Source organism: Bufo gargarizans, chromosome 3, assembly GCF_014858855.1.
Source record: "Bufo gargarizans isolate SCDJY-AF-19 chromosome 3, ASM1485885v1, whole genome shotgun sequence".
NCBI lineage: Eukaryota > Metazoa > Chordata > Amphibia > Anura > Bufonidae > Bufo > Bufo gargarizans.
Genome location: NC_058082.1, coordinates 347,914,293 through 347,986,381, shown reverse-complemented (window position 1 = coordinate 347,986,381; position 72,089 = coordinate 347,914,293). Strand labels below are relative to the sequence as shown.

Genomic DNA, 72,089 nt, shown 5'->3' with positions numbered 1-72,089 from the left:
GGTTCAGCGATGACCTCAGGTCTCTACATTTTTGCTATCCCATTGATAGACTTCTACTTTCTACTATGTTTTTTACTTGGAGTGGAATTTATCAAGTCCTGCACTCCAAAATCCCAGCTTCAAACAGTCACAAAAGAGGGTTTTGTGACTTTTTAAGCTTACTTGCAGAAAAAAAATTGCAGCTTTTTGTATTTTTACACCACTCACTCCAGTTTGGGAAAGTGGGTGTGGTTAGCTATGCTAATTCGTTTAATTAGTTTTACTCCAGATTTATCACTGCGACTTTTTAAAAAGTTACAAAAGTGTTGCAAACTCACTCCAGTAGGAGGGTGGTATAAAAAAAAAAATGGAACAGTATTTCTAGACAAAAGTGATAGGTTTAAAGATGCATCAAATTTAACAAACTGTAAGGGCTCAGGCACACGACGTTGTTGGCCGGTGCCCATATTGCAGCCTGCAAACAGTGGACCAGAATATAGGGGCACCTGCCGTTTCACTTGAATGAACTTGTTCTATTTTTTTTGCGGTGTGGATGGATCATGGACCCATTCAAGTTGATCTATCAATCTGTCTGTGCAAGCCACACACCCGCGTGCCTTCCGCAATTTGCGGAACGGAATAGGCGGTCCATTATAGAAATGCCTATTCTTGTCCGCAAAATGGATAAGAGTAGGACATGATCTATAATTTTTGCGGGGCCACAGAAGGAGGGCTGTCCGCATCTTTTGCGGCCCCATTGAAGTGAATGGGTCCGCACCCGGGCTGCAATAAATGCGCCTCGGATGCAGAACTAAACCACTGTCATGTGAATGAGCCCTAAGACATTTGATAAATTTGGTGCAAAGTACACCTTGTGATTGATACATTCTGAAGGCCTTATTCACACATCACTGTCTATGTTCTGCACGCACAGCACACGTACCCATTCCTTTTAATGTGTGTATTCACACATACGTGTTTTAGCACAGTCTGTGAGTCTATTTTATTTTTTATTTTTTTGAACAGAAGCATAAACTATTTTTGTCCCTGTTCACAGATCCCTCAAGCCCAATATAGTCTATGGGTCCATGAAAAAACATGGACACAACATGGATGGCATCCGTGTTTCACGGATTGTAGCTAGGAGATGCTCTTGAAATTAATTTTCAGCTGAGCAGTGTCCATTGAATATGGATGACGCAAGGACTAATTACAGATTCTTTAAAGGCATCTGAATGGATTAACCAATGACCATCTTGTCATTGATGTCACCGCGGGCTTGTGAATAAGGCCTAAGTGTTGTTCATTTTACTCTACCCCATGTTGTAGGGCTATGCAATTTTCATTAAGTGTTCTCTTTATTGAAATTTACTCATGTTTTCTTTTCAATTAAACTATTGAAATATGCTATCAAAGCTATAATTAATATGAAATCCAGCTATAGTTAACTTGTGACAAGTCAGAGGTTGTCATTGGTAAGGGATGACATATTGTTGCCACATCAAATATTGTCAAGGAAGCTGAGACATGCCGTTCAGTATGAAGATTGCCATTAGCATTAGCAATGCACTTGCCAGGTAAAAATATCATCATAAAGCCCATCTGCAACCTCATCATTACCATCTTTCCTGGCACCAGCAGGGGAATAGTACTTGTTTTTCAAAATTACTGCCAGTCCATTGCTATGTGTGTATTACCGTGTGACTGGTGGGCTACGTACATCAAAGGTGATGCCAACAGGGGCCAAAGAGCACATCACCCTGCCAAACATTCTAGTGACCAATGGAAATCAAAGTGCATGGACAGTAAACTGATGATAATGAGTCACATATCAGAATGTCAGCTTAATATGCTACTCTATGTAAGTACAGAATATTAGGTTTGTACTAATAGTAGCCAAAACAGCACAAAAAGAAAAAAAATAGTTATGTTTGGCTAGTAGGATGGACTAAAGAATACACTGGACACATATGGGATAATTTATTAAGAAGCCTACTGGTATAAAAAAAAGTCACAAGACCCCATTTTGCAACTTTTTACACCAAAATGTTATCATACAGCAATTTTATGCTGTTATACTTGGGAGTGGTGGGGGCAGGGGCATGAGCCCTGGCAAATTAATAACATCTAAAAGAGGAGTAGTGAAAACTACTCCAATCAAGCTTTGGTGCAGATTTTTCTGCACAAAAGCCACCCTAATGGGGTTTTCCAGGCGTAAAATACTGATGCCCTATCCTCAGGAGGGCACTGCGACCACTTCCTAGGCCAGTGACATTATGTTCAGGTGTTGCATGGCCCATGTGCAGCTCAGTCCCCTGGGCTACAATACAAAGCATAGCCACAATACAATGTATGTGAATGTGATTGGTATGCAGTTAGAAGGCCGCAGTGCTCATCTACAACAGCCCTTTCAGACAGATAATCGTGGGGGAAGGGAGAAGGTGATCTGATTTTGATAACATATCCTGAAGATAGTTTATAAATATTGTACTCCCAGAGTCCCGATCCGGTGCTCTATCCGCGGCAGGGTAGCTGGAGATGTTTGCTCCATTGCTTTACGCACCGCTGATAGTTTAGCTCATTAGTTGGGTGGTATGTGTGCGTAGTGTATACAGAATATGGTGTATTTATGTATGTGTACCATCTACAGTACAGACCAAAAGTTTGGACACACCTTCTCATTCAAAGAGTTTTCTTTATTTTCATGACTATGAAAATTGTAGATTCACACTGAAGGCATCAAAACTATGAATTAACACATGTGGAATTATATACATAACAAAAAAGTGTGAAACAACTGAAAATATGTCATATTCTAGGTTCTTCAAAGTAGCCACCTTTTGCTTTGATTACTGCTTTGCACACTCTTGGCATTCTCTTGATGAGCTTCAAGAGGTAGTCACCTGAAATGGTCTTCCAACAGTCTTGAAGGAGTTCCCACAGATGCTTAGCACTTGTTGGCCCTTTTGCCTTCAATCTGCGGTCCAGCTCTCCCCAAACCATCTCGATTGGGTTCAGGTCCGGTGACTGTGGAGGCCAGGTCATCTGGCGCAGCACCCCATCACTCTCCTTCATGGTCAAATACCCCTTACACAGCCTGGAGGTGTGTTTGGGGTCATTGTCCTGTTGAAAAATAAATGATGGTCCAACTAAACGCAAACCGGATGGAATAGCATGCCGCTGCGGTAGCCATGCTGGTTCAGTATGCCTTCAATTTTGAATAATTCCCCAACAGTGTCACCAGCAAAGCACCCCCACACCTCCTCTTCTATGCTTCATGGTGGGAACCAGGCATATAGAGTCCATCCGTTCACCTTTTCTGCGTCGCACAAAGACACGGTGGTTGGAACCAAAGATCTCAAATTTGGACTAATCAGACCAAAGCACAGATTTCCACTGGTCTAATGTCCATTCCTTGTGTTCTTTAGCCCAAACACATCTCTTCTGCTTGTTGCCTGTCCTTAGCAGTGGTTTCCTAGCAGATATTCTACCATGAAGGCCTGATTCACACAGTCTCCTCTTAACAGTTGTTCTAGAGATGTGTCTGCTGCTAGAACTCTGTGTGGCATTGACCTGGTCTCTAATCGGAGCTGCTGTTAACCTGCGATTTCTGAGGCTGGTGACTCGGATGAACTTATCCTCCGCAGCAGAGGTGACTCTTGGTCTTACTTTCCTGGGGCGGTCCGCATGTGAGCCAGTTTCTTTGTAGCGCTTGATGGTTTTTGTGACTGCACTTGGGGACACTTTCAAAGTTTTCCCAATTTTTCGGACTGACTGACCTTCATTTCTTAAAGTAATGATGGCCACTCGTTTTTCTTTACTTAGAATTTGTATTATGGCAAGAAAAAAAGCAGCTAACAGTCTATTCAGTAGGACTATCAGCTGTGTATCCACCTGACTTCTCCACAACGCAACTGATGGTCCCAACTCCATCTATAAGGCAAGAAATTATTATGTTATGTATATAATTCCACATGTGTTAATTCATAGTTTTGATGCCTTCAGTGTGAATCTACAATGTTCATAGTCATTAAAATTAAGAAAACTCTTTGAATGAGAAGGTGTGTCTGTACTGTATATGGTGTATTTATGTGTATGTTTATTGCATATATATGGTGTATGTATACGTAAACATGTGGCATGATGCGGCGTGTCCGCCGTTGAGTAGGGAACCTGTTAAAAAATTTAATCCCACCCCTGACTGGAGCGGTGTGGAGAAGGTACATAGAGATCTTCTGTTTCAGGGGCCATGCTGGGGTAACTTGTCATAAGATCATCTTTACTGGAAAACCCCTATATTCACTTCCCTACCTATCCCTTTTTTGAACTTGATGGACTTTTTTCAACCATATTAACTATGGTCCAAACCCTGTGGGCCATATATGCAACTGTACGGCCTATGCAGCAGCATGCCTTAGGTTTATATTGGGAGAAACTAAAGCCATCATCAGTTGCAGCTAAATTGTATAGAAAAATAAGGAAGTTGGGTTTACCTTGTAAGACTTAGAATTTTTTTTATAGAATACAGAAATCCCCGAACAGCGTGAATTTATCTTGTAATGTATTGACAACATTTTTCTAGCAACATGTGTGTGGGCTAGATTCTGATATTGTTGCAATAGACAACTCCCAGCATGAGTCAGCCCACATCAAACATCTGCAGGCCAAATTAACTTCACCGCGGACCAGGGGCTGGTGTCTAGCTGTGGTTAATCTAAGCAATTATTCATTTGGGAGCAGGTCTAACTACTGACTGATACACACTTGCTGGAAAGTTTTATTACAAATCTAGTACAGTAGTATTTTAGAGTAATTCCTGAGTGCCAAAATGATCCCAGAAAAGGTGGCAACACATTTCCTCAAATTATTAGGGGATCACGTAACACAAGGGACCCCGTGGGTTCGTATAATGGACACATCTGCTGCAATATGGTGCTTCTAGAAGAGGATACCCTTCTAAAATATCATGCAATGTGTGGCAAGCCAAATGTTTACTTACAGATGCATATTCAATTAGAATTTGGTCCCACTAAATTGCCTGCCCTGTGTGCTGCACTCCTTCTACACATAATTCTGTTTGGAGCTTATTCAGTCTAACATATTCTTCATCTGTGTGCTGTTAAAGCACATGGACCTTCATGCTATGTCCTATTTTGGTCCAAGTCTCATGGAATACAGACCTGGAGGTAATTGTTTCAGTCATTACGTCTGTGTCCCACACGGAGATACTGACCTAACAGCCGTATTAAAAATTGTCCATTTCACACAAGCCATGCCTATGCTATACCTGTACAAATTCTGGCCCAACCAGGGGTCTAAACACCCAAGCTAACAGGTCACCAGGTTTATGCTGCCCAATTTGAAGGCACCATAAAGTAGTGATAGAAATCTTGATTCACTGTATATAATTTACTGGATTTCTGGATCATCACAACAGAAGTTGAGTCCTTGTATTCATGAGAGGTCTTCTCGCCACCCTCCTGATGTTGACTGGCCACTTTTACATTATACTGTGCGTAGGGAAAAAGTTGCCAATCAGCAGAAGGTGGGCAGGAGAAGACTACTGCTCATGCAGCATGCACACATACAAAAGTAGTCCAGCCTGAGCTCCTTCTGTGGCCGTCAGTGTGATTTTATGAATACTATAGCAAGACATCCCAACAAGAGATACACCCATGGAATCAGGTCTCTGGCATGGCTTTATAGTGCCCTCAGATCAGGCAGCAGAGTATGCTGGTGACAGATCTGCTTTAAGTGGAATCTGTCATCAGAGTATGCTGCCCTATGTAACAACTACATAGTACTGGGATGGGTCCTTATAGATAAAATGACACAATAATATTGTTCCTTCTGACTAATAGAAATCCAGTGTATTTATGATTGGGGCGCTCCTAGGGATTGACAATCTGCTGTGTGTGTAATAGAGGAGTCAAATAGCAAACCACTACGAGGACAGACAAGAGGTATGGGGAGCGCTCTCCTCATGAATACATGGGAACAATGGTGGTAATTTATTAAGATTTTTACACCAGGTTTTGGCATAAAAATAGTTGCAAGGTCCCTTTTTGTGACTTTTTAAACTTCCATGCAACAATATTTTGGCTCACATGGGTTTTTACCATGTCCTCACCACTTGGGAGCAGTGAGAAACAAATTGACTAACTTTTACGCCTAAAAACAAAATTAAAAAGGGAAATGAAAACTAATCTAGTCAAGGGAGCACGGACTGCCGGAAGTGTGCCAAATTGATGATGAGGTGCACGCCTCATCATAAATTATGTGAGTCCTCCAGCAGCTCAGAGGGGAAACAAAGGCCAAAGTAAAATGACGGTCTTTGTAAATGAACCTCAATATATTTTGTGCTGTTTTGACTAATAGGAAAGCAGACCTGTTCCTATATTATGCTGCTCTTCCATAGCACATAATAGTCTGCTGAAAGATCCCCAAGCTTCATGACGAGCATATGCTCTTACAATAGTTCCAATTTCTGGTCAACAATATCCTCTCTGCTCCTAAACTGCCTCTGTTCCCAGCCACAATATTCCGTTAATCTTTTGATTTCCCATAAATTAAATTAAATGCCAGGACATACTCAGAAAACCGACAAAATAGGATATTTTAGCTATCAAAAAGGTGACTGGATGCTCACATAATCATTTCTTGTAAATTCTTTTATTTTGAAAAAATGTGAGATTATAAACATGAGAGTGTCACGGCGGACAGGAACTCAGATACACAGACAACCAAATACACAAGTGTCTAGGCTAGATGCTGGGGACAGGTAACCTCCTAGCACATCCCTGACTTCTCTCCCTATGCTGCTAAGCCCACATTCAGACCTTAATGGCAGGAATGAAGTGTCCTCGTGCCTGGACTGCAAACACCCTAGAATCCCTGAGATGGTGAATGGGGAGAAGGGGCAGAAGACACACAAATAGCCTAGACCGCAAACAACACAAACAGAAATCAAACTTATCTGAGCTGGAACAGACAATCCTTCCTTCCTTGAATCCAAGGCCAGACTGAAATCTATAACCAGCATGGCCCTCTGGGATTGAAGGCAATTTAAGCCAATGATCCCACCCAAAGCACCTGAAGGAAGGCGGATCCAGCATGATTCCAAAACAAACAAAAGGTTAGACACGTGCTGCCAATCTGACAGACCTCCGCACACCATCTGAGCAGGGCATGACAGGCACAGAGCATTATCAATCATGCTAATGCTGCTAATCTCTGCTGTGCAAAGCATGGTTTGGCTGTCTTTCACGCAGAGGATGACATGCACGGCATTCGCTCGTGTGAAACAGCACTTAGCATGTGAGCAGTGGCGTGCCTAGAGGGGGCGGGGGATGCGGTCCGCCCCGGGTACCGGCTCTCAGGGGGGTGCCAGAAGCAATGAGCGCTTCCATCAATACAGATGGAAGCGCTTATTGCTGGAGTGCTGATGCCCACATACTGCGGCGGGACACGGAAGCACATAGTTCCCTGCCCCGCAGCTGATCACCGGCATAGGCTTCAGGCCTATGCGGTAGTGAAATCCCGGCGCAGGCGTGCGTGATGACGTCATTGCGCGCTCCTGCGACGGGAAGCAGCACAGTGAAGTGTGCCTGCCTGGACATAGGGGAGTATTTAGCTTTTTTTTTTATGGGAGGGGGGGGGGAATTGCAGTATGGGGGCAAAAATATTATGGTGGGTGTAGCGGATCTCCTGGCACCCCGACCGGGTACCTCCGTCGATGGATGCTCCCAGTGCTTTCCGAGGACTCCAAGCACTCCGCTCTACACCAAAACCACCACAGGAGCCAGGAAACAGCTCTTACAAGAGCTAGTAGTTATAGCCAGGGGAATATAGAAAATCTTCAGCGTATAGCAATCCCCACACACATGAGACGAGGCTCTATGTTGAATGTAAAAACAGGAACTCTTTAATGGGTTATTTTTCAGCCTTTTATGCAGGTCCCCTAGCAAGGGACACTCACCCTGGGGCCCTTGTAGAAGACTGTGACAGTTTATATTTTAGCCAATCACATGCATTTACAGTATTGAAACCTTCCCAGCAATTGTACACAAAACCCCCTTCCCTCTGTCTGTAACGCAATCAACAAAATACAATGAGCATTGTCTTTGACGCAATTAACTAACACACTGGCATAGTCTGAGACGACGAAATACAATTACCAAACGTAATGGTTTAAGTTAATCACTCACACAGACAGAAAACACACATTTTTCCCAACACACAGAAAACACCTCAAAACCCCACACATCCCAAAATGTATACATTCATGGATAGCTCTGATCTGGGTGAACAACATATCCAAAAATCACCCAGATCCGAGCAGGGGTTCCTGAATTCCATGGAAGTCACATTTGGTCTGTCTTCTCCTTCAAAGTTAGTATGGGCCATAATCCTGAGGCAAGAGGCTGGTAGCCAGGCCCCTCCAAAACCCAGTGGTGAGGTTTGTTTTGCCACACATCTCCCCCTCCCAGGGAAGACTAACCAGATACCTGACCTCATGTCGGTCGGTACCTGAGTTAGTCTGGCAGTCCACCCACAACCAAATACTGGACCTGTTGAATTTTGGGGCCTGGTTCTGTTCTGTACGTCCCCAGCTGTTGAGTGGGCATCTGCTACTCCTTGCTTCATTGGTGTCCTCTAGCTTGGAGCTGTATGGACTTGGTGGGCAGAGGCCGACTCCGCTCTGCCCAGATGCCAGCTCTTCCGCTGGGGTAGCCAGTGGGGAGTCAGCCTCTGGACAAGAAGATAGGGGAGGGCAGAGGCCGACTGCACTCTGCCCAGATGCCAGCTCTTCCGATGGGGTAGCCTGTGGGAGGTCCGGCTCTGGAGAAGAGAATAGGGGAGGGCAGAGGCCAACTGCGCTCTGACCAGATGCCAGCTCTTTCTGCTGGGGTAGCCTGTGAGGAGTCAGCCTCTGGACAAGAGGATAGGGGAGGGCAGAGGCCAACTGCGCTCTGACCAGATGCCAGCTCTTCCGCTGGGATGGGGTCAGGGAATCCTGCCCCCAAGACCTTGTTGCGGATCAGCTGTGGAGAGGAGGGATCTCTTACCTCCTCCTCCTGGCATTCCTGTGGGGTTGGTGGGGGATCCTGTCATGGAACCATGAACCAGACGTACAACAGAGATAGGTGGAATAAGAAGGCTTTATTGAAAATCAAGCCGTAGCTAAAGTCCAAACGGATGGCTAAACTGAAGCAGGGTCTTGCGTAGACGGAGGTCAGGAACCAGGAGGGTAGTCAGACGTAGCCAGGATCAGGAACCAACGGGGTAGTCAGACGAAGGCAGGATCGGGAACCAACGGGGTAGTCAGACGAGGCCAGGATCAGGAACCAGAAGCAGCAGCAGTCTTTGAAGCATGTGCACACAGGAGGACCAAGCAAGGAACTGAAGCCACAGACCTTCTATATATATGAGCTAGGCATCCAGCTCCTCCCAGTGGGAAGGAGGAGCCGCAGGGTGGGAGGCTACAAGAAACCCAGAAACCAAGATGGCCGCCAGCACATGTCAAACTAAGGAGAACAGTGAGAAGGTAAGACCATGACAGTACCTCCCCCTCAAGGGCCCCTTCTCCGCGGAGTAAGGAACGGTTTCAGAGGGAAGCGTGCGTGGAAGGCTCGGAGCAACGCAGGAGCATGGACATCTGTGGAGGGAACCCAGGAACGCTCCTCTGGACCATAACCACGCCAATGGACCAAAAACTGCAACCGACCGCGGACCAGGAGTGAGTCCAGGATATTGCTCACCTCATATTCCTCACGATTGCCCACTTGGACCGGACGGGGCCGAGGAACCGAGGAAGTGAAACGATTACACACCAATGGCTTCAACAGGGAGACATGAAACACGTTGGAGATCCGCATGCCAGGAGGAAGCGCAAGGGCATAGGCTACCGGGTTTACCCTGTGAAGCACTCGGAAGGGACCAACAAAGCGAGGCGCCAGCTTGGGAGTGGGCACTCGAAGGTTGAGGTTGCGGGTGGACAACCATACACGGTCTCCGACCTGGTAGGAAGGAGCGGGCGCTCGTCTGCGATTAGCCTGGAGTCTCTGGCGTTGCGCAGAGACCTCAAGGGACCTCTGGATCTGTACCCAAGAAGTACGTAGGACGGAAAGGTGATCCTCCACAGCCGGAGTATCCTGGGGAGAGAATACCTCCGGTAACACGGCAGGTTGGAACCCATAATTGGCCATGAAGGGAGACGTCCCAGAGGAAGAGTTCACCGCCGTGTTCCTGGCAAACTCAGCCCAAGGCAGGAGGTCAACCCAATTGTCTTGGTGATCGGAGACATAGCAACGAAGGAATTGCTCCAAGGCCTGATTGGATCGTTCTGCGGCCCCATTGGACTGAGGGTGGTAGGCCGAGGAGAAAGAGAGATGAATCCCCAACTGGGAGCAAAAGGCGCGCCAGAACCTGGACACAAACTGACTCCCCCGATCCGACACAATCTCCTTGGGCAAACCGTGCAACCGGAAGACCTCCCTGGCAAAAATCGAGGCCAACTCTTGTGCAGAGGGTAACTTCTTGAGAGGAACACAGTGGCACATTTTGGAAAACCGATCCACAATCATGAGAATGACCGTATGGCCTCGGGATGCAGGGAGGTCCACAATGAAATCCATCCCCAGGTGTGACCATGGACGCTCCCCGGTGGCTATGGGTTGCAAAAGGCCCAACGGAAGGTGCCGAGGGGACTTACTCTGGGCACAAACGGAGCATGCCGCTACATATGCGGCGATGTCGGAACGTAGAGAAGGCCACCAGAACAGACGTGAAACCGCCCAGGACAGCTGATTCTTTCCAGGATGCCCCGCGGCCTTGGAGTTATGGTAGGTTCGCAACAACCGAGTGCGCAACTCCTCAGGCACAAAACATCTGCCGTTGGGTCTCCCAGAGGGAGCACCAGATTGAGCCGCCAAAATCTGCTCACCCAGAGGAGAGGTCAGGCTGGTGCGAATAGCAGCCAGGATCTGATTCGGGGGTATGACCGTAGTCGGAATCGACTCCTCCCCGGACAGCTCGGAGTACTGCCGTGATAAGGCATCCGCTCTGATGTTCTTGGAGCCGGGTAGGTAGGAGACCACGTAATTAAAACGTGACAAGAACAGAGCCCATCTGGCCTGACGTGGTGTCAATCTCTTGGCCTCAGAGAGGTAGGTCAGATTCTTGTGGTCCGTCAGGATGAGAACCGGAACCACCGAGCCCTCGAGCAAGTGCCTCCATTCTTTAAGGGCCTGCACGATGGCCAATAACTCCCTGTCACCAATCTGATAGTTGCACTCCGCGGAAGACAGTTTCCGGGAGTAAAACCCACAAGGAAGCAGAGGACCCTCTGGTGTTCTACGCTGAGACAGGAGGGCGCCTACTCCCGTCTCAGACGCGTCCACCTCGAGGACAAAAGGCAACCCAGGGTTGGGATGCGACAGAATCGGAGCCGACACAAAGGCGGACTTTAGAGCCTCAAAAGCTCGGATGGCCTCGAGCGGCCAGACCTGAGGATTACTGCCCTTCCTGGTCAGATCCGTGAGAGGCTTGGCTAGCATGGAAAAGTCCCTGATGAACTTCCGATAATAATTGGCGAAGCCCAAAAAGCGCTGCAGGGCACGAAGCCCACTGGGCTGGGGCCACTGTAAGACAGCCGAAACCTTCTCAGGATCCATGGAGAACCCCTCAGCGGAAATGATGTAACCTAAGAAGGTTACCTGGGATCGGTGAAATTCGCATTTCTCAAGCTTACCGAACAGCTTGTTCTCTCGTAAGCGTTGCAACACTCGTCTGACATCCAGAATGTGGGCCTCCATGGATGCAGAATATACCAAGATGTCATCCAAATAGACCACCACACACTGCTGCAACAGGTCACGGAAAACATCGTTGATGAATTCCTGGAAGACTGCGGGCGCATTGCACAACCCAAAGGGCATAACCAAGGATTCATAATGACCGGTCCTGGTGTTAAACGCGGTCTTCCACTCATCGCCCGCCTTGATCCTTACCAGGTTATATGCCGCCCTCAGGTCGAGTTTGGTAAAGACCGTGGCCCCTTTGAGGCGATCGAACAGCTCGGAAATCAAGGGTATCGGGTAAGCGTTCTTGATCGTGATGCGATTGAGACCCCTGTAGTCGATGCAAGGCCTCAACTCACCGCCCTTCTTTTTCACAAAGAAAAATCCAGCCCCTGCCGGGGACGAGGATTTGCGAATGTGTCCGCGTGAAAGCGCCTCCCTCACGTACTCCTCCATGGCCTCATTCTCCGCTACCGACAGTGGATAGACTTTGCCACGAGGAGGAACGGCACCAGATTGTAACTCTATGGCACAATCGTATGGGCGGTGCGGAGGTAGGGCAACCGCACGCACCTTATCGAATACATCCCGGTACTCCTCGTATTCAGGAGGCAACAGAGAGTCCGAGGAAGTACACAGCAACTTGACAGGCCCATGGATGCAACTAGCCCCACACTGCGGTGACCACGAGAGGATCTCGGCCGATCTCCAATCGAAAGTCGGATTATGCTTCTGGAGCCAGGGGTACCCCAAGACCACCGAGTAGTGTGGAGACGAAATAACCTGGAGACAGACCGACTCTCTGTGAACGGCACCAATGGCCATCCCCACTGGAAGGGTCTCCTGAGTCACGTGTGGCGGCAGAAGGGGTCTGCCGTCTATCGCCTCAAGAGCCAGTGGGGAACCTCGAGGCTGCAGAGGAATGGAATTGGCGGCGGCGAACACACTATCAATGAACAAGCCACCAGCACCAGAGTCCACCAACGCCTGGGTCGTCACCGAGCCCCCGACCCAGGAGAGGACAACAGTAATCAGTGGTTTGTCAACACGGGAAACCGGGGACGAGGAGACTCCACCCAAGATCTGCCCCCGACAGGATCTCAGGTGCGAGCGTTTCCCGGACGGTTCGGGCATGCCAACCGAAAATGCCCACCGAGACCACAGTACATGCATCGGCCCTCGCGTCTCCGGAGTACCCTCTCCCCCTCGGACAGGCGAGCAACCCCAGCTGCATGGGTTGACCCCCAGACCAGTCATCCCCAGGAGGCGTGGGAGGAGAGGGAGGCACGGGTGGGACAGCAAACGTAGGCGCCAATCTGTTAGAAGGCCTCCGCAGGCTCTCCTTAAAGGAAGGTCTCTCCCTGAGTCTGGTGTCAATCAAAATCAGGAAAGAAATAAGGGACTCGAGCTCCACTGGTAGGTCCTTGGCTGCAATCTCATCCTTCAAGGCATCCGAGAGACCATGAGAGAAAGCAGCGACCAGAGCCTCATTATTCCAGCCCACCTCTGCTGCCAGGGTACGAAACTCAATGGCGTATTCAGCTACGGATCGTGAACCCTGTCTGATGGACATAAGGAGCTTCGCAGCAGAGGCAGCACGAGCCGGCACATCGAATACCTTCCGAAGAGAAGCAACAAAACCGGAAAACTCGGCAACCACCGGATTGTTGTTCTCCCATAAAGGGCTGGCCCAGGCCAAGGCCTTGTCCGAGAGCAGCGAGATCAAGAAGCCCACCTTTGATCTCTCAGTAGGAAAGGCATGTGGCAGCAACTCGAAATAAATGGCCACCTGGTTAAGGAAACCTCGGCACTGAGTTGGCTCTCCCCCAAAGCGCTGTGGAAGGGGGGCAGAACCGGTCATACCCCGAAACACCGCAGGTGCAGCAACAGGTGTCGGGGTAGACTCTGGCGCAACAACCGGAGCGGCAGTAGGAGCGGGCCCAGGAGCGACAACCGACCCATCGGCAACGGAAGCTAAATGAGCCGTGCGTTCAAGCAGGGTTTGTAACGCCACAGCGAACCGACCCAACAGGTGATCCTGCTGATCAAGTCTGGCAACCAGCGTAGGTAGCGAGGATGGCCCTGTACCGTCAGAATTCATGGCTTGGTCCTAATGTCATGGAACCATGAACCAGACGTACAACAGAGATAGGTGGAATAAGAAGGCTTTATTGAAAATCAAGCCGTAGCTAAAGTCCAAACGGATGGCTAAACTGAAGCAGGGTCTTGCGTAGACGGAGGTCAGGAACCAGGAGGGTAGTCAGACGTAGCCAGGATCAGGAACCAACGGGGTAGTCAGACGAAGGCAGGATCGGGAACCAACGGGGTAGTCAGACGAGGCCAGGATCAGGAACCAGAAGCAGCAGCAGTCTTTGAAGCATGTGCACACAGGAGGACCAAGCAAGGAACTGAAGCCACAGACCTTCTATATATATGAGCTAGGCATCCAGCTCCTCCCAGTGGGAAGGAGGAGCCGCAGGGTGGGAGGCTACAAGAAACCCAGAAACCAAGATGGCCGCCAGCACATGTCAAACTAAGGAGAACAGTGAGAAGGTAAGACCATGACAGATCCGTACCGGCCATCCAGCATCCCGATAGGCCTGGTGCAGAGACTGCGGTCCCATCTGCCCCATCGGAGTTAGGGGTGCTGTCCCCCTGTGGTTGGGGAGAGAGACCGATTGTCTCCTCTCCCTTTAAGGTACACTGCCGCTGGGGAATGGAGACTATGCTCTCCTCTCCCTGCAAAACATACTTCTGCTGGGGAGCAGGACCAACTGTCCCTACTCCCTGAAACTCCGGCTGCCGTTGGGGATCTGGGCCGACTGCCCAGCATCCCTGTAGGGCCGGTGGAGAGATGTTGGTCCCATCTCCACCTGCCATATGGGTTTCCCCCCAGGACCAGTCTATGAGGTCCCCTACCTCTGTAGCTGGTACTGAAGCAGGGGATACTTCAGTCGGGTCTTCCCAGCTGTAGGGTTGTAGGTCTGGGACGGCCACCCAGCTCGCTGGCAGTGTATCTTGGGACCGAATTGAGCTGAAGAAGTATTGGTAGTCCTACTCCAGCTCCTACTTTTTCGTCACTAGAGATGCCAGGTCTTGTCTCACCTCTCTCGCTGTAGCCCAATCATGCATAGCCTCCCTGTAGTCATAGATATCCCAGAACCGGGACTCTCTAGCATCTCCGAATTCCGGTTCTGCGAAGGCCTCAAACAGGCCAGGGCCATCATAATCCTCACCCTCAGGTCTGTCGTGCTCAGCCATCCAGAGGGAGTGCCGAATGACATACCACCAGAGTGCCTGGTAGGCATTGTCTAGCCAAAGCTCCTTCCATACCAGGCTCTCCAGTTCTGTCACCCACTCATCCAGGGGCTGCTCTCCCAAGAGACCCATCCGCATCGCCACACGCTTCTGTAGCCGCTGCTCATAACTGGGGAGGCTCTCACCTCGCCGCCGCTGGGCATTTTCCTGGGCATCATACCAGATTTCCTTTCTGTCTGCATCCCTGTAGTCCGCGGCTGCCTCCTCCTCCTAGTCATAGAACGCTGTCCGAAGACTAGCCAATTCCATCCTGCTGTAGCCAGGGGCGCTGTACGGATACTAGCGTTGCCCTCAATTTTGTAAATCCACGAACGGTGTCTCCGAGCTGCTTCTCCTCTCACTAGGACGCCATCCCACTGCTGCCACCAATGTAACGGATCTCCTGGAACCCCGACCAGGTACCTCCGTCGTTGGATGCTCCCAGTGCTTCCGGAGGACTCCAAGCACTCTGCTCTACACCAAAACCACCACAGGAGCCAGGAACAGCTCTTACAAGAGCTAGTAGTTATAGCCAGGGTAGTATAGAAAATTTTCAGCGTATAGCAATCCCCACACACATGAGACGAGGCTCTATGTTGAATGTAAAAACAGGAACTCTTTAATGGGTTATTTTTCAGCCTTTTATGCAGGTCTCCTAGCAAGGGACCCTTGTAGAAGACTGACAGTTTATTTACAGTATTGAAACCTTCCCAGCAATTGTACACAAAACCCCCTTCCCTCTGTCTGTAACGCAATCAACAAAATACAATGAGTATTGTCTTTGACGCAATTAACTAACACACTGGCATTGTCTGAGACGCAATTAACTAACACACTGGCATTGTCTGAGACGCAATTAACTAACACACTGGCATTGTCTGAGACGCAATCAACAAAATACAATTACCAAACGTAATGGGCTAACTTAATCACTCACAGACAGAAAACACACATTTATCCCAACACACAGAAAACACCTCAAAACCCCACACATCCCCATAATGTATACATCCATGGATAGCTCTGATCTGGGTGAACAACATATCCAAAACATCACCCAGATCCGAGCAGGGGTTCTCGAATTCCATGGAAGTCACATTTGGCCGGCCGCAAGCATGGCTTTCCTGCCCAAAACAATTCCACAGATTTAAGCTGTGCGGCCGGTCTGTCTTCTCCTTCAAAGTTAGTATGGGTAATAATCCTGGGGCAAGAGGCTGGTAGCCAGGCCCCTCCAAAACCCAGGGGCGAGGTTGGTTTTGCCACAGTGGGATACTGTGTGGGGGCAAATTATTATGGGAAGGATTATTATGTGGGAGCAAATTATTATGGGAGGGATTACTATGTGGGGGCAAATTACTATATGGGATAATGTGGGGGAAACTACTGTGTGGAAAACAACATTGCTTACCGGTAATCGTTTTTCTCGATACCCATGATGGCACCCTGTGCGACTCAGGACCTCCCATCAGGACAGGAAACCTGAATATAAAAAAGGACACACCTCCACCCAACACCAGTGGAAGAAATAAATTGTTCTCCGGAGAGAAGTGACAAAGGGTTAAAGACCCCCCCTTTTTTTTTAATCTATATTACTTCATATAGATCTGGCAAATTGCTATATATATTTATATATATATATATATTATATATATTAGGGGTGCACCGAAATTTCGGCGGCCGAAAATTTTCGGCCGAGAATGCACCTAATCTGTTTCTGCCGATATTTTTACATATCGGCCGGAAATAGCGGGGAGGGACTGGGAGGAGGAGCTGGGGGCCGGTGCGTTCACTGTGCTCCGGCCCCCAGCTCCAGTAGTTATAAAATGTTGTACAATTAATAAGCATTTTATTCATTTGGCCCCCCTCTGCAGTATTACATTCAATACAGCCACATCCTACTCACAGGGCTGTGCTGGCCGGCCGGGCAGACGAGCGGCAGCGTCACGACTGACGTCACATGCCTGCGCCGCCTCCTTCATTCAGAAAGTAGGCCGGGCACATGACGTCAGTTGTGACGCTGCCGCTCCTCTGCCCGGCCGGCCAGCATTAAGATGACAGCCCTGTGAGTATGATGTGGCTGTATTGAATGTAATACTGCAGAGGGGGCCTCATGAATAGAATGCTTATTAATTGTACAACATTTTATAACTACTGGAGCTGGGGGCCGGAGAACAGTGAACGCACCGGCCCCCAGCTCCTCCTCCCAGTCCCTCCCCGCTATTTTGAAATATTTTCTATTAATCTATTAATTGTACAATGGGGGCTGTGGATGGCACTGTTATGGGGTGGGGGGTCTTTTAAAAGTATTTGGGCAAAAAGGCAGTTTCGGTCAAGGGGTATCCTGAATTTTCGGTTTCGGACCAGAATTTTCATTTCGGTGCACCCCTAATATATATATATATATATATATATATATATAGATAGTGAAAAAAATCAGACAGCACTCCAGACGGTTTCTTCAGTAAAGCAAGTGTCTTTAATCACCCATGTGGTGGCAGCAAAAAAGCTTTTTTGCTGCCACCACATGGGTGATTAAAGACACTTGCTTTACTGAAGAAACCGTCTGGAGTGCTGTCCGATTTTTTTCACTGTCTACTAGTGGGTAAGCTCCAGTTACCTTACTTGGACTCTGCACCCGTTTTTTGTTCCACAAGTGGTGCTGCCGGTCTCTACCTGGGGAGGGAAATATCGGGTGCAGTCATGGGTATCGAGAAAAACGATTACCGGTAAGCAATGTTGTTTTCCCCTCACCCATGATGGCACCCTGTGCAAGATAAACTATAAGTAGAACCTAGGGGGGGGGGGGGGGGGGGGGGGGCGCGCAACAGCCTGAAGGACTTTTTCCCCAAAAAAGGCATCAGAATGGAGCTGCAATCTGTAATGTTTAAGAAAGGTATGCGGGGAGCTCCAGGTAGCCGCCCTGCAAATCGCCAGGCAATGAAACTTTTCCTCCAAGCTATTGGAGGGGTTAGGAAAAAAAGGAAGGCAACACAATGTCTTGGCTCCTATGAAAATCGGAGACAACCTTGGGAAGGAAAGAAGGCAGGGGCCTGATAACTATTTGGTTATCCTGGATGATCGTATAGGGCGGATATGCCGAGAAGGCCTGGATCTCCGAGATCCTCCTAGTAGAGGTAATAGCCAGGAGGAAAGCCATTTTAATGGATAAGATGTCAATAGGGACCTCTAATAAGGGCTCAAAGGGTCTATCGGTTAGGGCCGTCAAGACCCTGTTCAGGTCCCAAGGAGGGGAAAGAGGTCTAACAGAAGGACAGATTCTGGCAGCGGCAGAAAGGAAACGCTTGACCCACGGGTGGATTGCTAATTGGAAGTAAAAAAAAGTAGCTCAAGGCCGACACCTGGACTTTTAAGGTGGAGGCCTTGAGCCCTTTGTCTAAGCCCGCTTGTAAAAAGTCTAAAACCTTAGGGATTTCTGGAGGACTAAATGGATCAGGGCTAGAACCTAGAAAGGAAGAAAATACATTCTAAACCCTATTATACTTCCTAGCTGTTGAAGTTTTTTTTTACTACCTACAAGGGTAGAAACAACTTTGCTAGAAAGCCCTCTCTTCAACCAGATGTCCCTGTCAATCTCCATACTGCCAATTGAAGAATCCACGGATTGGGATGCCATACAGGCCCCTGGGAGAGTAGATCCTCCCTTGGAGGGATCACCCAGAGAGGGCTCCTGGCTAGACTTAAGAGGGTGGAGTACCAGACTCTCTTGGGCCATTTGGGGGCTACCATGATTATGGTGGCTCCCTCCGCACTTTCTTCAGAACCTGTGGAATTAGGGAAATCGGTGGGAAGGCATATCCGAGTTCCTGGCTCCAATCCTGAGCCAGACTGTCTACCGCTGTAGGATTCTCTGTATAATTTAGGGAGAAGAATCTCTTTGTCTTCCTGTTTTTCCGGGTGGCAAAGAGGTCTATATATGGGGTCCCAAACTTTGTTACAATCTGGGAAAAAATCTCCTCGTTCAGACTCCACTCTGCCTGACTGAGTTCTACTCGGCTTAGAAAGTCGGCCACCGTATTCTCTTTTCCTTTCAAATGTATTGCGGATAAGGCCAGGTTCCTGTCTTCCGCTATTTTGAAAATTTCCTGGCAGAGGAAGATTAGGGATGGTACTTTTGTTCCGCCCTGATGATTTATATAGGCCACTGTCGTTGAATTGTCTGAGTAAAAGACCAACTTCCTGTTAGAGACCTCTGGAACTGCCACCTTTAGTACTCTTTCTACTGCCTTGCGCTCCTTGTAATTTGACGTGCAGTCCCGGGTTCTTAAATCCCATCTTCCCTGCCAGTATTTTCCCCCCGAATGAGCTCCCCAACCCCACAGACTGGCATCTGTCGTTATCAGCATGGGTTCCATGAAGGACCAAGGAATTCCTACCGAGAGGTTCTTCTCGGACGTCCACCACAGAAGGGAGGGCCTTGCTCTGGAGGAGAGATGACATTTTTCCTCTAGTGTTTGTGGAAGTCCATTCCGATTCCTCAAGATGTCCGACTGTAACGGTCTTGTGTGGATCTGTGCAAGTGGTACGGCTGGAATTGTAGCCGTCAGGTGCCCCAGTACTGCCATCGCCTCTCTGATGGAACATCGGAAGGACCGGAAAAGGAACCACACATGCTCTATTGTTGAGGACACTTTCTTCTGGGGGAGGAATGTCTTCTGAGCCGTGGAATCTAGCTGCATTTCTAAAAAGGTGCAAATTTGAGAAGGGGTTAGACAAGACTTCTCCTGATTCATCTTCCACCCCAGATCCTTCAACAGAGAGCACACCAGGACGAGCTCTGTTTGTAACTGCTCCCTTGTTTGGGCCACGAACAAAAAAATCGTGCAGATAAGATACTACTACTATCCCAGACGATCGAAGGAATGCCACCATCTCCGCCACGACCTTGGTGAAAATTCTCGGGGCTTGAGAGACCCCAAACGGAAGTGCCCTGTATTGCAGGTGTAGAAGTTGGCCCTTTACTTGAACAGCCGTCCTTAAATACTTTTGGGAGGAAGAGTGAATTGGGATGTGATAATAGGCATCCTCTAAGTCTATACTTGCTATCCAGCAACCTTGGTATAACAGGTCTAAAGTTGAATTTATAGTTTCCATCCGGAACTTCTTGAATCTCAGGAATTTGTTTAGCCGTTTTAGGTTCAGAATCATCCGAAAAGAATCGTTGGGTTTCTTTATTAAAAGGAGTGGGGAGTAGAACCCCCTGCCCTCCTCCTTCTTTGGGACTTGGCAAACAACCCCTTTGTCCAACAATAACTGAACATCTCTCTCCAGAACTGTGGATTTTAGAGGATCCTTTGGAGTTGGAGTATGGGTGAAAAAGACTTGTTCTGGGTGACGTTCGCCCGAGCCGGGAGAAAGGCAGAGAGTCTTTCCCCAACCTGGAGTTTGGCGTCATTGCTTGTCCTTTGGTTTGCTATCCTGGGTTTTAAAAAGGAAGCCGCTAGTTTTTCTTGGAAACCTATCCCTTTCCTTTCTATTGTATGGCTTACCCCTCTGTTTTCTAAAGCCCTGCTGGGGTTTACGAAAAAAGGGAGTCTTCTGAGGGACCGGAAAACCTTTTTTCTTGTCGGATGCCTTCTCCAAGATGTCATCTAGGGAGGACCCAAATAATCTATCGCCCTCACACGGAAGGGCACAGAGTCTGGCCTTAGACCCCTGGTCACCCTTCCATGATCTAAGCCAAATAGCTCTTCTTGCCGCATTCGTCATAGCTGAGGATTTGGCGGCAAAGCGCATAACATCCGTAGAGGCACCCGTTAGAAAATCCGCCGCTTTAGCAAAGGTGGGAAGAGAAGCTAAGATTTCCTCCCTAGGCTTCTTCTCTTTAAGATGTGTCTCTAGCTGTTCAATCCACAATCTTAAGGAACGGGATACCGAAGTGGCTGCAACTGCGGGTCTAAGACAAGTAGCGGAAGTTTCCCACGCCCGTTTTAGGTAAATATCTGCTTTCTTATCCAACGGGTCCGAAAGGCAACCCAGATCATCAAAGGGGAGGGCAGATCTCTTAGCTATCTTAGCGACTGGAGCATCTACCGTAGGGGCCCTATCCCAGCTGGAGGAAACTTTTTCTTCATAAGGATATTTCCTTTTCACAGAGGAGGGTAAGAAAAATTTTCTATCAGGATTTTTCCATTCCCTATTAATGATCGCGTGCATGTTTTCATGAATAGGGAAGACCCTATGTTTTTTAGGGCCTAATGCCTGAAAGGCCTGGTCCACAACTGAACTGGTCTGTTTAACGTCTTCTAACTGCATGGTTGCTCTGACCGCTTTCAATAATGGCTGCGTATCCTCAGGGGAAAAGAAGGATCTCCCTGAATAATCTTCATTCCGAATTACTAGCAAATAGTTGGACTCATCCGACGATGGCGGAGAATCAGAACAACTCAATACTGTCATACTCTGTATCCCTCCCTGGTCTATCTGGGGACCTGGCACAGCTTTTACTGAATGCTTTAAAGGATGCCTTGATAATAGACTTCATGGACTTAGTAAGGGTCTGGGATTGCTCTGCTACCAGTTTGTCTATACACGCTGAGCATAACGCCTTCTGATAAAGGATAGGGATAGAGATAGGGACGTTTTACATTCCGCACATTCCTTGTGCTTTGTCTTGGAAGACTATTTTTTAGGTGGCTTAGGGATCTAAAAGGAGACAATCATATAAAACACCATATTAGAAATAAAAAGGAACGCTCTCACCCATTGAAGCTTCTTCCTTTTTCCCCATCCTCAGACCAATACCGGACTTGGAGGCCTCAAGGGTTCCTGGGGTTCAGCGCGTCCTTCTGTAGGCTCCGACATGATGCAACCCGGATCGCTACACGGCACATCCAAATTGTGCCCAGCTGGCTGCCTGAACCTGCCGCCGTGATTTGTATTTTAAAAGACGCGCTCCGGCCTCTACTTCCGGGTCCTGCAGGGCTGAAGCTCCGCCCCCCGCCGACATCATCCTCAGGAGACAGCCCCGCGCATGCGCATAGGCGCACTGACGCCATCTTGGACCGGGGAGAGCGAGGAAGAGCATGGGGAGCCGCCTGAACACGGCCACAGCGGCTCCCCGCAGGGCCGGAGAGAGGGCAGGCGCAGGCAGACTTATGGGGAGCGGCTTCCGGCACGGCCACAGAACTACCGCTCCCCAGGGATCGGCCTTCCTACGGCATACAGCCACAGACCTTCCCCAGCTCCGGTGTCTTGGAGGTATGTTTTCAGCATCAGCAGTGCTGCTTCTCAGGATCTCCCATCCGGAGGACAGGAAACCTGAACTGGTGTTGGGTGGAGGTGTGTCCTTTTTATCTTCTCAGGTTTCCTGTCCTGATGGGAGGTCCTGAGTCGCACAGGGTGCCGTCATGGGTGAGGGGAAAATTACTATGTGGGGGGCAAATTACTATGGGGGGCACTGTGGGGGAAATTACTATATGGGGCAGCGTGGGGAGCATTGCTATTGGGGAGGCACTGTAGGGGCAATTATATTATTTTTGGGGACACTATACGGGAAATATTGCCTGGAGCACAATATAGGGTGTTATTATTACTGGGGGCGCTCGGGGGGACATTATAACTGCCGTGGACTCTATAGGGACATTTGTGGAAATGTATCAAACTGGTGTAAAGTAGAACTGGCTTAGTTGCCCATAGCAGCCAATCAGATTCCACCTTATATTTTTGACAGCTCTTTTGGAAATCCAGTTCTACTTTACACCAGTTTGATAAATGACCACAATTATGTCTACTGGGGTCACAATTTTTTTTTGCAGTATAGTACCTGGGACATTGGGGGGCACAGTAATGGAGGTGGCAGCAGGATGACATTGTTGGGAGACCAGGATGGGGAGGTTGATGGAAAAACTGAGAAATCTAACGTGTCTGTATTACAAACTCTGTAGAGATGAGATGCGGCTGAAATAATTTGTCATGGGGGTCTAATGGAGGAAAAGAGTAAAGAGAAGGTCTACATGACAGATGTCCCTGGATGTAAGAGGTATGTGGTCAAATATTGGGAGGGTGCCAGAGAAAGGACCCGTCCCGGGTGCCAAACACCCTAGGCACGCCACTGTATCTGAAAATATTGCAATGAGGCTAGCTGGGGTCTTGGAAGAGCAGTATGTTTCTTCATGCACAATAGCTCCCAGCCTGACCATCTCTCTGCATCACTATAAGGTTGAATAGGACGCCCTGGTGCATGCACAGTAGTGTTTCAGCTGGGGGAAGGGGTTTGGGACACCACATATTAACCCTCCCTGAAAAACAGTGGGGTACTTTTAGCTGAGGAAGGGGGGTCAAAGTCCTTCGGATGCTACATAATTACTGTATGCCAGTATTAGAAGCACCCACACGCTTGAGCAAGCTTAGCCTCTGCAAGTCCCACACACATAACAGGATTAGCGTGAGAACAAGGACACATCTGCATGGAGTTTGTATGTTCTTCTCGTGTTTGTGAGGGTTTCCTCCATGTACTCTGGTTTCTTCCCACACTCCAAAAGACATACTGATAGGGAATTAGACAGGGGCGTAACTAGAAGTGACTGGGCCCCACAGCAAATATTTGTAAGGGCCCCCCTCAGCGCACTTCGCACCTCCCTCCTCCTGTGTAAACCCCACTCCTTTGGCACAGTGTAGCGGTATACTGTATATTGTGGGGCACAGTAGCGGTATACTGTACATTGTGGGGCACAGTGTAGAGGTATACTGTACATTGTGGGGCACAGTATGCTATATGTGTATAACATAAACATATTTCACATGAAAACTTACAATTACTTGGCTTGGCCCTTGGGGATCTCGGACGGCACTTCCACACTTTGGCCGGGGGCTCGGCAGAGCTGATGTTGTGTTTTATCCTAATGAGAAAGATTTCATAATAAGGATTTGGAGAAGGGGCAGAGGGATAGCAGAGCAGGGAGAGGCTGGTGCTGCTACTAGGGGGTCATACCATGGGGGAGTAATAAAGCCCACCATAATGCCCCCCCCCCCCAGTAGTAATAATTCTCCTTATAATGTGACAGTGCAAAAATACCCCCTTGTAATGCCCCCAGTTGAGCTAATGTCCTCATAATGTGCCAGTATTACTACCCCCAGTAGATGCCCCTCAGTGTCCAGCCTCTGATAGGCTCATAGTGCCAACCCCCCCATGTGCCAGTATCAAGTGCCTCTCTCTTCCCCCCCATGTCCCATTATCATAGTGCCATCTCCCCCCCCAAAAAAAGTGCCAGTATCAAGTACCTCTCTCCTCCCCCCATGTCCCAGTATCATAGTGCCACCCCCCCCCCCACACACAAAAAAGTGCCAGTATCAAGTTTCTCTCTCCCTCCCCCCTCCCCATGTGCCAGTATCAGGTGCCTCTCCCCCCCCCCCCATGTGTCAGTATCAGGTGCCAACCCCCCCTCCCCCCTCCAGGTGCCAGTATCAGGTGCCTCTCCCCCCCCCCATGTCCCAGTATCATAGTGCCATCTCCCCCCCCCCCCCCACAAAAAAGTGCCAGTATCAAGTGCCTCTCTCCCTCCCCCCTCCCCATGTGCCAGTATCAGGTGCCTCTCTCCCCCCCATGTGTCAGTATCAGGTGCCAACCCCCCCTCCAGGTGCCAGTATCAGGTGCCCCCCCCCATGTCCCAGTATCATAGTGCCATCTCCCCCCCCCCCCACAAAAAAGTGCCAGTATCAAGTGCCTCTCTCCCCCCCCCCCCCCATGTGCCAGTATCAGGTGCCAACCCCCCTCCCCCCCAGGAGCCAGTATCAGGTGCCAACCCCCCTCCCCCCATGTGCCAGTATCAGGTGCCAACCCCCCTCCCCCCATGTGCCAGTATCAAGTGCCTCCCCCCTCCCCCCATGTGCCAGTATCAAGTGCCTCCCCCCTCCCCATGTGCCAGTATCAGGTGCCTCCCCCCTCCCCAGGTGCCAGTATCAGGTGCCAACCCCCCTCCCCCCATGTGCCAGTATCAGGTGCCTCTCCCCCCCCATGTGCCAGTATCAGGTGCCAACCCCCCTCCCCCCCCATGTGCCAGTATCAGGTGCCAACCCCCCTCCCCCCATGTGCCAGTATCAGGTGCCAACCCCCCTCCCCCCATGTGCCAGTATCAGGTGCCAACCCCCCTCCCCCCATGTGCCAGTATCAGGTGCCAACCCCCCTCCCCCCATGTGCCAGTATCAGGTGCCAACCCCCCTCCCCCCATGTGCCAGTATCAGGTGCCTCCCCCCTCCCCATGAGCCAGTATCAGGTGCCTCCCCCCTCCCCATGTGCCAGTATCAGGTGCCTCCCCACCCCCCATGTGCCAGTATCAGGTGCCAACCCCCCTCCCCCCATGTGCCAGTATCAAGTGCCTCCCGCTCCCCCCCCCCCAGGTGCCAGTATCAGGTGCCTCCCGCTCCCCCATGGCAGTAACAGTCGGGTATTAAAAAAAAATAATAAACACTTCTACTTACCTCCATGTCAGCGATGCGATGCAGCCTCTTCCTGTGTCCCGCCTTGTATTGTGACTCGCCCTCTATGTCCTTATATGGAGTCAGTGTTTGTATTTCAGAAAAGTTTCTGCTGGGATTCAAACCCACGACCTTCTGCTTCAGAGGAAAAGCAGCTAACCACAAGACCATACCAGCTGCCTTGCTGCTGACTGAAAAAATATGAGACTTCTACTGTTATAGCTGGTTAAGTGTACATCTATACACATGACAGCTGCTCATATATAGAGATATAGCAGAGCTGAGTGTGCTGGGACAGATGTCATATACAGATATAGCAGTATCTCAGATATAGCAGATATATCTCTATATGACAGCTGTCCCAGCACACTCAGCTCTGCTATATTTCTATATATGATAGCTGCTCCAGCACACCCAGCTCTGCTACATCTATATATCTCTAAGTATTGCTATACAGTAGATAGATATATAGAGATATAGCAGAGCTGAGTGTGCTGGGGCAGCTGTCATGTGTATAGATGTAGCAGAGCTGGCTGTGTTTCGGCAGCTGTCATGTGTATAGATGTAGTAGAGCTGGGTTTGCTGGGGCAGCTGTCATATATAGAGATATAGTAGTGCTGAGTGTGCTGGTGCAGCTGTCATGTGTATAGATGTAGCGGAGCTGGGTTTGCTGGGGCAGCTGTCATATATAGAGATATAGTAGTGCTGAGTGTGCTGGTGCAGCTGTCATGTGTATAGATGTAGCGGAGCTGGGTTTGCTGGGGCAGCTGTCATATATAGAGATATAGTAGTGCTGAGTGTGCTGGTGCAGCTGTCATGTGTATAGATGTAGCGGAGCTGGGTTTGCTGGGGCAGCTGTCATATATAGAGATATAGTAGAGCTGAGTGTGCTGGTGCAGCTGTCATATGTATAGATGTAGCAGAGCTGGGTGTGTTTGGGCAGCTGTCGTGTATAGATGTAGCAGGGCTGGGTTTGCTGGGGCAGCTGTCATATATAGAGATATAGCAGAGCTGAGTGTGCTGGGACAGCTGTCATATAGAGATATAGCAGTGCTGGGTGTGTTGGGGGCAGCTGTCGTGTATAGATTAACCCTTCACACACCAGGGAAGGGAAGACAGCAACTAAAAGGGGAATACACACAATAAACCCCATGAACACCAGACAAGGAAAGTGCACACATAAACACACGTTGCCAAAGACAACCGCATGCATGGACAGCAAGCCGCCCAGCAACCAGCTCAGGCTGCTCCACTGCCCAACAACCACAAGTTGCCAGCAGCAACCACACGTGAGGCAAGATACTAGCCCTCACCTGTGGTTGACAACAATACCAGACAGCGGGCAAATGCATGCGGGTCCCAAGGATTCACGACCATGACCATGGTCGTGACAGCATCCAAGACAACCTAATGTTTCTATGGAGTCCTGCCTGTCAGGACTCCATAGGAACATATTGAATCTCCCCTAGACTAAAAATGGCAATTCACTGAAGTCTATGGGACAACCTTACCCCTTTCCCTCCTATGTTCGGTGTGGTGTTTGCGTCCCACACCTGAACGTGACACAGACACACGCAGACTCCACAACGGAATCAATAAAAACTCGCAAAAATGAGCCCTCACTTAGCTCCATAGATGTAACTATAAAAAAGGTATTGGGGTCAAAATAGGGTAGTGCAAAGATATATATATATTTTTAACTATATAAATGTGGTATCACTATAATCATGCTAACCTGGAGAATGGTGGTAACAGGGTAAGTTTTACCGCATAGAGAATGCACTAAAAGCAAAACCAATAAAACAATGGCGGAATTACATTTTTTCCCTCAATTCCACTCTATTTTGAATTTTTTCTGCTTTTCACTACATCATATGTAAAAAAATTATGCAATTAGGAGCACATCTTGTCCTGCATACAGTTATGTGAACGGAAAAAAAAGTTACCGCTCCAGGAAGGCAGAATACTGAGTCAAGGACTCCTACGATGAAATGTGGGTATAAATAACCTGTGGCTCCTTGTAAGGGCTTAGCCTTATCTAATGGTCTTCAATCTGTGGCTGTCTAGCAGTAGTAAAACTACAACTCCCAGCATGCTGCATAAGCATTGATCTATTAGACACACTGAAAAAAAAAAAAAAAAAAAAAATCTTAACATTTTAATGGATTTTAACTGGCCACTTGTTTATAAGAGTTTTCTCTTTGAGCCATATGCAATTTCTCTCCCAGGCACTTAGGAGCTCATGCATCATAGATCTGGTCTGTGTGGTATTTGCGAGAGCTGACGTGGCCCGGACTGCAAGTCAGCAGGATGACTCACTTTCCAAACACAACACTGCCTGTCAACCTTCAACCATTCTTTACCTACAGAACCGCTGTCATTTTATGTGTGCTGGGCCTCACACCAAAATGTCAGGTCACATTTCTGGAGATCCTGCTTATGCCCCTACTGTACGGACCGACAGATACAGCGTTCAGATCTCAGGCTCACATTCAAAAGAAAATGTCCTTGTCAGTACAGATGTAGCTTTTTTTACTTTTTTTTTTTATTCTTTGGGCACTGAAATAACACAGAAGGCCTGTATAGATCCACCAGTTGTTCATGAACATCCTTTTCATTTAAAGGACAATTAGGCTAGGGCTACACTGCAACATGTGTTATGCAACATTTTTTATGATAGTCAATAGTGTCACACTGCGACTGCAACAAGACCGTCGCACAGAAATCCAACTTTGATGGATTTTTTGCGACTGTCGTTTCACAGTGCGATACCATAGACTATTATTACAATAAATGTTGTGTGACAAATATTGCATGACACATGTCGCCATATAGCCCTAGCCTTAAACACGTATCTAAGCCCCCATTTATGCCATGATCATGGGCTAAGTCACCTATATACTGTACCTTCGGAAATCGTGACATACCCAGAGGTTTCTATGGGACAAATAAGAGTCTTTGGCATAAATTCAACAGTTAAGCAGCAGAGATGATAAATGCACATGCGTCGGTAATGTCATTGAACCCGGAAGTGGAAGTGCTGTCGGCTTCATATGCAGTCACCTCCACTTCTGGGTGTAATGAGATTATGCACGTTGCTAGGGAACCAGTGTGCAGATGTGAGAGACCAGCGCTAGACTCACATCAAGCACCATCAATCTAGGCATCTACATTTAACAATGTAGGCATCTGTATTGAGCACTAGGGGCATCGCTGGAGCAGTGCTCAAACTGCAGAAGCCCACCTCCTGGTGCTCCAATGGCTAATTTGCATAAAAATAAAAGTGCTAATTTCTCCTGAATGTCGACACCTACACTCAAACAAAATCTATCAAATTTACTCAGGTATATGCCTGGTGTTATAGGTGACAGAGCCTATCCGTAAAATGGACAAGAATAGGACATATGGACATATGGATGCGATCAGCACACGGGTGTGCCATCAGCATATTTTGTGGCCCCAATGTAGTGAACAGGTCCATATCTGACCCGCAAAAAATATGTTCATGTGCATGAGACCTAACTCATGCCTCCCCAATCTCTAGCTCTGTACATGCCTAAAATGTATAGGCTCAGATAAGGCTCTTTCAAAATGGCGGCAGTTAATGTGAGACTTCAGCAGTTTCGTGCATGCGCCAATACTGTAAGTAGCTTGTGAGTCATAATAAAACCACAGCACTCATCCACTAGCAGCTTTTATGGGTGCACGTCCCTGGTTGATTCCTACCACCACAGAAATCTGTATATATCCTGTCTATTAAGTTTGAGACAGCACGCCAAAGGAATGATTTAAAAAACTCTGCTTTTATTCAAATTTCAACACCAGTGGAACGTTTATTACAATGTTTCGTGCCCAATTTTGGTGCCCTTCTACAGGCTGTGTCTGAGGGAGTTCGGATGCATGCCGTGAATCCGAACTCACTCACACAGCCTGAAGAAAGGCACCAAAATTGGGCCCGAAACATTGTAATAAATGTTCCACTGGTGTTGAAATTTGAATGAATAAAAGCAGAGTTTTTGAAATTATTCCTTTGGTGTGCAGTCTCAAACTTAATAGGATTACTGTAAGTAGCGACGCATGCATTAATGCATTACAATATGAATCTGGACCCGGGTTTGTGGATGTGCACGAAAATGATGCAGCTCATTCATCGGATGATTGATGGCACATTTCCATGGGCAGATTGTCGGGAACAACAGTTCGCAGGAATGCTCTCTTATGTGGCCCATTCAAGTGTACCCTGACAGGATCAGACTCGTTAAATTCAATGTCCGGTCCAAAGCAAAATATATATTTTTTTACATTAAATACATGTGTGCCCATGGGTCTCATTTGTTTAACAATTCACTTGATGGTGCATGCTGGTATATTCTGTGACTAAAAGGTGGATTTAGATGGGTCGATGTCACCGCCAGATCTCTGAGAAGTTCTGATAGACGTTCTTCAGTACCTCCTGCATGATTTTCTTTTGTTTTGCTTTGACATCTCTCCTCCCTCTCCCAGCTGTCATCTATTAGCAGTGATTGCCTCCCTATATATCTCCTCCCATACTGCCTCACTTTGCGGTTTATATTACTTCCTGGATTGTGTTCTCTGCTTGAAGTTGCTACTGCTGGTTCTTCAGTAAGTCTATTTCTGTATTTGTTGTTTTCCTGTTGGCTTGATTCTAGGTGACCCTGACTCCCTCCGTATTAAGTGCAGGGAGCCAGTGGTCGTGTCCCCTCACTATTCTAGGGTTTGCAGGTATCACTCAGTCTAGGTACGTGGACATGCAACTTTCTATCACTGAGATCTTTGCATGGGCTCAGAAGACAGGGAGAGCTTCAGGGCTTTAATAGGGCTCACCCTTTTGTTCCTTAGTTTTGGATCGAGCCAGTCGGATCCTTATTTGTAACTCCTTGTTTTCTGCTACACCATCCGTGACAGTCGATCAGCAGCCGATTACAGTCAGCTGTTCATTAAGTGGAGGTGAAACGCAGCATTTACATGCAGTGATCACCCCCACAGTATGAGGACAAGTGGTCGCTATTGCCACCTCATACAGCTGCAATGTTGCTGGGCAGCAGATCGACGTTTAGACCACATGATCTGCTGCCCATGAACGATAATTTAGGTGCCTGCACGAACTACATTTTTACCCAATAAACAAGTGTTTAGTTCATTTATTGGGTAATCTGCTGCACCTTTAGACGTTTGTTGGCGATAATCTGCTCAATTATCCACCTTTAGGCCTTTATTCAGTTGAAACACATCAGATAGCCCATGTGACGATGTGTATCTTTTTATACTATATTTGGATAAAGCATTGGATTTTCGTAGCACGCTGTATCCTTCCTTTTCTGCTGTGGGTTGTCTAATGCCTTTACCCAGCAAACCAGCGCAAATCTAATAATTCAGTTAGATTGATATACCGGTATGTGGTGACTTATTCCCTTTAAAATACAGAAGCACTCAGTTAACCTAAATAGGCAGAAGCATGCTGGCACATGACACAAAATCAAAGCCTTGCACAAGAATGCATTATTGCCAACAAATGTGTGCCCACAATGGAAGGGTGAAATTAGAGGTTCTAATTAAAGCTGGCAAAAATCTCTGTTTACAGCAGAGGACCGAGGTAGAGCACAGCGAGTTCTCACAGACAGGACAGCCAACTGATCTCTCTCCAGGAGATACAACCTTAGATGACCCAATTAAATCCAAGTATAGGCTTCGTTCACATCAGCGTTCAGCCTTTCCGTTCTCCTACTCAGTTATAGGGGCAGGAAAACCAGAAAGGACGGATTCGGCACATAACTGAGCCTACGGACCCCATAAACTATAATGGGGTCCGTTAGGTTTCCGCTCAGAAGAGGATTGTGGGGCGGAGACAAAAGTTGTGCATGCAGGATTGTTATCTCCGCTTCAAAGATCTTCCTCTGGGCGGAAACCTAACGGACCCTATTATAGTCTATGGGGGTCTGCAGGCTCCGTTATGTGCCGAATCCGTCCTTTCTGTTTTGTCATGTCCTTATAACGGAGTAGGAGAACGGAAAGGCTGAACGGTGATGTGAACTTAGCCTGAGGAGGAAATTAAAATGCACACCACTTTCACAAGTATTAATAATAAACAAGGAAGATAAAAACATTTCTGGAATGTTGATAACATCTGAAAAAAAATAAACTAACAGAAGATAGCTATGTTTCTATGTCTCTGAAGCTACATGAGTCAGCTACAAAATTCTAACCTACAGCATGTCTCTCGCGAATGACGGCACCAAGTGAAAGTGAGGTGGAAAGATCTCAAAAGCTTCAAACTCCAAGTAAAGCTCCACTGCACATCGAATCTTGAGACTTTTCTACCTTAGATCCAATCACAGTCTCTAGATTGAAGAAATGGAGGTGACTGGACAATGTAAATGCTCCTCATACTAAACGTACAAATTAAGAAGCAACCTTGGTTTGAATTTCTATGAAACGGGGACTAGAATATATGGATGATAAAGGATTTCAATCGTAGAGAGGTAAGAGCATAGGGACTGCAGTACAGGGCCGAGGTTCCTGAGGCTGGGGGTCGTCTTTTTAAAGACGAGTGCCCCGATTACAGCCATTTAGGTTATCACACTGACTAGACTAGGTCAAGTAGGGTAAGTGCATAGGGACTTCTAGTCAAATCAACTAGGTTTTCTCCCTATATACAACAGGCCTAATATATAGGAACACTACTCTAACCCAGCACTAGTCAATCGGACCCTCTCCTCTCTCTCTAACTAACTAGCGCAGTAGTTTCACTAAACTCAGTCGTCTCATCATAATTTTAAATAAGAATAAAAGTTAAATCTTAAAATATGAATAATAAGGCACTCAGTAAACAGTAAATAGATATTTGAGACCACTGAGAGTACTTTATAGTGGGTCTTTTATCGAGACACCTACTATAAACATATGACAGGGGACTAGAATATGCCTAAATCATGTCATACAGGTAACAGAAAACAATAAGGTGTCAAAATGGACCTTACACCTCAATATAAATGAGCCTTAAACTTTTATTCGTCATATGACATAAGACCAAATGCATTAGAAGTCAATGGAATGTTCCCAAAGTCACAAAGAAGGTGTCCCAAAAGTTTTTGCGGGGATATGTGCTACTTGTTCAAGGGAATATCTGGTTTTGATTGACATTTCATAAATGTAATGAAAAAGTTTTATGACATGTACTTGTCTGGACAAGGTAAAAAAAAAAAAAAGTTCATTCCCTTTGTGGAGGTTCACTTGAACTTTTTCAGGGCAAATTCTTTTCTTCCCTTTGAACCAAACCCACGGATGTTTTGTATCTTCTTCAGCTGTTCTTCAATTGTATGGATTATATCAACTTCCTCAGGGATATGAACATACCTCACATTGCGCCCAGTAACAAACAATTCATCTAGTTTGGCCTCCTGACCATGGCGATCTGTGTAAATAACCTTTTGCAGGCGAATATTCATAAACGCATCCACATTTATGATAGTCCCCCTGGCAGAGCTTTCATTTCGTAGGTCAACAGTGGTAACCAGTCCATGTAACCCTTGCAAGAGGATTATGAGGCTGTTTTCAGCAATTGTCCTCTCCTTCACCGAGTGAGTGATCTCCATGGTGGCACCTGCAAAATAACATTAACTTGTTAATCTCAATGTATATTGAATATCAAACCACATAAAAATACATTAGCCAACATGTTTAAATGGGGTGCATACACATGGATTTGCAGCATATTCGATGCAGATTTGTGAAGAAAGAAATATCGATAAAAAACTGCAGCATGTGAATTCAGCTTTAGGCTACACACAGCAGAAAAGTCAGTGGCAGATCAGTAATGTAATCAGCAGCTGAAAACAGGGAGTTTTATGTGGTGTGAAGGACTCCTACCCATTTTACCCATTCCCAATAATTTATTTTAATCATTTTTGAGGCTGGTTTTCCACATTCAAAGTTGCATTTCTGAATCCAACAGGCTCTTCCAGCATAAACGCTGGCTGTCGGGCAGACAATAAAAATAGTATTTGTCCTCTCCTGCACATCAGCCGTACAAAAAGGATGGACTAGGTGCAAAAAAATAAAAAGGGAGGGGTGTAAAGTGGTTGTCCCAAATGACCATTTATTACATAACCACAGTTTAGATAAGCCTGGGGCAACATGGTGACTTTGGCCCCTTGCAGACGAGCTTTACTCCCGCAGAGAGTCCGCAACACAGCACCCGGCCTGACCTCCCAGCGCTGAGGGGAATAACATAGCATTACACTGATTTATGATCAAGGGGGGAACTAACTCTCCTTAGGGAGAGAGCACCTTAATCAGTGTGAGGAGACTTATAGGTCATACGTGCTTCTCTGGAATTCTGGGAGGGAAGGGATGCAAATGGAGTCTTAACAAGCTCTGCCTCTAATGCCACCAGATGTAAGGCAGCTATCCTAGAAGTCAACGTTCAGCTCTTAAAATAGGCCTTGAGACATGACTTGGATATTAAATAAGCCAGCACCTCATCTGCAGACAGCTGTTTTGGTTTAGTCGATTTATGATGCTATGTAACCCTTACAGTTCTGGAATGTATTGGATAACACGGACAGCATTATGTCACTGTTATCCAATACATTCCAGAACTGTAAGGGTTACATAGTGTCATAAATCAATATAATGCTATGTGACCCCCGGCAGCGCTGGGATGTCAGGCCGGGAGCTATGTTGCAGACTTGCTGCGGGAGGAACGCTAGTCTGCAAGGGGCCTTTGGCTGCGACAAACATCACATGGCCAGAGATCACAGTGTAGCAATACAGCATTGCCACTAGTGAGAGGGGTCATTTTGGGACCTAAACATGGTCATGACAGCCCAAATAATTCTCACAACTGTAGGGTTGCAATGCGACCCCATTCACTGTCACGATTTGAAATCCTGCACTACACTACGATGGTTAGTCGTGCTGGCAACAGTGCATTCCTTTCTTTTTATTTAGCATACAGACTAAGGCCTCACGCACATGACCGTTGTTTGGGTCTTATTCGAGCCGCCATTTTGGCATCTCGGATGCGGACCCATTCCCTTCAACGGGGCCGCAAAAGATGCGGACAACACTCCGTGTGCTGTCCGCATCCTTGGCTCCGTTCCGCGGCCCTGCTAAATAAAATTTAACATGTCCTATTCTTGGCCGTGCTTTGCGGACAAGAATAGGCATTTATATTGCCGGCGCCCGTTCAATTAATTGCGGAAGGCAACACGGGCGGCTTACGTTTTTTGCGGATCCGCAGTTTGCAGACCGCAAAAAAAAAAAAAAAGCTCGGTTGTGTGCATGAGGCCATAAAGTGCACCAGGACCTGTGACAGAATTGCATAAACCAGCTATGGAATCAGTTTCATCTGCTAGTGTGAGGAGACAAAGCCCAGCGTTGTGTGGCTGAGCGCACTGCAGCTGTCCACCATCATTGCCCTCTCTTCTCCACCACTTACCCCTTACATGGGGGGCACAGGGTACCCTCAGCACATGGGGCAGTGTAGGCAGAATGCTCACCTCCCTGCGTCGCATGACTGAAAAACTCGTCTACTTTAGCTGCCCCTTGTCTATGGAGTAGTCGGCAGTGAGCGCACGCCCTGTTTTCATAAGTGAAAAGCAAGCTGCTGTGTTGGGGTGCGAGGAGCAGCCAATGGTACGGCAGCACGAAGATACTGACAAATCAGCAGCCTCCTCACTAATAACAGAGCTCCGTACTGTACAGAGCTGTTATTGGATTGCTGTGTGTCTGCTGGATGGAAGACCTTTCTTAAAGCGGCAGAGCAGCGGAGGGTCTAGGCACAAATGGCGACAAGACTACGAAGTCTTGTCGTCATTTTGCAATTCTAAGTTGCATTGGCGACCATTTTGGTTGCCATCTGGAGCCCTGATGTGTGTTTCTTTTTTTCAATTTTTTATTATAAAATCAGGGGAAAGGGGCGTTTTTCTTTTTTTACTTGAAACTTTATTTTTAATTAAAAACACTTTCTGTCCCACTATGGGACTTTAACTTTTGGGGGTCTGATCCCCTCTGCAATGTATTACAAAACATCTGTATTGTAATGCATTGCCAGTTAGCGTATTACTCTGTAATACACTCAGGTTGCATAGGAGACCCAGCCTGAAGAAGGCAGGTCCCGATGCCTTGCAAGCCTGTGCATGGCATCAGGCTGCCTTCTCACCAATTGGGTCCCTGCCACAGCAGCGTGGGGACCCGAAGGGCTCCCTCACCCGTTGCAAATACTTTCTATGCCGTGGTCAGCACTGACTGCGGCATAGAAGGGGTTAATTACAGCAAAGCTGGCGGATACATACTGCTGCAATAACGTACTATTACGTCATGTGTCGGGAAGGGGTTAAATCACAAAATAAAAATTCACGTACAGGAAAAACATAAAAACAAACTGACACATAGGAGGGCTGCCATGTAAGGCACCCATCCACACACCATCCCTAGAGTCTAAAAATATATAACACCTCTAGGTAACCACAGTATAATACCGTAAACTGAATAAAAATATAATGCAAATGCCATACAATAGCAAAATATCATGTGTATGGTACAAGAAAAAAAGTCTATAATAATCCTGCCATACAAAACCTCTGTAATCCAGGAAGGGGGATGGGTTAAGCATCCAACGCGCATCACCAGTTAACCTGGCTTCATTAGGGGTCTGATAACCCCCGATTTACTTGTGTTATATGTAAGGTGCCATACCACCTTTTTTTTTGTTCTTGCTATATGGGAGAGATGGTTACATGGCATACCATTAGTACTTGCCAGCCTCTGAGCTGTGGGCCTCTAGACTCGGAAATGAAAACTACACGAGAGCAACAAAGAATGCAATCACTGGCCGCAGCTTGTGCACCAATGCTTTAAAAGGGAGCAATCCCAAAATAAGATGAACACTAAGAAATGGTCTACTTGGATGTGAACATTCACTGTAAATGATAAAAAAAAAATTTTACTGAATAATCTCAGCGCCATCCTGGTTCCTCCAGTCAGCGAACTATGATACGTATGGATTGCCACAGCATTCATTCATAATGAAGCATGTCAGCATTTAAACCTGCTGGTCAATAGCTTCCATATTAAACAGCTTCTGTCTTCATGATCAACCCCTCTTAAAGTAGCCATAACAGGGTAGGGTTGATCATGGGGAATAAAATTATCCCTCTATCGCGGCAAACTGATGTCCCATTGCAGCATATTAGTACTTATATGCAAATTAGGAGATTGGAGTACTGAGGGGTTGGCCTAAGCCCGTGACGGCTAACCTCCAGCACTCCAGCTGCGGTAAAACTACAACTCCCAAGATGCACACTTGCTTGGCTGTAGTCAGAACTCCATAGAAATGAATAGAGCATGCTGGGAGTCTTAGTTTCACCACAGTGGAATGCCGGAGGTTAGCAATCACTGGCCTAAGCCTTTTGGGGCACAGCTTCCCCTCCTCCTCTCCCCACTTCCCCTCATGGGCTGATTGTTCAGATGCCTGGTCCTAAAACCTTGCCCAGGCAAGACTTCATCGACACACGCGCAGGTGATCTCAGGGGGGCTATCCCTGCTAAGATCTGCACTGCACAAGCGCAAAGACATCAGTCTTCTCCCAGAAGTTCAGCTTCACTAATCTAAAAATTAAGCCAAGAGTCTTTCCTTTCGGGGGGAGGTTGTCATCAGCACTTGCGCAGTGCAGATCTCAGCAGGAAGAACCTTCTCTTGCGCTCCAGAGGCTCTGCCCACTGAGATCAGTATTGTGTAAGCACCACCATTGACGTTGGCACTTGCGCAGTGCAGGTCTCAGCAGGGAAAGTCTTCCATGCACATGCTGATTAAGTCTTCAGCCCTCCAGGTGTTGCAAAACTACAACTCCCAGCATTCCCAGACAGTCTACAGCTATCAGCATATAGCAGGGCATGGTGGGAGTTGTAGTTTTACAACAGCTGGAGGGTCACAGGTTAAGCATCCCTGATCTAAACAATAAGGATGCCAGGTCTTGTCAACCAGGCCATGAGGGGGAGTGGTAACGGAGGAGAGGAGGTGGTGAAGCAGTGCTCCGAGGGGCTAGGCCAACCCCCTCGCTGCTCCAATTACCTCATTTGCATAAAAATAAAAGTACTACTTAATAACACTGCAATAATATATCCACTTGCAGCAATAGAGGGCTAATGTATTAACCTTGATCACCCATACCGAGGTATGCCTAGTTTACTGGGGTTGATCATGGTGACACAGGCTCTTTAAATTCTTCCCAGTTATCTACACGTTATAAATATTGTCCATATGGTTACGTAATGTCATCTTCTTCATGTCCTTTTGGTCATTACAGGCAGGGTATGGTTTTCTCTTCCTTTATCGTTTCTGAGAAGTATCTTCTGAGGTAACAAGAGGAAGTGAAGATTTCATCTTGAAAACATGACCATTTCTTGATGGGTCACATATTTCTAGGAGTTTACTCTCACATTTTTCTTTTCCTACTTCCTTTTTTCTTACTTCTGTTATTACTTGCTGGTGAAATGACTGTACAAATTGAAATATCCAAGACCAACTCAGAAATTGGAAAACTCAGAAATAGAAAAAAATATCTAAGCACATTGTGTAGAAACGTCTTTGTAATAACCCTACAGTAACTACAGTGCTATGAAAAAGAATCTGCCCTTCACCCAAATTCTTCTATTGTTGCTAATATTTCAGATCATCCAACATCTACTTAATGCCCTCAGCCGGTAGATGGCAGTGCATGCGCAGGCCAGGAAGCACACACAGAGTCTGCACAAAGATCTGGTCTGGGTGATGTCAGACGAAGGAGGAGATAACTGCCACTGGGCACCTTACGCCTAATAAAGTTGTTATTCTGGGACAATGCTGTTAAATGTAAAGATATGTGCAAAATGCTGCCCGTGTCAACAGAACGGCAATGGTTAGTGAACCAGAGCTGACAGATTCCCTTCAAATACAGTATGTTCCCAATCATGTTCATGCGTCCCACGACTGCGACCCCCGAATCGCACAAAATCCAACTCTGCTCAACAGTAATCTGGCTATTGCACCATAGGCTACATGTATTGGCAGTGCATCTGCCTCTGCTTCCCCGACTGCACAAGTGACTAGAGCTCCTCCCCCTGTTTATCTGTTAGCCAGCCCAGTGTCGCATCACCGCTGGGTTCCGGCATGGGTGTACAATACCAACTGCGGACAGTGGCATCAATGACTGCACATGCGCCACTTTTCACACCAGTAAGCAGAACATGTGCAGTCTGTTCATTGATGCCGATGCCCACAGTGCATGTAGTTGTACGACGCATGCCAGGCCCGACGGTGATGTGATACTGGGCTGGCTAACAGCTAAAGTGTCAGCAATGCAGCACTGCAGTGTAAGCAATTTGAGACATGTAAAAGTGCTGACACACTCAATTTAAGGGCTCATGCACATGACCATTGGCTGTTTTGCACTCCGCCGTGTGTGTTCCACGTTTTGGGGAACAGAACAGTCCTATCCTTGTCCGTAATGAGTCATATAATTTTGCAGACGGTGTGGATGGGGACACCACACGGAATGGATCTGATGCAAATAAAAAATACGTTTGTGTGCATGAGCCCTGCTTCTTCACCTGTGATGACAGCCCCTCACAAGTGAAGAATTCTTGCTAATGAGTAATTCGCTCATTCCTAAGGGCTCATGCACATAACCAGATTTTAATTCAGTATGCCATCCATATTTTTTGCGCACATTGTGAGACTCATTCTTTGCCTATGCAAACATCCGCATTTTTTGGCGGACCCGTGTGGCTGTTCCGTAAATTATAAAACATGTCCTTCTTCTAGTCTGAAAACCCTTCTGGGCCTGGAATGACTCCTCCAGGAGGCAATTGGGGAAGCCATGTGGTAGCACTGATGCGCTGGGTCTCTCTGAAGAAACCTCACATCAGAGCTGCAGTTCCTATGTAAGCCTGCAGATGGCAGGGCTCCATAGGCTAACAGTAGGGTTGAGCGAATAGATCCGAGTCGGATGAAACATTCAAAGTCTATTCACATAATACTTTGTTTGAATACTGTACGGAGAAAGCGCTATTAGCTTACATTGCACTGCACTGTAATCCCCATTTGCTGTTTTCGGAGATGAGTCAATTTCGGATCAAACATCTGAAGTCGATTCGCATAATACTTTGTTTATATACTGTACAGACCGAGCGCTCCTTACAGTATTAGAATGTATTGGCTCCTATGAGCCGAAGTTATTACTTCGTGAAGTCTCACGAGACTGCATAACAATGTCTACTGTAAAAAAAAACATTTCCCAAACTTGGGTCCGGTTCCAAGCATTTCCTGAACTCTGGTTCGGTTCCAAGTGGTACCTTGAAACTGAACCAGAGTACGGGAAATTATTATTATTTTTTTTACTGTAGAAATTGATTTATGAAGTTATTACCCGAAGTCTTGCGAGACTTCGCGAAGCAATAACCTCGGCTCATAGGAGCCAATACATTCTAATACTGTAAGGAGCTCTCGGTCTGTACAGTATTCAAACTAAGTATTATGCGAATTGACTTCAGATGTTTGATCCAAAATCGACTCGCTCATCTCCGAAAACAGAAAATAGGGATTACAGTGCAGTACAATGTAAGCTAATAGCAGTAGAGGGGCAATCACCCCGAAACAGATGTCTGCAGACGAGGTGCTGGCTTATTTAATATCCAAGTCATGTCTCAAGGCTTAGGCAGAGCTTGTTAAGAGCTCATTTGCATCCCTTTCTTCCCAGAATTCCAAAAGGAGCATGTATGGCCTATAAGGCTCCTCACACTGACTAAGGCGCTCTCTCTCCCCAAGGAGACATAGTACCCCCAAAATCCAAATAGCAGTGTGAAAGTTTAACTGTCATTTCAGTTTATTTTTAATATCGTGTAGGGACAGGGATAGTAAACATTTTTGTAATATACTTTATTAGGGAAAGACGGTTTGAAAAGTCTTCTTAGCACAGCTCTAACAGCATTGCTGAGGAGAATCCGGCTTCACTACTGGAGGTGTAACAGACAGAGGCTCTAACTAGCACTGCCTAGCTGACTCGTCACACAGCCAGCCTCAGTAAAACGCTGAACACAGGCTCTCCTAGTGGTTCTCTTTTAGAGTTCAGTCACAGGGGTCTATACCGGAAAATAACTGATCAGTTTTATCCCCATGCATTCTAAATGGAGAGTAATCCGTTCAGGATGCATCAGGATGTCTTGAGTTCAGTCATTTTGACTGATCAGGCAAAAGATAAAACCGTAGCATGCTACGGTTTTCTCTCCGGCGAAAAAAACGGAAGACTTGCCTGAATGCCGGATCCAGCATTTTTTTTTTACCATAAGTAAAAATACCAGATCCATCTTTCCGGTATGCACATGCGCAGACTGAGGAGAAAAATTAAATAAAATAAAAATAATAATAAGTGGAAAAAAAAAAAAATGACGGATCCGTTTTGCCGGATGACACCGGAAAGACAGATCAGTCAAAAAAATGCATTGAAATGCCGGATCCTGATCAGTCTTACTAATGCCATCCATTGGCCTTCCTTTTTTCCGGATCCGGCAGGCAGTTCCAGCGGCGGAACTGCTTGCCAGATCATTCTGCCGCAAGGGTGAAAGTAGCCTTAGAAACACTCAGTAAGAGCTTTGATAGGAAGACTCTTTAAAGGCTATGTACACCTTCGGGGGCAGTGATTGCATTTTACTCATTTTGAGCTACAAATCATTTTTTCAGTTGTCTCCATTAACAATATTGAGCTTTTTCTGTCACAAAGTGTTAAGAGTTTCCCGACATTTTAATACTGATGACCTATCCTCAGGATAGATCATCAGTATCTGATAGGTGGGGGCTCAACACCCAGGAGCCCGATGGTCAGCTAATTTGAGAAGGCAGTGGTGCTCCCACCTCCTCCCTGCTCACCATTCACTTCTACACCACGTGAATGATGATCGAAATGTCACTGGCCTAGGGAAAGCTGAGGGAAGGCTGCAGCGCTCACAGGAGCGTCTCTGCCTTCTTGAACAGCTGATCAGCAGGGGTCCCGGTTGTCAGACCCCCAATGATCAGATACTGATCACCTACCGTATCCTTTTAATAAAAATAAAAAAATTATATATATATATATATATATATATATATATATATTGTGGGGATTCGCTCTGGTAGGCAGGGTAAGCGGACGCAGTACAGAGGCAAGAACACGGTAGTAAAGCAAAAAGTCAGTGTTTATTCACACAACGAGGGAAAAAAATAACACAAACACTTGGCAGAGTCCTGGTGTTAATTCACACCACAGAAATTCCCCATGTTATTTCACATGGCCAAAGTCCACAGAACTCAAAACGAACACGTCACCTGAATATCCACAGCAGGCTTTTAGGGTGCCTGGCTTCCAGCTGGTGGCTCTCATGCAGCTCCCCAAGACACAGAGCCTTCACAGCACCACTTTTACTTGGAGGAACATACCACACCCAGCTGAGCTGCTGGCTGGGTTTTTAAACCCCAGCCCAAAACCTGGCCTGGACATGGGGAACAGCCACCCACCCTGCTCTTTGGCTGCTCCCAATAAGAACCGGCCCGGATCGGCTTTTCAGCCACACTAAGAATAAACAGTGTCAGCGACCACTAGCTGCGGCTGACACACAAAATAACCGGTTCTTATCTCACCGAGGCCAGGAACCTCGGTGACACGTACCTTCCGTCAATGACGGACCCTTGCACCTTCCTACATACCTCCCCCCTTTGTTCAACCCTGAGGGGGTGAACACACGCCAGACAGTGTACTCGGGACAGGGCATCCGCGTTTCCCTGTAACCGGCCTGCCCTGTGTTCTACTGTGAATTTAAAGTTTTGCAGCGATAAGAACCACCTGGTGACCCGAGCATTCCGCTCCTTGGCCTGGCTCATCCACTTGAGAGGGGAGTGATCGGTCACCAGACGGAATTTCCTCCCCAACAGATAATAGCGGAGAGACTCGAGTGCCCACTTGATGGCCAGGCACTCTCTCTCCACTATACTGTACCGGGTCTCCGCTGGAGTGAGCTTACGGCTGAGGAAGACAACGGGATGCTCCTCCCCGTTGACTTCCTGAGACAGTACCGCACCGAGGCCTACTTCGGAGGCATCAGTCTGGACCACAAATTCCCTCTTGAAGTCAGGCGTCACCAAAACTGGGGACCCACACAGGGCCGACTTCAAAGCGGAGAACGCCTCTTCCGCCTGGTCATTCCAGCGGACTATCACGGACTTCCGTCCCTTTAATAGCCCTGTCAATGGAGCCGCTAAAGTGGCAAAATGGGGAACGAACCTCATGTAATAGCCCACCATTCCCAGGAATGACCTTACTTGTCTAGAGGTGGCAGGTCGGGGCCAATTCCGTATCGACTCTATTTTGCTCACTTGGGGTTTAATGACTCCACGTCCAATGACATACCCAAGGTATTTAGTCTCCTCTAACCCTATTGCACATTTCTTTGGGTTAGCTGTTAGTCCCGCCTTTCTAAGGGAGTCCACTACAGCCTGTACTTTAGGTAGGTGACTTTCCCAGTCGGTGCTATGGACAACGATATCGTCCAGGTACGCTGAAGCGTATCGACGATGTGGACGGAGTATAATATCCATTAGCCTTTGAAACGTGGCGGGAGCGCCATGTAGACCAAAGGGTAGTACCTTGTACTGATAAAGCCCCTCTGGCGTGACAAAAGCCGTTTTTTCTTTGGCAGCCTCTGTCAAGGGTACCTGCCAGTACCCTTTGGTGAGGTCTAACACAGAAAAATACCGGGCTTGGCCCAACTTTTCAATAAGCTCATCCACTCGGGGCATGGGATACGCGTCAAATTTGGACACCTCATTAAGTTTGCGGAAGTCATTACAGAACCTCAACGTCCCATCTGGCTTGGGTATTAATACTATCGGACTGGCCCACTCACTTTTAGACTCCTCGATGACATCCAGCCGCAACATAAGTTGCACTTCCTCCGAGATGGCTTTTCGCCGAGCCTCAGGTACTCGGTATGCTTTTAACCGGACTTTTGCCTGAGGCTCGGTGACAATGTCATGTTGGATTACGGAAGTGCGTCCAGGGAGGTCTGAGAACACATCCGTGTTCCGACTAACAAACTCCCTGGTTTCCTGAGCCTGTTTAGAGGAGAGGCTGTCAGCAATTTTTATTGTGGCAACCGCTTCCCTTGCATCAGACTTAGGAGCCGGAACCTCTTGTCCAAGAAAGCCCGGTCGCGGGCTGTCTTCCGTACAGGTTTCCCTATCCTTCCAAGGTTTTAGCAAATTAACATGGTAAACCTGCTCCGGCTTTCGCCTCCCCGGCTGGTGTACTTTGTAATTTACCTCTCCTATTTTTTCACGTACCTCGTAGGGCCCCTGCCACCTGGCTAGGAACTTACTGTCCACTGTCGGCACCAGAACCAAAACCCGATCACCCGGGTTAAAGTTCCGGACCCGAGCCTGCCAATTATAGATCCGACTCTGGGCTCGCTGAGCGGCCTCCATATGTTCCCTGACAAGAGGCAAAACGGTCTCTATCCGCTGTTGCATCTTGGTAACATATTCCAGGACGCTTTTATGCGGAGTGGGTTGTTCTTCCCATGCCTCTTTGGCTACGTCCAACAAGCCACGAGGATGTCTGCCATATAGCAATTCGAAGGGCGAGAACCCAGTAGAGGCCTGGGGCACCTCTCGCACTGCGAACATGAGATAAGGCAGAAGAAGGTCCCAATCCTTTCCATCTTTGGTCACCACCCTTTTTAACATGGTTTTTAGAGTTTTATTAAACCTTTCCACTAGTCCATCCGTTTGTGGATGGTACACAGACGTCCGTAACTGTTTTATACGCAGCAACTTGCAGAGTTCCCTCATGACCTTGGACATAAAAGGGGTCCCCTGGTCAGTCAGGACCTCTTTAGGTAGCCCCACTCGGGAGAACATCTCCATTAGCTCTTTAGCTATAAGTTTTGCAGAAGTATGTCGCAGTGGCACTGCCTCCGGGTACCGAGTAGCGTAATCAAGGACAACCAAGATGTGTTGGTGTCCCCTGGCGGACTTTGGTACAGGACCTACTAGGTCCATAGCGATTCGCTCAAACGGTACCTCAATGATCGGGAGGGGTACCAAGGGACTGCGAAAAAGGTGCTGGGGGCTAGTTGCCTGGCAGGTCGGGCAAGACTTACAGAACTCGTCCACCTCTTTAAACACACTGGGCCAGTAAAACCGTTGTAGTATCCGGTCCTGTGTTTTCTGCATTCCCAGATGACCCCCAAGAACATGCTGGTGTGCTAACTCTAACACGAGTTTGCGATAAGCCTGAGGCACCACCAACTGTTCAATGGACTCACCTCGCAGCTGATTTACCCGATACAACATATCCTGCTGGACCACAAAACGAGGGAACACCGACTCTGCCCCTGGTTGTTGTGGTTCACCATCTATTATTAGCACATTTTCCCAGGCCCGGGATAAGGTTGGATCCCGGTGTTGCGCGGTACCAAAATTATCCCCAGAGACATTGAGGTCTGCCAGCTCAGGCCCCGGCGGCAAGTCCTCCATGTCTCCCACCATTACACTCAGTGGGGTTGTCTCCTCCTCTTCCACCGAAGTGGCGGTCACCCCTACCGCGGGACCTTTAGACTCAGGTTCCCAGGGTTCTGGTCTCCCCCCTGAGCCAGGCCATTCTGCTAGGGTTACACCTGTTTCATGCATATCAGTCACTCTCGGAACCGGCCACAGTGCCGTGAAACCCGGGAAGTCTCTCCCTAGTATAAGTTCATAGTGGAGATGGGTTGCAACAGCCACCTCGTGGATCCATCTGCCGGAAACCGTAGACAGAGTCACTATAGCAGTAGGACAGTCTTTTAAGTCCCCATGGATACACATGACTCCAACTTTACGGCCGGTGTACTCAGCGGAGCGTACCAGGGAAGCCCTTACCAGGGTCACCAGACTTCCTGAGTCCAACAGAGCCTCCGCTGGAGTGTCTCCCACCTCAACCTGGCACAGGTGGTTCAGAGACTCCGAAGCACCCACTGCACACAGTTTCCCGGCATATAATGAATGACGGAAGCCACAGTTCGTGTCCATGGGTTCCCCCTGACGTGGACAGTCCGCTCGAACATGACCTGGCTCCCGACACCGCCAGCAGATTATTGGAGCGGGGTCCACAGGGGTTATATCCCGGGCAGGTTTGATGGGCACCGGTTGTTGGGTCCGGGGTGGAGAGTTACGGGACCTGACTGCCCCCCCCCCCCAACCGAACCCCCCTGTAAGTTCCGGGTGGCCTCATAGCGCTCCACCAGGTCGACCATCTCCAGCGCATTCCCTGGGGAGACCTGGCCAATCCATTGCTGGAGAGGGGGTGGCAGAGCCCTCCAGAACCTGTCTGCTAATAACCGGTCCAACATAGCAGTGGGGCTCAACACGTCAGGTTGTAGCCACTTTTGTAACAGGTTAAGCAAGTCATAATACTGGGGTCTCACGGGCTCCGCCGGGTTGAACCCCCACTGATGCACCCGCTGGGCCCGGACCAGTACATTCACCCTCAGTCTTGCCAAGATCTCCCCCTTTACCTTTGGGTAGTCGGCTGCTTGATCGTCAGGCAAGTCAAAAAACACCCGCTGGGACTCTGACGTCAGAAACGGAGTGACGATCTCAGCCCACTGGTCTTGGGGCAGCTTTTCCCTGGTGGCCACTTTTTCATACATCGCCAGGTAGGTCTCGACGTCGTCTGCAGGGGTCATTTTAGGGATCGCTGCACGTACTGCTTTCCGGGCATCATGTAAGCTTGGGGTTGCTCCTGCTGACTGTAATGCCATTACATGTTGTAGCAGCAACTGGTTGGTCTCCTGCTGCTGCTTATTAGCCTCGCGTTGCTGCAGGTTAGCTTCCACGAGGGCCTTCATAACAGCCTCCATTTTGTCTCTTGACACCGGTTTAAATCTAGCCGGTTTGATAAATGACATACAACCGTGAGAGAAAAAAATAATAATAAATTGCGGCAGTTCACGCCAGCCTCACTGCGCTTGCCCGCTCCAAGCCACCAATTGTGGGGATTCGCTCTGGTAGGCAGGGTAAGCGGACACAGTACAGAGGCAAGAACACGGTAGTAAAGCAAAAAGTCAGTGTTTATTCACACAACGAGGGAAAAAAATAACACAAACACTTGGCAGAGTCCTGGTGTTAATTCACACCACAGAAATTCCCCATGTTATTTCACATGGCCAAAGTCCACAGAACTCAAAACGAACACGTCACCTGGATATCCACAGCAGGCTTTTAGGGTGCCTGGCTTCCAGCTGGTGGCTCTCATGCAGCTCCCCAAGACACAGAGCCTTCACAGCACCACTTTTACTTGGAGGAACATACCACACCCAGCTGAGCTGCTGGCTGGGTTTTTAAACCCCAGCCCAAAACCTGGCCTGGACATGGGGAACAGCCACCCACCCTGCTCTTTGGCTGCTCCCAATAAGAACCGGCCCGGATCGGCTTTTCAGCCACACTAAGAATAAACAGTGTCAGCGAGCACTAGCTGCGGCTGACACATAAAATAACCGGTTCTTATCTCACCGAGGCCAGGAACCTCGGTGACACGTACCTTCCGTCAATGACGGACCCTTGCACCTTCCTACAATATATATATATATTATATCCTTCCTCCCCCAGTATTAACCCCTTTAGGATTGTTTTTCTTTTTCCGTTCACATAGCCGTATGAGGGCTTGTTTTTTTGTTTTTACAGGACAAGTTGTACTTTAGGCTGCAATTTTAATATTGCATATAATTTAAAGGGAAGCTGAAAAAAAATATATATTCCAAATGGGGTTGAATTGGAAAAACAAAAACAATTCTGCCACAGTTTTACGGGTTTTGCTTTTACGCTGTTTCCCATGTGGTAAAACTAAACCGTTGCCTTGGAATATACCAGTAACAGGCATCAGAGCCCCAAACAAATGTAATAGCTTCCCCGATCTCAGCAAGGGTAAGCTGTTACTAGCGCAGGAGCATTAATCTCCTGCATTTTCACCTCTCAGATGCCATGGTCACTTTTGAGTTTGACCATGGCATCTGAGGGGTTAAACGTCTGCAATAGTTATTATCAGCTATCACAGACATTATCCACTGGTCTCAGCTGTGTAAAAAAGCAGAAACCAGGCGGCTATGGAACAGGTACATGTATGGCGGATGGGTTAAAATAAAAGTAAAAAAATAAAAGGCATCACCGTGTCCCAAAATGCATTAATACCAGGACGGAAAGCAAACCGTGGCATGCTGCGCTTTTCTCTTCAGTATACGAACAAAACGCAATGCATTTTGGAGCATTCCGTTCTGTTCATTTCCGTTTTGTCTCCATTGACAATGAATTGGACAAAACGGAAGCCTTTTTTTCCCGGTATTGAGACCCTATGACGAAAGTCAATAGCGGAAAATAGAAACGCTAGTGTGAAAGTAGCCTTACCGCATAGTGAACGCTGTAAAAACAAAACCCATATAACTGTGGCAGGATTGTGTTTTTTCCCCCCAATTCCATCCCATTTGGAATTGTTTTCCAGCTTCCCTCTATGTTGTATGCCATATTAAAGGGAGTCTTTCACCTAAACTGACTATTATAGAACACTAACACCATGATCTGCATTATAGTCCCCATATTGGAATGCTTCTTACCGTAAAGCTGTCCGTCGCTTATTCTCGCTAAAAAACACTTTTATTCAATATGTTAATTAGGTTCTGAAGGTGCCCAGGGGCGTTCAAGCAGCTGGTGCCCAGGGCCCTCGTCGCTTTTTATATTAAACCCCTCCCACCCACCCTAGGTTCTTCTGAAATCCAGCGCCGGTCACAAGATTCGCCGCGCCTGTGCACTTCATTCCCCATTCCGGCACATGCGCATTAAACGCTCTTGTGCCTCTGCCCACAATGGGGGAATGAAGTGCGCAGGCACGGTGAATCTTGTGAACGGCGCTGGTGCTGGATTTCGGAAGAACCTATTAACATATTGAATAAAAGTGTTTTTTAGCGAGAATAAGCGACTGACAGCTATACAGTAAGAAGCATTCCAATATGGGGACTATAATGCAGGGTGCCATACAGCCGCACCAGAGGGGTCCTATACTTGGCTGGACTCTGCAGGGGGGCAGTGGGCTAGGCTTAGGGGGGGCAGTGGGCTAGGCTTAGGGGGGGCAGTGGGCTAGGCTTAGGGGGGGCAGTGGGCTAGGGTTAGGGGGGGCAGTGGGCTAGGGTTAGGGGGGGCAGTGGGCTAGGCTTAGGGGGGGCAGTGGGCTAGGCTTAGGGGGGGGCAGTGGGCTAGGCTTAGGGGGGGGCAGTGGGCTAGGCTTAGGGGGGGGGCAGTGGGCTAGGCTTAGGGGGGGCAGTGGGCTAGGCTTAGGGGGGGGGCAGTGGGCTAGGCTTAGGGGGGGGGCAGTGGGCTAGGCTTTAGCATCCTCTTTCCATGTGGTTAACGTGGTGTCAACAGTCCCTTAGGCGTATTTCAAATCAGGTGTGAACACTGGCATGCACATTTCATTACCCAGTGCTATACACAGCAGGGTACGTTCGGGCAGCACACATTGGCACAGCCAGAAGCGGTAAGTAGCTATCCTCAGACCACGTGCTAGTGTCCTCTGGAGTCTGCTCACTCCCCCGGGAACCCCGCCATTGTGGAGACCGGGCTTCAGCCCTCCGGTCACGTTGAAACACATTACCACATTGTAAGTTGATGCGGATAGAAGTGAGCGGGCCAATGCCATACGGACTACCCGCTGGACCCGGGCACCCTCTTACCCTGCCCGGTGCACACTACTCTCCGCACCGGCCGACCACGGTAGTCATTCAGTACACGCTATTTCCCAGCGGCCTATAGCAGCTCTGATGACGTCACGTCCATGTGACCAGACTTTCCTGTGGGAGGAGCGGTGTCAGGATGCTATGCTAGGAAGTTTTCTAGACTAGACAGTCAGCATGTGGCTTTTTGGGTGGACTGTCATCATGTGTGCTAGCGGCGCAATGCTCTGCATAGACTGGTTACTGTGGGTATCCAGGGATGCAATGCTCTGCGCGGACTGGGGACTGGGAGTGTCCTGGGATGCCATGCTCTGCATGAAATGGGGACTGTGGGTGCCCAGAGATGCAACGCTCTGCATGGACTTGGGACAATGGGTGCTCTGGGATGCAATGCTCTTCATGGACTGGGGACTGTGAGCAGGCTTGGACTGGCCCACAGGGGTACAGGGGAATCCCACGGTGGACCCCTGAGCAAGGTGGGCCCCTAGTCCCCCCCCCCCCCCCGCGCAAGTGGCACATAACACAGTAGACTTACCGTACTACATACATATATTCAATGTACAGCACCTCAACCAGCTTATGGTCAGATAAAAAACTTGCTAGATTATTTACAAACCGGATTCCCAAAAAGTTGGGACACTAAACAAATTGTGAATAAAAACTGAATGCAATGATGTGGAGATGGCAAATGTCAATATTTTATTTGTAATAGAACGTAGATGACAGATCAAACATTTAATCCGAGTAAATGTATCATTTTAAAGGAAAAATACGTTGGTTCAAATTTTCACGGTGTCAACAAATCCCAAAAAAGTTGGGACAAGTAGCAATAAGAGGCTGGAAAAAGTTAATATTGAGCATAACGAAGAGCTGGAATACCAATTAACACTAATTAGGTCAATTGGCAACATGATTGGGTATAAAAAGAGCTTCTCAGAGTGGCAGTGTCTCTCAGAGGCCAAGATGGTAAGGATCACCAATTCCCACAATGCTGCGCAGAAAGATAGTGGAGCAATATCAGAAAGGTGTTACCCAGCGAAAAATTGCAAAGACTTTGCATCTATCATCATCAACTGTGCATAATATCATCCGAAGATTCAGAGAATCTGGAACAATCTCTGTGCGTAAGGGTCAAGGCCGTAAAACCATACTGGATGCCCGTGATCTCCGGGCCCTTAAACGACACTGCACCACAAACAGGAATGCTACTGTAAAGGAAATCACAGAATGGGCTCAGGAATACTTCCAGAAACCATTGTCAGTGAACACAATCCACCGTGCCATCCGCCGTTGCCAGCTGAAACTACAGTGCAAAGAAGAAGCCATTTCTAAGCAAGATCCACAAGCTCAGGCGTTTTCACTGGGCCAGGGATCATTTAAAATGGAGTGTGGCAAAATGGAAGACTGTTCTGTGGTCAGACGAGTCACGATTCAAAGTTATTTTTGGAAATCTGGGACGCCATGTCATCCAGACCAAAGAGGACAAGGACAACCCAAGTTGTTATCAACGCTCAGTTCAGAAGCCTGCATCTCTGATGGTATGGGGTTGCATGAGTGCGTGTGGCATGGGCAGCTTGCATGTCTGGAAAGGCACCATCAATGCAGAAAAATATATTCAGGTTCTAGAACAACATATTCTCCCATCCAGACGTCATCTCTTTCAGGGAAGACCCTGCATTTTTCAACAAGATAATGCCAGACCACATTCTGCATCAATCACAACATCATGGCTGTGTAGGAGAAGGATCCGGGTACTGAAATGGCCAGTCTGCAGTCCAGATCTTTCCCCTATAGAGAACATTTGGCGCATCATAAAGAGGAAGGTGCAACAAAGAAGGCCCAAGACGATTGAACAGTTAGAGGCCTGTATTAGACAAGAATGGGAGAGCATTCCTATTTCTAAACTTGAGAAACTGGTCTCCTCGGTCCCCAGACGTCTGTTGAGCGTTGTAAGAAGAAGGGGAGATGCCACACAAGTGGTGAAAATGGCCTTGTCCCAACTTTTTGGGGATTTGTTGACACCATGAAATTCTGATTCTTTTGTTCTGTGATTTATGTTCTATTCTGAATAAAATATTAGAAGTTGGCACCTCCACATCATTGCATTCAGTTTTTATTCACGATTTGTATAGTGTCCCAACTTTTTGGGAATCCGGTTTGTAGTTTAGATTTATCTTTACAAAACCATTTCTGAAGACATGGGGCCCCTGGCCCAGACACACTTTTGCAGAGGGGCCCTTTGCGGTCAGACGTCTATACATTTCGGACCATACCATGTAGCATGTAAGGGCTGGATTCATCCTGGTCTATTTCGGCCTGTGTTTTGGCTTTTCATCCATCCAGACCCATCACCTGATTATTTCCCCTGAGGTTGCAGGTCACATATTCTGACAGCCAGAACTTTTCATATTTTTATAGGTTTACTATAAGGGCAGATATTGGGGATATTGTTAGGGCCCCTGGCTGCCATGGCAACCCATCAGCATCAGGAGCCCCCTCTCTAATCCCGTAAATGCCATGGTTGCTAAGGGGTTAAACAGGGTGACAGCTGCATAATACAGCCCTCTCTCACCCATGGCCAGTACATATATATGTCGGTGAGGAAAAGCTGTTGGGGCGCTATCAGTTCTCTCTCATCCCCCCCAATAGAAACATCAGAAAGCATAAACTGACTTATTTTTTTAAATTGCAGCTGTCAACTGCAAAGGTCATGTGCACTACAACTCCCAGCATGCCCTTGTATTGTCAGAATGGACTCGATGTATAGAATAAGACTAATACTTTTCAACATTTTTTCCTGGTACATTTGTGATAATTAAGCCCCACCCCCAGGAATGCCCAAAAGACATCTCTGAACACCCACTTCTGGGCGGGGCTTAGGTTGTATTTAGTACAAATTTGCTGGCATTGCCTCCATCTCTGGACTTTTAAACCACTATCACCTCCACTGGTTCTTCATGGAAGAAAAACACATTGAGGGAGATTTATCAAAACTAGTGCAAAAGGAAACTGACTCAGTTGCCCAAAGCAACCAATCAAATTCCACCTTCCATTTTACAGAGCTCATTTGAAAAAGTAAATGAGCAATTTGATTGGTTGCTGGGCAACTGAGAACATTTTCCTTTGCATCAGTTTTCATAACTTTCCCCCATTGGGTTCAACACTACTAAAAATCTGCCCCCTTATGTCTGTTTCCTGCCATACACAGCTAGGATGGGTTTGGTTGCCATGGGCGACACCACTGTTTACCTGCAATAGCAACCCGTTGCTGAACGCGGCTTGATGACATGACAGAAGCATTGCCCTTGAGCCCTGGAACACTGGGTAAGAGCAGTGAGTGTGAGGCGAGGATTGCGGAGAGAGGAGGCTGACCACTTTGAGCGAGCGTTTTCTTGTATTTATTACCTTTATCCTTTTTTTTCCCCCCTTCATCCCCCTTCCCGCCTCTTCCCCACATACACTTTTATTGGTGTGTGGCGGAAGAGGCAGCCACATGGCTGCTACGGGGGATGGAGGAAAACTCCAGCCCCGGAGACATATCTATCGTCCCCGGAGGCCCCCGTATGGCCAGAAGCCAACAACATCTGGCTTCACAACGCGCCATCTGACAGCAGGATTGGAAGGTATTGTGCCGTTTATAACATCACCGTCTGAAACACCTAGACAGGAAACTGGCCGATACCTTCGACTGCAGGGAGGAACACCACTACCGCGGGCAACACCACCTGCCGAGACCATCATAGCAGCACAGGAAGAGAAAGATCATCAGGTACCGAAGCCCACCAGAACACCAGGTGAGGTACAGACCCATCCCCATATGCCCAGGTTACCATCTATCTGGAGGTTTCTGAGACTGTTATCAGGGACAGTAACATCTACAGTCCGCAGTGCTCCTTTCGCCCTGTTGTGCCTTTTCATAGGTAAATGCATTGATATCCAATTATTTTAGTCAAGATGAATGTTCATTCCCTTTAAGAGCCATGCTCGACTATAGTTACAATTTTGTATGTCTTGAGAAGGCCAAAGTAAGGTCACACGAAGGTTTCTACTTTTTAGTGTTATTCTTCTCATGAATGTACCAGTCTGAGAAGAGGCCTCCTTATCTACTTTTAAATTTATGACGGAAGATAAAGATAAGCTCTATGCAGCTGGTGATAATTACCTATACAATTAGGCATTTATCAATGAAGCAAATATATAGCCTTAGTCCTTAGCATAAGACAATCAGTAGGACATATATTACTATATATTATATTGTTATATGTTATGAAGACAACATGTATCCAGTATATTATATATATCTCATTAGGAGAATCTTTGTCTCTAAAAGAGTGTCTGTGAAGATGTGTGTTTTGTAACAATTATTCACCTCTTTGGTATGAGAGGAGGTACTGATATCTCTGAGAAAACAAAGCCATTTAAGTTATTTATGATCTACAAATAAACAGTGTGAGAAACATTCAGAGAGACGCCTAGAGGTCTGTCTCTAATTGCTACAAGTGTCAGAATTAATCCCTATAGCTTTGAATTAAAGCTTTTAAGGTCAAAATGTATATTATACCTTTATTCAGACTTACAGAAGTTAACCCTTTATACTATGATGCAAAAAGCTTACACAGCAGTGCCACCTAGGTATGAGTAGGTGACATTACAACAGTAGCAAAAGTGCATTCTGGGTAAGGTTATGATGTCATTTCTTATCAATGATCACACCCATCCGACAATGATTGGAAAGCTCCAAACTAGGAAGGTGTGTCTAACTGATAAGTTTGTGATCATAAACCATACACAGGGGGGAAAAACACAAAACACAAGAAAGAGAGGAAAGAGAAGTTAAGCTCTCTAGAGGTGTTTATCAGGATGAAAGCCATGGTTACATGCTCTATGATGGACCACCCAGCTTTCCTAGGAGCAGAAGTGAGATTTCTACTAGGACTTGGTAAGAGACACAGAAAATGATATATCATTTTATTAAGACTAATTTGATAGTGTGGGTGACATTATACCATCTAGATTGGCGAATAAATACATTAATTGATCATCTCCATATTGAGATGTAGTTTTAGGATATTGTGAGGCTTCATTCTACCTGCAGAAGAATCAAGACTCATAATCTAGAAAAGCATTAAATAATTGCTTATATATATATATATATATATATATATTGATAGAACATTCTTCGCCAAGCTAGTTGATGGATTCCCACAGGAAAGACATATTTCAAAGTCCTTCCCATTTAAGATATGGTCTAGCAAGATCCTAGATCCCTGTTATTTGTCTTAATAGTCTTACCAAAGTTATATGTGTGAAAATAGTCCAGGATGGGGCGGAAGGATACAGTTATCTCTTCTAAGTTATAGCCTTGATTGGATTTGCCCATGCCTGAAGTCATGTGATGTGTAGTTGGTTAGAGGGGGGCAGAATGTATTTAGCATTCCATATTGATGTCTAGGATCAGACATGCCCGTCCTGATATCATGAGGTTTTCTCTGAACAGAAGTAATGTATAAATTATGTTCCTATTTGATATCCTAACCTAATAATAGCTTGGTTATAATGTGACAAGTTATTTCCACTCACATGTATTGTTAAGCTTGTAATGCTTTATATTAACGCTATATACATTCATTTGCATGTATCATTGTGTTTATTTACTTATATATGTTTATAACCTTGTAACCAATAAATCTGCATATTTTTATAATACCTGTGTATTATTGTATAATGCAGAACTTCATGTTTTATCATTAACGTCAGCTCACGTCAAAAATAACTTATTTTTCTGAGCAAATAGTCGGACTCAGATGTGAATTGTATCAATTAGGTTGTCTACAGTTCACCAGGTCATGATTTTAAGAATTTATGACAAATTTTATAAATTTTATTTTTTCATGGTTAATTATTAGGGATGAGCGAACTCGAACTGTATAGTTCGGGTTCGTACCGAATTTTGGGGTGTCCGTGACACGGACCCAAACCCGGACATTTTCGTAAAAGTTCGGGTTCGGTGTTCGTCGCTTTCTTGGCGCTTTTGTGACGCTTTCTTGGCGCTTTTTGAAAGGCTGCAAAGGAGCCAATCAACAAGCGTCATACTACTTGCCCCAAGAGGCCATCACAGCCATGCCTACTATTGGCATGGCTGTGATTGGCCAGAGCACCATGTGACCCAGCCTCTATTTAAGCTGGAGTCACATAGCGCCGCCCGTCACTCTGCTCTGATTAGCGTAGGGAGAGGTTGCGGCTGCGACAGTAGGGCGAGATTAGGCAGATTAACTCCTCCAAAGGACTTGATTAATTGATCGATCTGCAGCTGTGGGTCATTGAGCTGCTGATACTCAATTGCTCACTGTTTTTAGGCTGCCCAGACCGTTTGTCAGTCACTTTTTTCTGGGGTGATCGGCGGCCATTTTGTGTCTTGTGGTGCGCCAGCACAAGCTGCGACCAAGTGCATTTAACCCTCAATGGTGTGGTTGTTTTTTGGCTAAAGCCTACATCAGGGTGAAGCTGTCACACCAAGTGCATTTAACCAGCAATAGTCTGTTTATTTTTTGGCCATATACTACATCAGGGGCAAGCTGCGCCCGTCACCAAGTGCATTTAACCCTCAGTAGTGTGGTTGGTCAAGCTGTCACACCAAGTGCACTTAACCAGCAATAGTCTGTTCATTTTTTGGCCATATACTACATCAGGGGCAAGCTGCACCCGTCACCAAGTGCATTTAACCCTCAGTAGTGTGGTTGGTCAAGCTGTCACACCAAGTGCATTTAACCAGCAATAGCAATATTTTTTGGCCATATCCCAGTCTAATTCTGTCAGTAAATCTATACCTGTCACCCAGCGCCTAAATACTAGGCCTCAAATTTATATCCCGCTAAATCTGTCGTTACTGCTGTACTGTTCTGGCTGGGCAAGTTATTTAGTGTCCGTCAAAGCACATTTTTTGTTCTGGGTTGAAATACAATTCCCAATTTAGCAATTTCCTAATTTAGTGGTTTCTGCTGTATCAGAGCTATTTTAAATCTATCCCTAAAAGGGTATATAATATTCAAGGTGCACATAGGGTCATTCAGAATAACTTCACACACACGCTACTGTGCATTTCCAAGTCTAATTCTGTCAGTAAATCTATACCTGTCACCCAGCGCCTAAATACTAGGCCTCAAATTTATATCCCGCTAAATCTGTCGTTACTGGTGTACTGTTCTGGCTGGGCAAGTTATTTAGTGTCCGTCAAAGCACATTTTTTGTTCTGGGTTGAAATACAATTCCCAATTTAGCAATTTCCTAATTTAGTGGTTTCTGCTGTATCAGGCCTACTTTAAATACATCCCTAAAAGGGTATATAATATTCAAGGTGCACATAGGGTCATTCAGAATAACTTCACACACACGCTACTGTGCATTTCCAAGTCTAATTCTGTCAGTAAATCTATACCTGTCACCCAGCGCCTAAATACTAGGCCTCAAATTTATATTCAGCTGAATTTGCATACAATACATTGGGCCAAATAATATTTTTGTTGTTGTGGTGAACGATAACAATGAGGAAAACATCTAGTAAAGGACGCGGACGTGGACATGGTCGTGGTGGTGTTAGTGGACCCTCTGGTGCTGGGAGAGGATGTGGCCGTTCTGCCACATCCACACGTCCTAGTGTACCAACTACCTCAGGTCCCAGTAGCCGCCAGAATTTACAGCGATATATGGTGGGGCCCAATGCTGTTCTAAGGATGGTAAGGCCTGAGCAGGTACAGGCATTAGTCAATTGGGTGGCCGACAGTGGATCCAGCACGTTCACATTATCTCCCACCCAGTCTTCTGCAGAAAGCGCACAGATGGCGCCTGAAAACCAACCCTATCAGTCTGTCACATCACCCCCATGCATATCAGGGAAACTGTCTGAGCCTCAAGTTATGCAGCAGTCTCTTATGCTGTTTGAAGACTCTGCTGGCAGGGTTTCCTAAGGGCATCCACCTAGCCCTTCCCCAGCGGTGGAAGACATAGACTGCACTGACGCACAACCACTTATGTTTCCTGATGATGAGGACATGGGAATACCACCTCAGCATGTCTCTGATGATGACGAAACACAGGTGCCAACTGCTACGTCTTTCTGCAGTGTGCAGACTGAACAGGAGGTCAGGGATCAAGACTGGGTGGAAGACGATGCAGGGGACGATGAGGTCCTAGACCCCACATGGAATGAAGGTCGTGCCACTGACTTTCACAGTTCGGAGGAAGAGGCAGTGGTGATACCGAGCCAACAGCGTAGCAAAAGAGGGAGCAGTGGGCAAAAGCAGAACACCCGCCGCCAAGAGACTCCGCCTGCTACTGACCGTCGCCATCTTGGACCGAGCACCCCAAAGGCAGCTTCAAGGAGTTCCCTGGCATGGCACTTCTTCAAACAATGTGCTGACGACAAGACCCGAGTGGTTTGCACGCTGTGCCATCAGAGCCTGAAGCGAGGCATTAACGTTCTGAACCTGAGCACAACCTGCATGACCAGGCACCTGCATGCAAAGCATGAACTGCAGTGGAGTAAACACCTTAAAAACAAGGAAGTTGCTCAGGCTCCCCCTGCTACCTCTTCTGCTGCTGCCGCCTCGGCCTCTTCTGCTGCTGCCGCCTCAGCCTCTTCTGCTGCTGCCGCCTCGGCCTCTTCCTCCGCCTCTGGAGGAACGTTGGCACCTGCCGCCCAGCAAACAGGGGATGTACCACCAACACCACCACCACCTCCGTCACCAAGCGTCTCAACCATGTCACACGGCAGCGTTCAGCTCTCCATCTCACAAACATTTGAGAGAAAGAGTAAATTCCCACCTAGCCACCCTCGATCCCTGGCCCTGAATGCCAGCATTTCTAAACTACTGGCCTATGAAATGCTGTCATTTAGGCTGGTGGACACAGACAGCTTCAAACAGCTCATGTCGCTTGCTGTCCCACAGTATGTTGTTCCCAGCCGCCACTACTTCTCCAAGAGAGCCGTGCCTTCCCTGCACAACCAAGTATCCGATAAAATTAAGTGTGCACTGCGCAACGCCATCTGTAGCAAGGTCCACCTAACCACAGATACGTGGACCAGTAAGCACGGCCAGGGACGCTATATCTCCCTAACTGCACACTGGGTAAATGTAGTGGCAGCTGGGCCCCAGTCGGAGAGCTGTTTGGCGCACGTCCTTCCGCCGCCAAGGATCGCAGGGCAACATTCTTTGCCTCCTGTTGCCACCTCCTCCTTCTCGGCTTCCTCCTCCTCTTCTTCCACCTGCTCATCCAGTCAGCCACACACCTTCACCACCAACTTCAGCACAGCCCGGGGTAAACGTCAGCAGGCCATTCTGAAACTCATATGTTTGGGGGACAGGCCCCACACCGCACAGGAGTTGTGGCGGGGTATAGAACAACAGACGAGTGGTTGCTGCCGGTGAGCCTCAAGCCCGGCCTGGTGGTGTGCGATAATGGGCGAAATCTCGTTGCAGCTCTGGGACTAGCCGGTTTGATGCACATCCCTTGCCTGGCGCATGTGCTGAATTTGGTGGTGCAGAAGTTCATTCACAACTACCCCGACATGTCAGAGCTGCTGCATAAAGTGCGGGCCGTCTGTTCGCGCTTCCGGCGTTCACATCCTGCCGCTGCTCACCTGTCTGCGCTACAGCGTAACTTCGGCCTTCCCACTCACCGCCTCATATGCGACGTGCCCACCAGGTGGAACTCCACCTTGCACATGCTGGACAGACTGTGCGAGCAGCAGCAGGCCATAGTGGAGTTTCAGCTGCAGCACGCACGGGTCAGTCGCACTGCGGAACAGCACCACTTCACCACCAATGACTGGGCCTCCATGCGAGACCTGTGTGCCCTGTTGCACTGTTTCGAGTACTCCACCAACATGGCCAGTGGCGATGACGCCGTTATCAGCGTTACAATACCACTTCTATGTCTCCTTGAGAAAACACTTAGGGCGATGATGGAAGAGGAGGTGGCCCAGGAGGAGGAGGAGGAAGAGGGGTCATTTTTAGCACTTTCAGGCCAGTCTCTTCGGAGGTTTTTTGCAACAGCAGAGGCCAGGTACAAATGTGGCCAGCCAGGGCCCACTACTGGAGGACGAGGATGAGGAGGAGGTGGAGGAGGATGAGGATGAAGCATGGTCACAGCGGGGTGGCACCCAACGCAGCTCGGGCCCATCACTGGTGCGTGGCTGGGGGGAAAGGCAGGACGATGACGATACGCCTCCCACAGAGGACAGCTTGTCCTTACCCCTGGGCAGCCTGGCACACATGAGCGACTACATGCTGCAGTGCCTGCGCAACGACAGCAGAGTTGCCCACATTTTAACGTCTGGGTCTCTAAATTGTCCACGTGGCCAGAGCTAGCCTTTTATGCCTTGGAGGTGCTGGCCTGCCCGGCGGCCAGCGTTTTGTCTGAACGTGTATTCAGCACGGCAGGGGGCGTCATTACAGACAAACGCAGCCGCCTGTCTACAGCCAATGTGGACAAGCTGACGTTCATAAAAATGAACCAGGCGTGGATCCCACAGGACCTGTCCGTCCCTTGTCCAGATTAGACATTAACTACCTCCCCTTAACCATATATTATTGTACTCCAGGGCACTTCCTCATTCAATCCTATTTTTATTTTCATTTTACCATTATATTGCGAGGCTACCCAAAGTTGAATGAACCTCTCCTCTGTCTGGGTGCTGGGCCTAAATATATGCCAATGGACTGTTCCAATGTTGGGTGACGTGAAGCCTGATTCTCTGCTATGACATGCAGACTAATTCTCTGCTGACATGAAGCCAGATCCTCTGTTATGGGACCTCTCTCCTCTGCCTGGGTGCTGGGCCTAAATATCTGACAATGGACTGTTGCAGTGGTGGCTGACGTGAAGCCTGATTTTCTGCTATGACATGCAGACTGATTCTCTGCTGACATGAAGCCAGATCCTCTGTTACGGGACCTCTCTCCTCTGCCTGGGTGCCTGGGCCTAAATATATGACAATGGACTGTTGCAGTGGTGGCTGACGTGAAGCCTCATTCTCTGCTATGACATGCAGACTAATTCTCTGCTGACATGAAGCCAGATCCTCTGTTACGGGACCTCTCTCCTCTGCCTGGGTGCTGGGCCTAAATATCTGATAATGGACTGTTGCATTGGTGGGTGACGTGAAGCCTGATTCTCTGCTATGATATGAAGACTGATTCTCTGCTGACATGAAGCCAGATTGTCTGTTACGGGACCTCTCTCCTCTGCCTGGGTGCTGGGCCTAAATATCTGACAATGGACTGTTGCAGTGGTGGGTGACGTGAAGCCTGATTCTCTGCTATGACATGAAGACTGATTCTCTGCTGACATGAAGCCAGATCCTCTGTTACGGGACCTCTCTCCTCTGCCTGGGTGCTGGGCCTAAATTTATGAAAATGGACTGTTACAGTGGTGGCTGACGTGAAGCCTGATTCTCTGCTATGACATGAAGACTGATTCTCTGCTGACATGAAGCCAGATTCTCTGTTACGGGACCTCTCTCCTCTGCCTGGGTGCCGGGGCCTAAATATCTGAGAATGGACTGTTCCAGTGGTGGGTGACGTGAAGCCAGATTCTCTCGGGACGAAGTTCGGATCGGGTTCGGATCCCGAACCCGAACATTTTCGGAAAGTTCGGCCGAATTTCTCGAACCCGAACATCCAGGTGTCCGCTCAACTCTATTAATTATTTTTTGACCATAATTAATAATTCTTAATTGAATTATTACCACCCGACAGCCCTACCACCGCGCGTTCAGGTCACTGCGAGACTGCGCTATGACACCACACTAGGAGCCCCTATCAGTTACGAGGCTCGGGAGATCATAAACGCCATGCCATCCAGAAACTTTGTAAGGGATGAGGGGGAAAACATCTCATCTATGATCCGAGTACCTTTTATCAAGGTAAAAGATCCCAGTGCTGTGTAGTAATGTAGTGGTGAAGCTCCCTGCAGCGTGCGAGTACCATCTTTGCACACTGCTGCTATTTGGATTGACTTTTTCGGTTTTGACCTCGGCGTGACTTATGGACTATGTTTTTTGACTGCTGCCTGCCCAGACCCCGGACTGTTTTTTGACTATCTTTGTTTGCTGCCTGCCCTGACCCTGGCTTGTTACTTGACTATGATTGTTTGCTGCCTGCCCTGACCCCGGCCTGTTTTATTACTATGATTGTTTACCACCTGCCCTGACCTTTGCTTGCTCGACTATTCTTCTGCCTGACGATTTTGTACCTTATTGTAAATGACTGCAGCATGGACAGTCCTATCTTCTGGCCTTACCTCTGGGCAGATCTCTTTTAGCTAATCATTGGGAATCTTGCACACTTTCACCCTCGTATAGGGAACTATCGAGGGCTCCTTCCTCCCACACAGCACATGCCCTGAGTGAAAGCTTTTTAGATGACATAATTTGCATCAGCCTGACTGTGAAACTGAATTTTATTTTCTACTCTGCCCATACTAAATTGTTTTCTCACCATATGGGTATTAGCACCATCTTTTTTGCTTTGGGCAACAGGCAGGCAGACACACTGACGGCAGAATAGTGGACTGTATTTAATATTGCCTCCTGAGAGAGGAACCAGGCCTGGACTGGTAATCTCCCCCATAGGACCGATTCCTGGTTGGCCTGTCAGTCAGCCACCACCCTGGTCAATTTGAAACTGCACTAATAATGTCAGTACGGCATAATCAGTGCAGTTTTCATGGTCAGAAGAAGTAAAGGACCTGTGATGACATGTTCTCTTGACCACAGGTCCTGCACCCAGTAGTTCTGGGGGAAGTCGGGAGAAGCCTTGATACCTCTCCTGACACTCTCCCTTCCACCTCCAGCAACATTTGTGCTCCTGGGGGTGGGAATGGGGAATGTTGCTGCCAGTAGGTAGGTCAGTGGAGGAGGGGAAGACAGAAGGACAATACTGCTGTCAGTAGGGGAGAGATGGGAAGGGGGACAATGCTGCGATCAGTGGTGGAAGGGTGGGAAAGGGAAAAATAATCTGATAGTGGGGGAGGGGTAGGAAAGGGTAAATGCTCTGCTAGTGGGGGAGGGGGTGGTAAGTGGAAATGCTTTTTTAGTGGGTGAGAGACAGGATGCAGGAAATGCTCTGTTAGTGGGGGAGAGATGGGACTGGGGAAATATTTTGTTAGTGGGGCAGAGATGGGAAAAGGGAAATGCTCTGTTAGTGGGGGAGGGGTGGGAAATGGTAAATGCTCTGCTAGTGGGGGAGGGGTGGTATGGGGAAATGCTCTGCTAGAGGGGGAGGGGTGGTATGGGGAAATGCTCTGATAGAGGGGGAGGTGGTGGTAAGGGAAAATGCTCTACTAGTGGGGGAAGGGATGGTAAGGGGAAATGCTCTGTTAGTGGAGGAGAGATGGGAAGGGGGAAATGTTCTGTTAGTGGGAAAGGGGGAAATGCTCTGTTAGTGGAGGAGAGACGGGAAGGGGAAAATGTTCTGTTAGTGGGAAAGGGGGAAATGCTCTGTCAGTGGAGGTGGGAGGGAACTGCTCTTTTATTGGGGGAAGAGTAAAATGCTACTGCCAATGGGAAGGTGTGGAAAGGAGAAAATGCTGCTGCCAATGAGGGAGGGGTGGGAAGGGGTACAATGTTGCTCCCTTGTGGCATTAGGGGAGGCACTCTGTGCTGCTTGTCTGGCACTGCTGGGGAGGCATGTTGGGTTGCACTGGCTGCATGTGAATCCCAGTCCGGTCCTTCGTGTGACGTCTGCACAGTGCAAGTGTCAGGACATCCACACGTCTGGATCGGCCGTTACCTTCTGCTCCCTCCCTGGTAACAGTGAGACAGCTCTTTCAAAATGTCCAGAATAAGAACCTGGTGGTCGACCTGAGCGGTGGTGTCATCTCCTCAACGCAACTACTACACCCACTGGACCTGATCAAGATCCACTCTGCAGGTAAAACCACAATGCTTATATCATCCATTATGGATGTGAAGGACATCTAGCACATCACCACTGCCTCTATGTAGTGTTTCTGTAAATCTAAAGTAGAATTTGTACTTCCTCACCATTTTCAAGATCTCTGCCCCTGTCAGTAAATGGAGACATGCCTCTTTCCAGCGGCTAATGCTCATGTCTATGTGACACAGGAGTTTGTATAGGAAAGTTTACATGTAGCATATACACTGCAGATTTTCCATTCTGTCTTTTGGGGTAGAAAATCTGCAGCGTATTACACTAGCAGAAAACTGGATGAGGTGTTGGCATGTTCTGTGTGTGACTACACCCCGGGAGAACAGATCGCATGGGGGCAGGTATAGCCCTGGTCCAGTTTTAACCATTACACCGCCATATATAGACTCTATCAAGTAATTGTTGCTCTTGGTTTGTACCTTGTGAGGATCATTTATTTCATGCAGGTGCCTTAACCCTTTCCTGTACTAACCCAATATGGGTTACAGACTCATCTTGCTCTTCAGTACGATGATGACGATGACTCTTCAAGATGACAATCCAAAGACACGTTCCCTGCTCTGGCTGAAATCTATAGGCAGGAAGAAATTCCCAAGGTAATCGGTGTCTATAATGTCCTACCATCATCGCACATGTCAGGCTTTTCCATCCGTCACCATCATGTCCTGTATTTGTAGGGGTTTGTACCAGGCCTGCTGGAGACGTCACACTGAGCCCTTCCGGTTATGTCCTAAGAGGAACTGAAGAGACATTATAATAAGAATTACGTACATCCACCCAGTGACCCAAAACTGGTAATAACCCATCTCATTATCTATGTATTGTTCTGAGTGGTAGGTCTCCTGAGCAGTGGTGTAACCATCACAGTCACAGGGGGTGCGACCAGACCAGGAGGGGTAGGGGGCCCGTCCAGATCCATAGTGCCAGGTATAAATGTATCCGCCTCCTCAGGAGGCATGAAGGGGATAATAGTAATGTAGGGGGACATTATCATAAAGAGGCACATATGAGGATATTATTATTGGCACAGTGGGGGGGGGGGGGGCATTAGTATACCGTATAGAGATAGAAAAGGTGCACAGCTACTGTGTAGGGCATAAAATAGGGTATCATTACTGTGTAGGGCACAATACGGGGCATTTTTACCATCTAGGGCACTATGGATAGTCAGCATTGAGGTGGGAAAAGGGTACAGACGACGCTGGAAAGCAATAGATTTAACTACGTCTGTTGCGTTACACTCTGCAGACACAAGTGGTGGCTGGAAGAAGTCTTCATGGCAGTCTGGGCCAGATGGAGAAGAAAATGGAAAGTGAATGACTCCAATCAGAGTTATTACCTGTAAGTCACTGGATATAACTGTACTGTACCGTATGGCCATGGTGCCCATATTGTGGCCCACAAACAGTGGGTCTACAAATAGCCAATGCCTGTGTGAACTATGTTGTGCGGATGGGTCCATGATCTGCAACATACGACCGAAGATATGACTTCCTCTATCTTTTGTGGAGCGGAGGCACAGATCGGGTGCACCATGGAAGCACTTCGAAGCGCTTCCATAGGCTTCTGATTCGTGCCTCTGCACCCCAAAAAGATAGAACATGTGCTATCTTTGGCCATACGTTTCAGATCGCGGACCCATTCAAGTCAATATGAACCACCTTTACACCTCTGGAACTAATTCTGATGCCATTTGGGGGAATATGTGTTAGAAGCGGTGTTTTATACACTGGTCCTAATCTCTGTCCCTCTCTTCATTCCTCCTAATGATTGTGACACTGCCTGGCAGGTCTGTGTGGCAGAAGTAAAATCTACACCAGCTCACAATGGTAAAATGTTGGAGGTGGCCCACTGTATGGAAAAGTGCAGTCTGCTGTGGTCAGGCCTCAGGCAGGTGAATGGGGGTCTATGGCTATGTTGCCTTTGTCTCATAAGTAATCTAAGATACAATAAAGTATGAAATCTGAAGCGTATGGAGATGTAGGAGGCCCCATAGACTACTTTAGGTGCTACATGATGTAACTGGGAGGTTGGAGGGAGCTGTAATACCATTGTGTACATGAGGACATGATCAACATCTCCGGGATGCTGGGAATTTTCCAGAGGATTCCCCTAGTATTTATGTAATGGGAGAAATCTGCAGTCTCTACAAGAACACGGCACTCTGCCCATGTAGTCTGGAACGCCCCCTAACTGCCCAATAACAAATGACTGGGGGCAGGCCAGACTACACAGACTGATGTGCAGCCGCTAACAGAGAGGACGGGGCGTTACCTTACAACATGAGGTCCTATTCCTGTCTCTTCTGTCTTACAGGAAAGGTTTCCACCACTTCTACCAGGAAACAGCCCCCAACCTGCTGGGAGTGACCCCCGCCTGCTGCATCTCCTCACTGCTCTATGAGAACGTCTCTCACCTGCTGGAAACCAATAAAGAGAGAAATTCTACCATTTTATACAATCCCATTCTACGACCACAGTCCAGATGTTCTGTAATAAAGATGAATGTAAAAACAATAGACAAGCCTGATTCCGATAATCATTTATTACATGGACGCTGACTTACCAATTACAGTGACATTTCTGTAATCCGGCATCTAGTCCAGAAGGTCTGATTATCCGCCATTTGTTTCCAGGCGAGATCTGAAGTGGGACAGGCCTGTGATAAATAATTTGGTTTAGTATTTGTATGTTATATCTCTTAAATTCAGCCAATAATCTAGAATATTTGATAATCCGGCATCTGTCAGGTTCCATTGATGCTGGATTAAAGGAATTTTCCTGGAACAGTCCCAGATTTCAGTGTTTGTCTGGGTATATTACTGTGAGGGGGCACAGCTGGGCCTATTACTGTGAGGGGGCACAGCTGGGCATATTACTGTGAGGAGTCACAATCCTGGGCATATTATTGTGAGGGGGCTCAACTGGGCATATTACGGTGAAGGGTCACAATCCTGGGCATATTACTGTTGGGGGTTACAAACCTGTGCATATTACTGTGCGGGGTCACAATCCTGAGTATTATACTGTGAGGGGGCACAACTGGGCATATTACTGTGAGAGGGCACAGCTGGACATATTACTGTGAGGTGGCACAGACGGGCATAATACTGTGATGGGGCGCAGCTGGGCATATTACTGTGAGGGTGGTGCAGCTGGGCATATTACTGTGAGGGGGGTGCAGCTGGGCATATTATTGTGAGGGGACAAATCTGGGCATCACTATTGTGAGGGGGCTCATATGTAGGCATAACTATTGTGAGGGGGCACATATGTAGGCATAACTATTGTGAGGGAGCACAATCTTGGGCATATTACTGTAAGGGGACACACATCTTGGCATAAAAACTGTGAGAGGGCACAATCCTGGGCATACTACTGTGATAAGGCACATATCTGGCATAGTTACTGTGAGGGGGCACATATCTGGGTATAAATACTGTGAGGGGGCACATATATGGGCATAATCTGTGGAGGGGGAACAATGTGGGCACAACTACTGTGGTGGTGGCATAAAGGGGGCAAAATTACTATGTGCAGTGGCCAGGTACAGGTTGTTTAATGTTCTGTGGTTGTCGTGACGCCAATTGCAGCGTGCGCAGGGTACTACCCCAGGGCCCTCCCAAGGTGTTATAACGCACGTCTCAGATTAGGATTGCCAGAGTGGTGTAATGGCTTATAATGTCTCTATAGGTGGTGATAATTGTGTCAATGGTGTCTCCTACCTGGGTACGGCTGGACTCCTGGCTCACTTGCAATAAATTTGAGTGTAGTGATAGTAGGAGTAATAGAGGGATTTTGCAGCAGAAATGAAGTTCAAACGTTTCTTTACTGAAGATAACTTGTATCCAAACAGTATACAGCTTTGGTCTCTGGTCCCAGCAGGTTTTGGCAATAATTGGCAGGGATAAATGCTTCTGCTGTGTGGGGACAGACTAGCTGAGGAGGAATGGCTTCTCCTAGGTCTCTGGACTTGACTCACAGATATATTCTCAGGGGATGCTTTCTTCCTGGAACTGGAGGTTGTCTGTAACTTTCTGCTTTCTTTTCATCCAGTTGAGCTGCAGGGCTCAGACTGGGAATTTGATCAAGTCTCAGAACGAGACTTGGTCCTTGCTGTCTTCCCTATGCAGGGGAAACTAGAACTGGTTCTAACTGTTTTTTTGCTCCCTTGCTGCAGGAAGCTGGAAACCTCCACTTCTGTTCAGCAGGGGGGCAGAATAGAACAGGATTGTTCCACTCTGAACGGCCATAACATTAAAACTATCTCTACCAATGATGCTGCACCTCCTGGTGGACCTGTAAAATTACAAGGAAACAATTGTAGTTAACATAGTTTTTTGATGCACATTTGTGGAGACATAATATAACTTATATCTGATGACAATGTAAAAGCTCTTAGGAGACAGTAGCGGGGTAGAGGCGTGTCGTAATACAACTCTGGGGTGTTACATATGTGGGGGCATTTAGGAGACTGGGTAGAATTAGGTGATTAGTTATGTTTTGGGCGAGTTAGAGGCGTGGACTAGTGCGGAAGAAATTTGCCGCAGTGCGCTTGGCTTGACTTGCCTAGGCACCTGCACGCATGTCTACCTGCCTGATTGCCTGCCGATACTCCTGTCCATCTGCCTGCCTGCCCATCCATGTACAATCCTCTGAGCGCTGCATCCTGATCCCAGAGCAGGTATGAATCCCCGATCCATCATTCCCATGTGGTCAATGTATACAGTATATATAGTAGAACTCCTGCACACATGCAGGATATTATACATAATGTGTATGTAGTACAAACCGGATTCCCAAAAAGTTGGGACACTATACAAATCGTGAATAAAAACTGAATGCAATGATGTGGAGATGGCAAATGTCAATATTTTATTTGTAATAGAACGTAGATGACAGATCAAAAATTTAATCCGAGTAAATGTATAATTTTAAAGGAAAAATGCGTTGATTCAAATTTTCACGGTGTCAACAAATCCCCAAAAAGTTGGGACAAGTAGCAATAAGAGGCTGGAAAAAGTAAATTTGAGCATAATGAAGAGCTGGAAGACCAATTAACACTAATTAGGTCAATTGGCAACATGATTGGGTATAAAAAGAGCTTCTCAGAGTGGCAGTGTCTCTCAGAGGCCAAGATGGGTAGAGGATCACCAATTCCCACAATGTTGCGCAGAAAGATAGTGGAGCAATATCAGAAAGGTGTTACCCAGCGAAAAATTGCAAAGACTTTGCATCTATCATCATCAACTGTGCATAACATCATGCGAAGATTCAGAGAATCTGGAACAATCTCTGTGCGTAAGGGTCAAGGCCGTAAAACCATACTGGATGCCCGTGATCTCCGGGCCCTTAAACGACACTGCACCACAAACAGGAATGCTACTGTAAAGGAAATCACAGAATGGGCTCAGGAATACTTCCAGAAACCATTGTCAGTGAACACAATCCACCGTGCCACCCGCCGTTGCCAGCTGAAACTCTACAGTGCAAAGAAGAAGCCATTTCTAAGCAAGATCCACAAGCTCAGGCGTTTTCACTGGGCCAAAGATCATTTAAAATGGAGTGTGGCAAAATGGAAGACTGTTCTGTGGTCAGACGAGTCACGATTCGAAGTTCTTTTTGGAAATCTGGGACGCCATGTCATCCGGACCAAAGAGGACAAGGACAACCCAAGTTGTTATCAACGCTCAGTTCAGAAGCCTGCATCTCTGATGGTATGGGGTTGCATGAGTGCGTGTGGCATGGGCAGCTTGCATGTCTGGAAAGGCACCATCAATGCAGAAAAATATATTCAGGTTCTAGAACAACATATTCTCCCATCCAGACGTCATCTCTTTCAGGGAAGACCCTGCATTTTTCAGCAAGATAATGCCAGACCACATTCGGCATCAATCACAACATCATGGCTGCGTAGGAGAAGGATCCAGGTACTGAAATGGCCAGTCTGCAGTCCAGATCTTTCACCTATAGAGAACATTTGGCGCATCATAAAGAGGAAGGTGCAACAAAGAAGGCCCAAGACGATTGAACAGTTAGAGGCCTGTATTAGACAAGAATGGGAGAGCATTCCTATTTCTAAACTTGAGAAACTGGTCTCCTCGGTCCCCAGACGTCTGCTGAGTGTTGTAAGAAGAAGGGGAGATGCCACACAGTGGTGAAAATGGCCTTGTCCCAACTTTTTGGGGATTTGTTGACACCATGAAATTCTGATTCAACATATTTTTCCCTTAAAATTGTACATTTTCTCAGTTTAAACTTTTGTTCTGTGATTTATGTTCTATTCTGAATAAAATATTAGAAGTTGGCACCTCCACATCATTGCATTCAGTTTTTATTCACGATTTGTATAGTGTCCCAACTTTTTTGGAATCCGGTTTGTAGATCTCCATCCAGTGCATATAAAGTTGTATATATACTACAATATATTTTCATATGCAAAGATATTTGTGGCAAACTTAGCCACTTCTGGACTATAATGTAAGAAAGGTTGTCCGTACGTTTGAATGCAATATTTGGGCAGGTGGTATTTTATATTGCTACTACTGCCCCTTTAAGACTGGGTAGCAGATTGCATTCAGGCTGTCTTACAGATTATGTATGTTATTATGTGTTCGGTTACATTGTATATGTGTATGCCAGGGTTCGAGTTAGTCCATTACGTTTGGTAATTGTAGTTTGTGGATTACGTCTCAGACAATGCTTATTGTGTTGGTTAATTACGTCTCAGACAATGCTCATTTGGTTTTGTTTATTGTGTTACAGACAGAGGGAAGGGGATTTTGTGTACAATGGCATGGGGAACTGTATAAATATACAAGCTTGTGAATAAAGCGGGTTGTTGACTCCCAGACTGTGTTTCGTCCGGTTATTGGGAGGATTGGGAATATTGCCGTACTGTTCAGCGCTGACTGTGGATTTACCTGTTATACCAGCGGAGATCGTGGATTCTAATATTGCACTCCGCTACAGGGGTTATGCCATAATTGATGCAAAAAAAAATATGAAAATCAGAGATCATATAGTACATGACAATCTCTTTCGAACAAAGCTAGAACCAGCCCTGTACCTCACATGGATCCAGAGATCTCCACATTCTCTGCTTTTATTGTTCCTAATTCTTTTCAACCTGGCAGCTCAATGGTGGCATGTCCTTTCTGCTGCAGCTCTCTCCCTGTAACTGCCATAGCTTCTAACTGAACTTATGTCAGGTTGCAGTTGGAGATTTAAACTGAGCATGTGCGACCAGCTCAGTGAGACGGACAAAAAATAAGGAAAAGAACAAACAGCAGGTGGCGCTATACAGATACATTTTATTGAATAACTCACTGGCTATATTACATTACATGCAACTACAAAAGTATTCAGATCCAGGTGCTGGTTTAAAAATTGTAGAATATGTTTTGTGACACAACCCCTTTAAATAGTATAGGACTCAAAGTTCAAAGCGATTGCGCTGTGTTCATGTTTCATCTCCTTATTGTGTAAAGCTTTTATACTAATCTATTTTTTTATTAAAAGATTATTTATTTTTTTGCTCAAAATTATGAATTGTCATTCTTTAAAGCGAAGGTTATCTGATCTTATACGATATATCTGTATAAATAAGCAGTCCGTGCGTGCTTTTTTATACTTGCACTGTAGATATGGAGAACTTACAGTGTATTCATTCCAGACAGGAAGTATTCATGATATGTAGGTTCCCCCTGTAACCGGGAGAAGTCTGTCAATCAGGAATACATTACATTCCTGTTGCTGGCATTGGCCTGAAACAAGTAAACTGTATGTTTTCATATATGCAAATGAGCCCCTAGGAGCAACAGGGCGTTTCTGTTACACCTAGAGCCTCAGCTCTCTCTGCAACTGCCGCACCCTCTGCACTTTGATTGACAGAAGAAGGCAGAAGGGTCGTTGATCCAAGGAATTATTGTGATTGCCTGGAGCCGGGAAGGAATTTTTACCCCTAAAAGCAGGAAAATTGGTTTCTACTTCACGGAATTTTTTTGCCTTCCTTTGGATCAACTTAGAGGATAACTGGCTGAACTGGATGGACGGATGTGCAGCCTTATTAATGTATGGGGGTAATACTGATCTTCCTACAGTGGTCTGTTAGTAACAGTACGGTGGTAATATTCAGTCACTATTTAGCTGTATTACTAGTAGTCATAGTGCGGCATCCCCCTATCTATGCCCCACAGTCATGCCACTGATTATGACACTCAGACTCTGTAGCCGATGACATCACAGATAGTGTTTCTAAGGAAACAAGAAGCGTTATCGTGCCAGGATTCTAATGATGACATCACAAAGGGTGGCTAAGTATGAGAGCGGCCATCTTGAATGTACTTTATTAACCTACCCTTAATGGAGATATCACTAGTGGATGGAGTATTACCTGGGGGATCATTTATTTGAGACTTGTACTAGTTTTCCGGCTATAATAACAGTCACAAACTTTAGCACATGCAGATTTTATGGAAAAACGTGTAACTTTAAATATTATGTTTTTAAATATTGGTAACGCGCCCCTTTAGGATCCAGCTCTGAGCTTACTTACTATACGCTTAGGATACCCATAGAAAATAGCAGCTGAGTACGATTTGTGCAATTTGATCATTAAGAGAAATAAAACACAATTTTTAAAAACAAAAAAGACTATGTTTATTTATAAAAGGTTTTAAATGACTTTTCTGCAGTTCTGGTTCCGTCTTCAGGATTGGCTGGATTCAGGTCCGCTAACATGTAGAGAGGAGTTCGTGGGTCGCAACCCTGGCAGATTTTCAGGGACAGAATATTGTCACCAGAGGTTCCTGATGTTATTTTGTAGTCGGATCCTAGAAGAGAAAA

General features: G+C 47.2%; 1 protein-coding gene and 1 long non-coding RNA gene across 2 annotated transcripts; one reads left to right on the top strand and one right to left on the bottom strand.

Moving 5' to 3' along the window:
* Positions 1–32,516: 32,516 nt before the first annotated feature.
* LSM10 (LSM10, U7 small nuclear RNA associated) lies at positions 32,517–49,392 on the bottom strand. The gene is made up of 2 exons (XM_044286728.1): positions 49,295–49,392; positions 32,517–33,132 (listed from the first exon to the last, which is right to left on the bottom strand). The coding sequence occupies exon 2, from the start codon at positions 33,122–33,124 to the stop codon at positions 32,759–32,761; it is 366 nt and encodes a 121-aa protein (XP_044142663.1). The 5' UTR covers positions 33,125–33,132; positions 49,295–49,392; the 3' UTR covers positions 32,517–32,758.
* A 13,576-nt stretch (positions 49,393–62,968) lies between these two features.
* On the top strand, positions 62,969–64,037 carry LOC122930742. Its single transcript, XR_006388168.1, has 3 exons — positions 62,969–63,225; positions 63,732–63,839; positions 63,921–64,037. It is a non-coding gene; the product is annotated as an uncharacterized LOC122930742 (long non-coding RNA).
* Positions 64,038–72,089: the final 8,052 nt, after the last annotated feature.

What these genes read in the sequence shown, in the direction of transcription:
- LSM10 (XM_044286728.1), bottom strand. Translation starts at nt 33,124, where the DNA reads ATGGAGATCACTCACTCGGTGAAGGAGAGGACAATTGCTGAAAACAGC.